The sequence below is a fragment of the Muntiacus reevesi genome, chromosome 1 (genome assembly GCF_963930625.1).
Source record: "Muntiacus reevesi chromosome 1, mMunRee1.1, whole genome shotgun sequence".
Taxonomy (NCBI): Eukaryota; Metazoa; Chordata; class Mammalia; order Artiodactyla; family Cervidae; genus Muntiacus; species Muntiacus reevesi.
In genome coordinates, this window is record NC_089249.1 from 6,245,200 (window position 1) to 6,317,288 (window position 72,089).

Sequence of the window (72,089 nt, forward strand, 5' to 3'; positions counted from 1 at the left end):
AAGGCAACTCCAGATGAAAGGAGATAAAAGAGACATGGGATCTATGTGCTGTGTGATTCTGTACTTCATGGAGGAAAAAATGCAATTTGAATAACATCTATCTTAGATGATAATGTGTCATTGTCAGATTTCCTAATTTTGATCATTGTACTAGACGTGTGAAAATTAGTAGCTTTGTTTTAAGGTGAAGGATAAAGGGACATGACATCTGCAAATTATTCTTAAATATGAGAAAAAAGAGACTGTGTGATATAGCAAAATATTAACCATTGTCAGTCAGTGTGACAGGTATCCTGGAGTTCTCTTTACTCTGCTTATAATTCCTCCATAAATTTGAAATTATTTCAAAAGAAAAATTTACAAAATAAAGTTCAAACCCTGAATCGTGACATCCAAGGAATTCCTTCAGATTTCTAGGCTCAAACTATCAACAATTTTATGTTCCTCTCATTCTTTATCATACAAATTACCTGGCATTACTTGAGTTTTCCCAAACATGCCGTGTATTTTACACCTTGGTACTTCTGCTCACTCACATATGCCAGTATAGCCTTTTATTCCTTCAGTTCAGTTCAGTCACTGAGTCATGTCCGACTCTTTGCAATCCCATGGACTGCAGCACGCCAGGCCTCCCTGTCCATCACCAATACCTGGAGTTTACTCAAACTCATGTCCATTGAGATGGTGACACCATCCAACCGTCTCATCCTCTGTCGTCCCCTTCTCTTGCCTTCAATCTTTCCCAGCATCAGAATCTTTTCAAATGAGTCAGCTTTTTGCATCAGGTGGCCAAAGTATGGGAGTTTCAGCTTCAACATCAGTCCTTCCAATGAATATTAAGGACTGATTTCCTTTAGGATAGATTGGTTGGATTTCCTTAAAGTCCAAGGGACTCTCAAGAGTCTTCTCCAACACCACAGTTCAAAAGCATCAATTCTTCAGCACTCAGCTTTCTTTACAGTCCAACTCTCACATCCATACATGACTCCTGGAAAAACCATAGCTTTGACTAGATGGACCTTAGCTGGCAAAGCAATGTCTCTGCTTTTTAATATGCTGTCTAGGTTGGTCATAGCTTCTCTGTCAAGGAGCAAGCGTCTTTTAATTTCATGGCTGCAGTCACTATCTGCAGTGATTTTGGAGCCCAAAAAAATAAAGTCAGCCACTGTTCCCATTGTTTCCCCATCTATTTGCCATGATGTGATGGGACCAGATGCCATGATCTTAGTTTTCTGAATGTTGAGTTTTAAGCCAGCTTTTTCACTCTCCTCTTTCACTTTCACCAAGAGGCTCTTTAGTTCTTCTTCACTTTCTGCCATAAGGGTGGTGCCATCTGCATATCTGAGGTTATTGATATTTCTCCTGACCATCTTGATTCCAGCTTGTGCTTCATCCAGCCTGGCATTTCTTATGATGTACTCTACATATAAATTAAATAAGCAGGGTGACAATATACAGCCTTGATGTGTTCCTTTCCCGATTTGGAGCCAGTCTGTTTTTCCATGTCCAGTTCTAACTGTTGCTTCCCAACCTGCATACAGATTTCTTGGGAGGCCAGTCAGGTGATCTGGTATTTCCCTCTCTTTCAGAATTTTCCACAGTTTGTTGTGATCTACACAGTCAAAGACTTTGGCATGGTCAATAAAGCAGAAATAGATATTTTTCTGGAGCTCTCTTGCTTTTTTGATGATCCAGTAGATGTTGGCAATTTGATCTCTGGTTCCTCTGCCTTTTGTAAATCCAGCTTGAACATCTGGAAGTTCACAGTTCACGTACTGTTGAAGTCTGGCTTGGAGAATTTTGAGCATTACTTTACTAACATGTGAGATGAGTACAATTGTGCGGTAGTTTGAGCATTCTTTGACATTGCCTTTCTTTGGGATTAGAATGAAAACTGACCTTTTCTAGTCCTGTGGCCACTGCTGAATTTTCCAGATTTGCTGGCATATTGAGTGCAGCACTTTCACAGCGCCATCTTTCAGGATTTGAAGTAGCTCAACTGGAATTCCATCACCTCCACTAGCTTTGTTCATAATGATGCTTCCTAAGGCCATCTTGACTTTGCATTCCAGGATGTCTGGCTCTAAGTGAGTGATCACACCATTGTGATTATCTGGGTTGTAAAGATCTTTTTTGTACAATTCTTCTGTGTATTCTTGCCACCTCTTAATATCTTCTGCTTTTGTTAGGTCCATACTATTTCTGCCCTTATTGAGCCCATCTTTGCACATGAACATGAAATGTTCCCTTGGTAGCTCTAGTTTTCCTGAAGAGATCTCTAGTCTTTCCCTTTCTATTGTTTTCCTCTATTTCTTTGCATTGATCGCTGAGGAAGGCTTTCTTATCTCTCCTTGCTATTCTTTGGAACTCCGCATTCAAATGGAGTATATCTTTCCTTTTCCCTTTTGCCTTTAGCTTCTCTTCTTTTCACAGCTATTTGTAAGGCCTCCTCAGACAACCAGTTTGCCTTTTTGCATTTCTTTTTCTTGGGGATGGTCTTGATCACTGCCTCCTTACAATGTCACGAACCTCTGTCCATAGTTCTTCAGGCACTCTGTCTATCAGATCTAGTCCCTTAAATCTATTTCTCACCTCCACTGTATAAACAGAAGGGATTTGATTAGGGTCATACCTGAACTATTTTCCCTAATTTCCCTGCTTTCTTCAATTTAAGTCTGAATTTGGCAATAAGGAGTTCATGATTTGAGCCACAGTCAGCTCCCAGTCTTATTTTTGCTGACTGTATAGAGCTTCTCCATCTTTGGCTGCAAAGAATAGAATCAATCTGATTTCAGTGTTGACCATCTGGTGATGTCCATGTGTAGAGTCTTCTCTTGTGTTGTTGGAAGAGGGTGTTTGCTATGACCAGTGCGTTCTCTTGGCGAAACTCTATTAGCCTTTGCCCTGCTTCATTCTGTACTCCAAGGCCAAATTTGCCTGTTACTCCAGGTGTTTCTTGACTTCCTACTTTTGCATTCCAGTCCCCTATAAAGAAAAGGACAGGTTTTTTGGGTGTTCTAGATGGTTTTGTAGGTCCTCATAGAACCTTTCGAAATCCTATTCAACTTTGACTCAAATAAATATTTACACAACCTTAGGAATAAACCCTCTTTTTTTAATTAATTAATTTATTTTTAAACCCTCTTTTAACCCTTAAATCCATCTAATCTCTTGAGATAATTCATCAGTTTGGGTTATGTCAACCTTTTCAACTGTGGCCTGGTAGCTGATGCCACCTACTACCTTAGGCAAAGCAGAACTCAGAATAAGTATAGGCTGCCACCTGGTGGCCTTTAAAGAAAATTACTTGAAAAATTCATCTGCACACAGAAGTTGGCAAAATAGGAAACACCAGGACACAGAGATTCTGCTTAAAGTCTCATTTAATTTGTCTGTGGGTTATAAAGTCCACTCTATGGAAGTGAATTTTGAAGTCTAGAGTCAAGATATATTCACTGTTTTCCCCAGAGTATTTACTCAATAAATGGTAACTAGAATTACTAGAAACATAAAATATTATACTGGAAAGAAACTTGAAGTCCATTTATTTTTATCTAATTTTATAATTAAGAAACCTTGGGACTTCCCTGGTGATCCAGTGGTTAAGAATCTGCCTTGAAATGCAGGGGATTCGGGTTTGATACCTAGTCAAGGAACTAAAATCCCACATACTCTGCCAAAAAACAGTAAAAAAAAAAAAAAAAAAAGGAAGAAAAAAAGCCCTAAAATCCAGAAAAGATGCAGATCAAAGTCTAAAGGACAGGCTTTTGACTCCTCGGTTTTACCAAACATATTTCAGAAGAAACCAGTTCATCCTGAGTGGAGCAAAAATGATGGTACGTGACTACAGAACACTTGAGTTTAAATCTCATCCACACCCACCCTCTCATTCACTCCTACCTTCTAAGGTAGGCCTGGCCGCTGCCAGCTCCAAATAGGTAAGAGTAGGAGGGGGCTCCAGAAGAGGGAACTGTCCCCTCGGTGAAGGAGGAGGACAGTCGTGGCCGAGCAGGTGCCTGCAAGAGATGAGATGTTTATATGAGGTCAGTCGGCCAAAGCAAATTGCCTTTCGAAGCTGGGGTGGTTTTCCACTCCAGTTTTACTTTCTCTTGTGTATGGATCACTTCCTTTCAGATTCTCTCTCTGCTCTTGTCTCGGGTTCCGTCTCTCTTCTTCTCCTCCCTTCTTCCTCTTTCTTTCTCTCTAACCCTAAACAAAGAGAACTGTCCTTGGAGCTGAGACTCCTGCACAGACCAGTAGCTGGGGTGGACCCTACACCATCTCTCGCTCTGCAGCTCTCCCTCTGATCAGAAGGTGACGGCTATCCCACTTCCTCTGATTAACTGACACTTCACTGATGAAACTTTTTAACGTCTTTCCAGAAACCCTGGTCTGTTGTTCTCCACCCATCAGTGGGTTCTGCCCCACATCCTCTCCTGCCTCCATATCTGCTCTGCCTCCCAGGTCTCTGGTCCACTGTGGCTGGGAAGAACAGGCTAACTTCAGTGGAATGGCCCCAGTTTCAGGGCTTCTCTTCTGCAGAGATGAGAGGAGAATGTGGGCTTAGAAAAGAGCCCTCCCCCTCTTCCTGCAATCTGCTCCTCCCACCCCATCCTCATCAGAACCCAAGCTCTCATGTTCTGCCTCTAAATCCTAAACCCCACACTCAAACACTACATTTCCCCTTATATCAGATCTAAAGACAACTATCAAATTCTGCCTGCTATTGTGGCTTTTAATCCCATCCTTTTAAAGACTTTAGAGTGCTGGACCTAAAGACCACAGCTTTAAATGCTTCCCAAGTCCATGGGGTCACCACGTGCCTCCTGGCACCTGATGCATAGTTTCTCAAAGGTTCACCTCACCTTAGATGTGGTTTGGCCCAAACATTTTGACAGCTTTTCTGTCATCCCCTCATTGTTTTCTTACCACCAGTTATACCGTTGCTATGAGTGTTGCCTTTGTACCAGCTTCCTGTTAGAGAGAGGAACCATCCTAGAAGCCCTCCTTTCTTCTAGCTAGGGAGACCAAGCTGAAAGTTTTTCCACATTTCTTGTTCCTCAAGTCCACAGGGTTGTCCCAGCTCCCAAAGTCTGACTCCCATCCTGTGAATCCCCAGATCCCTCCGCTTTCACTGCACTTACGTTCACAACCTGTGGGCCCCAGACTGTCCTCCTCAAAGGGTTGAGACACCGAGCTTACTGCCTGAGTCACACCTGAGGCCCCACGAGGCCTCTAGGTCAAGTGACATACTTCTAAATCAAACAGGCTAATCAGAAGCAAGGTAGGACATACGCTTACCAGACAACCTCTGTTTAAACCATCTGAGCGTGATGAAAGGCATGAGCAGTGTTTTTTAATCGAGAGGGCAGAACAGAAGTGACTGTAGTGGAGGACAACTTTCCTATGAGTGATATTTTTGGGATGTTCCTCAAAAAAAAAAAAAGAGAGAGAGAGAGATAGACTAAGACATTTGGGAAATAGAAACCCCTAAGAGAGTCACAACTGATGTCAGCTTGTTAAAATCTTCAAGAAGATGTGCCTTAAAGAATCAAATTTTTTCTCGAGTTAGCCATGTATTTCCTCCAAATTATTTAATCACACAAGAGCGTAAGACTTCTAAGGGATAGCACTTTATATTGTCTATCTTTGTACCCCCCTGGATCTAGTTTTTCTCTGGAACTTAGATGGCAGACAACTAAATACATTTCAAATAGAATTATCACATCAGATCCCCACAGGAATGACCTCTGCAGAGGCTTGTGACATACTGCTCTTTAGCTCTGCTGAATTTATAACAGGGAAGAGATAGCAAAACAGAATGAAGAACTTCACTGCAGCTAAGTTGAGTGATTCAGGGCACTGGGTGTATTGGGAAATAACAGCAAATCCCATTTCTTTGAATCCTGTACTGCCAAGCACAGAAGCAAAGAAAAGGACAAGATGACCCTCTGGAGGTCTGAATTTCTCATGAAGTTCAGAAAACTCTTCATGAGTCGAACCCCTGCTTTCTCCCCTAGGGCACTACCCATGCTGTCTCCCCACTTTTTAAAAAAATTTTTGGCTATGTGGGCTCTTAGTTCCCTGACTAGGGATTGAACCATCACCCCCTGCACAGAAGCAGAGTCTTAACCACTGGACCACCAGGGAAGTCCCTCTCTGCCCCACTTTTGGGCCTTTGGTACAGGAAGGGGACAAATCCATTTAAACTCCCACATCAGTGATTTGCAGAAACAGACCCAGTGGAAAATGGGTGCTCGCAAACCCCGCAGTCTGAAAACAGAGGAAGCTGAGAACTGAAATGGAAGCAACTAGCTTGCATCTGGGCTGGGGCAGAGGGGTCCAGCTGCTTGGCCCAGAGCAGCGGCTGTGAGCAGCAGCTTGTCCATCTTGGGACAGTCTTGCTGGGCAGCTGTCCTGGCTCTGCCCCAGGTCTGGCTGGGCTGTCTGCCAACTAGCTCTCAATCTGGCAGCTTCAGAACTTTTCCCCAACCCTGCTCAGCTGTTTGATGGACACCTCAGTGCTAGGAAACTGTTCTTACTTCTCAGTCTTACCAGGTTGCATGTCTGGAGGACAGTATCATTCAAAGGCAATTTTTACTTAGCTTAGTAATGGATAACAGTTTGTTCCCTAAGACATTATCTCTTGCCGTCCTAATGATTTCTTACCAAAGATCTGTCACTTAATATTTTCATTTTCCGTAAGAAACCACACATAGGTACATGCTGCTGGCTGCTGCTAAGTCACTTCAGTCGTGTCTGACTCTGTGAGACCCCATAGACGGCAGCCCACCAGGCTCCCCCGTCCCTGGGATTCTCCAGGCAAGAACACTGGACTGGGTTGCTATCCTTCTCCAATGCATGAAAGTGAAAAGTGAAAGTGAAGTTGCTCAGTCGTGCCTGACTTCTAGTGACCCCATGAACTGCAGCCTACCAGGCTCCTCCGTCCATGGGATTTCCCAGGCAAGAGTACTGGAGTGGGGTGCCGTTGCCTTCTCCATATAGGTACATGAGAGAAGAGTAAAAGTATCTGTAGATTTCTAGAGCCAAGAGAATCTCACAAAATCTTTCTCGATTTGTCGAAAAGGAAGTTGATAGCCAGAGAAACTGAGTAACCATCATATAGCTAGTGTTAAAGCCAGATGGCTTTTTTACTCCCAGTTCAGAGTTTTTACTAAATTTCATAAAGCATAAGGGAGATGACCCTAGAATGACAAGTTGGCCATGTGATAAGCCGTTAAACTACTGAATCGCATGGGCAGTGGAGAGATAACTCCACATGTCAGATAGTTTAAGGGTTTTTATTTTTAACCAGGAGGGGGAAAAAAAAAAAAAACGAGCAAAATCTCCTAAAAACCTCCTGAAATCTTGAACTACATCTAAGCAGAAGAAGGACAATTGGTCAAGGTTTCAGGAAGCCCCGTGGAATATATGATGAGAGAACTTTACAGAGTCAAAGATATAAAGGCTCCATCCCTGGATGGGGAAGCTCCCCTGGAGAAGAAAATGACTACCAACTCCAGTATTCTTCCCTGGAGAATTCCATGGAGAGAGGAACCTGGCGGGCTACAGTCCAAGGGGTCGCAAAGAGTCAGACAAAACTGAAAGACTGAACACACACACACACACACACACACAGTTTTATCAGAGGACATAGGAAGGGTAGATAAGAGGGAGAGAAAGAAAAACTCTACAATTGAGGAAGAAGACAAACATAGAATACTCTGGATTTCTTTGTCTTCCTAGGGATCAAACAGCAGCATCTTTGTCTTTCAGCAATTGCTTTTAAAGAAGAAAACATTTATTTACAAAATCACAGACCTTTATTAAAAACTCTCAAAATTTGCTTGTGAAATGAATTTTTGTGAAATGAAAATTTGCTTCTTTAATACTCATTAATACTCATAATTTAATATGCATAATTTAATACTCATAATACTCATAATTTAATGCTCATAATGCTCAAGGTCACTTTGGTGGCTGCAGGGACTAGAGTTTTCCTAGAGTTTTGCAACTAGTCTTTTAGGAAGAATATCTTCATTTTGCAGATAAGAAGTTGAGGCCTGTCGCTATTAGTTAATGTGTTCAGGGCTTCCCTGGTGGCTGAGTAGTAGAGAATCTGCCTGCAGTGCAAGAGACTCGGGTTCGATCCCTGGGTCGGGAAGAATGGAGGAGGGCGTGGCACCCCACTCCAGGGTTCCTGCCTGGAGAATCCCAGGGACAGAGGAGCCTGGTAGGCTGCAGTCCATGAGGTCACTAAGAGTCGGATACAACTGAACGACTTCACTTTCACTTTTCAATTTCATGCACTGGAGAAGGAAATGGCAACCCACTCCAGTGTTCTTGCCTGGAGAATCCCAGGGACGGGGGAGCCTGGTGGGCTGCCATCTATGGGGTCACACAGAGTCAGACACGACTGAAGTGACTTAGCAGCAGCAGCGTATACTGGGGAAAGAGGTTAGACATTTTTATCCCTACATGTAAATGAATGTATTGTGTATGTCTGTGTGTATTAAACAGAGAGAGAATTATTATTTTAATCCTACTTATCTTTGAAGAAAATAATATTTAGAGAAGTTAATTTGCTGAGCAGAAACTTAGGCTTCTTTCATGACGTTGTAACTATATTGTGAATATCCAATGAAGTTGTCCCACTGGCAATTGGAAATGAAGTTTGGCAACATGGGAAAAAGAAATTCAGCTGTATTTATATCCATAAAATTGGGAAGAAAAGAATGAACACACGAAAGTCAGTCCTAGCAGTACCTCAAAGGTGTGTCTCGTATGATAAACATTATGGTAAATATCTATAAGTAAATGACACAGGAAAGGAAAAGAATCAGGACCAGAAGGAGAGATAGGAGATAACTTGGTACAACATCAAAGAAGAAAGAGTGTCAGGAGATATTGCAGAGATGGGGTGAGGGATCATCAAGGATACTGAATGCTGGTCACAGGTGAAAGCGGCAGAGGGATGGAAGAAAATCTAGAGTCTAATAAGTGTTCTTGAAACTGAAAGCCAGTAAATAGAAGACATTTCCAGGGTGTGACGGATTTGGGGGTGAGAAATCAATCAGTTATTTAACAAGAAATACTTTGAATTGGTTTGAGTAAAAAATGAAACATTAAAAAGTCAACACAGAGAAACAGTTTCTTAACAATGGTGCAGTATTTGAAAATAAGCTTCTGGGGACTTCATGAGCATGTGAGTTATGAAAACAGATGCACTCTGGCTTAGAGCCCTCTTCAGTTTGTGATGGGGCTGTAAGCATCTTCTCAGAAATAAGAGTGAGATCATTTTGGGGAGAGAGCATTACCATTTTTAGACACTTCTGCTGAGGACAGAAGCTTTATGTGAGGAAATGGAATTATTTGAGGCAGTTACATGATTAGAAGACTTTTCCCATACACATCCTTCAGTGAGCTGTACCTTCCCCTTAATAGGAAAAGATCTCCTGTTGTCTCGGAAAGACCAACGCAGCTCTTGACGGGAAGGGCTCCTTAGTGGTGAGCTCCGGGGATCTCAGATATTTTGTTCTACTGTCAGTCTGCCGAGCTAAACAGAGGATGTGGCGGGGTAGGAGGCGGGGACTGTGCATATGTGTGTGTGTGTATGTGTGTATGCGTGTTTTCTCATTTCCGCTTCCCCTTTCAAGCTGGCAAAAGCAGTTTCATGAAGACAGAGAGAAAGGTGCGATATGCAATATGATACCTTCTCCCTGTCCTCACCTCCGTCCCACAACGGGGGAAGGGCATTGCCCAGCGCTGACAACTGCGTTGCCTCAAACTCAGCCCCCAGCCAGTGGACAGGTGAGTACAACTTCCACCTCAGTTTTAAGATTGTGCTGGCTTAGAATGGTGCCAGGAGATAGGGAACTTCCCTGGTGGCTCAGCTGTAAGGAATCCATCTGCAATAAAGGAAACCTGGGCTCGATCCCTGGGTCAGATAGATCCCCTGGAGTAGGAAATGACAACCCACTCCAGTATTTTTACCTGGAAAATTCCATGAACAGAGAAGCCTGGGGGCTACTGTTCATGGGGTCGCAAAAGAGTCAGATGTAGCTTAGCGACTAAACAATAACAGGAGAGAGGGGGAAACAAGTCAGAGAAAAATCAGGCAGCAGAGAAAAGGGAAACATCAGGAGAAGAACTCCCACATCCCTGACTTCAACCTTAAGAAATGCATCACTGTGCCTCTTGGAACATGGTCTCTCTGCTTTTTTTTTTCCTTCCTATTGTCAGAGAGGAACTCTTGGCAGGGTCATAAAACATGGGTTCCTTTGATGACTTGGATTAGTATTCAGGAATTCGTTCTCACCTGAGAAATTCTCTCTGTGTCCTGCTGTCCTTGCTTTTGCTTCATTTCAGTCTGATTCTAGCTTTAAAAAGTTCTCAAGGAGAAAATTTCTTCACTTCATCCACTCTAGTGTTCATAACTCTGACTCTCGAGAGTACCTAGCCTAAGTCAATTTTGCTTTTTGTGGATATGACCTCTTTCTTCAAAAGCTGCAGAAGGAGATTGGTGAGGAGATAAACTATAGCAATATATGCTTGAGTGAGAGAAGAATTTATACAGCTGGACAACACTGGACCAAATTTACTGGAAGGCCCAAGATCGATAACCACCTCTCAGGTTGGTGTTCAAGCCGTACACCTCAGAGACAGATCGATGAATATATTGACCCCTTAATGATCTATGTAATCCTGAGTGAGGAGGGGGTCTGCTCTTCCGATACATCTGGTCTCAGCAGTAACAGGCTGAGCATGTCACCACCTGCATGAGTTTGGGGGAAGGTAGAGGAGTGTGCTGGGGTTTTCCCATGCCCTGCTTGCTACTGAATCCACCAGTGGGTGGAGGAGCAGAGGTGGGTCCCCAGTGCAGAACAAGGACAAGATGAAAGAGCCCCCCAGAAGGGATTTGATGAGACCACGAGGGTTTGGATGAGAGCCTCAGTGACTCCGTCTACCACAAATGGCCCTGAATAGAGAGAAAAGAGAACTTTCTCGACTTCTAGACAATACACGGCGGTACCCAGGATAGGAGATTGGCAGTTGCAGGATTTCAACTTTTTTGTCTAAGCTTGTTAATAGGCTTGAGTGATTAGACCTAAAGATCTGGTATAATTTTCCTATAACTTGAAGCATTATTATGAGGAGGGTAAGTCAGGTTTATTATCTGTCTCTACTGAGAATATCATCAGAGATAACCAGCTGAAGCTATCACAAGAGGGATAGAAAGAGGTTTTACAAATGGTTTCTTATTCACAGACACTCCAAGGAGTTTAGTAATTCTTTCCAACTGTACTAATAACTTTTTCTCATAACTGCTTTGCTCCACTGAAACTTAGGTGGAGTCCAGTGATTAAACATAATGTAGTGGCCATGGAGACCCACCAGAGTCATTTTGATTCATGATTCATATTCTATTAGAAAAAGGAGAGGAAACTTATTCTCAGCCCGGATCATGATTCACACAATAAGAGAAAAAGATCCGACATCTATCTCCACTTGATAACTGCCAAATGTTTACTGCCTAAAGGACAAGACCAAGGCTGGTATTCCAGTACCCATGGTACTACTGTGGTCTGGCCCATACCTGGGCCTACTGCAAAAAGCTTGAACACAGATTTTGAGAAGATGAAGAGAGGGTGTAGATATTGTGAAAGAAAAAGAAAAGTAAATGTGAGTACCTGAAGGACAGAGTTTCATTACCAAGGAAAAATATTGAAGCATTAAAGATTGTAATTCACAGAACTAACTTGATGATCAAGACATCTGTTCATTCTCACTCCTGTTTCTAGACTGAACTACCTGTAAACCAGTCCAAATGAACTGACGCCTCTTATTCTTGATGCCTGATGATAACCCATCCAGAGGAAAGAAATTAGTGTCTCTCAACATGAACAGCTCAAGATTCCTTTTTTCCAAATGTACAACTTTAGCAAAGAAGAGAGAAAAAGAGTCTGTAGATGGTCTTCTTTCAGGATGTATTCAACTAAGCTTATTTGTGGGTGGGGGGGGAGGAGGAAATGAAAAGAGAAGGGGAAAAGAGTTATAAAAGTGAATAGGCATTTTTCTTGGTTTTATTTTTCAAATAGCATCCCTCTTTTCTCCTTGAATAGATTGAACGTCTGCCTTAGACCACAAGAAGTCTCAAATGCAAAAATCCTGCATTCAGGGTAATCTTTGTTCTGATGGTCTTCCAAACAGCAGTGACATGGGGAAGGGCTACAGATTGGGAAGGAACATGAGAGCCTGTGGCAGGGGTTGGGGTATGGAGAATGGCGGGCTGTCAGCCTGGCTTGAGGTGGAGTTTGTCCTATTCAAAAACTAAGAAATTGGCTGTCCTGGGATTTCCCACAATCCCTTACAGCAGTGGTGATGTCTGTCTTGGCTGTGACCGAAGATAAGATGTACCCATTGTGGAAGGTCTTACAGGCCCCATCATGGAAACTCCGTTTCCTTTTTCTCTCCTCCCACGCTTGTTTTCATTCTCAGTCCAATTCACCCGCACTGCTCGGGGTGTAGGCACAATTCAGACAGAAGAGAGGAGAGGCCTGTCTGATACGTGTCCCAGGAGGAGGCCCAGAGTGCTGAAGAGAAAACCAGGGCTGGGTCTTAGAAACCAAGAGTGGAGGTGGAGGGCTGTGCAATACGAGGGAGAAGCTCACACCTGGGGACCAGGGCTTGTGTGTGTTCCGCTGGTAACAGTCGGTGCTCTGTGTGACTCCAGATAAGCCTCTCTCTCTCTGTCAGTTTCCTTGACTACAAAATGAGGGATCAGGATTATATGATCTCTCTGATCCCTCTGAGTAGTAAGTAAGAACAAAGAACCTGTTTACTGCTTATTTTTCATCTCTTCTTAACAGCATCATCTTCCTTTCATCCTCTGGATTTGACACGCTCTTCTGTACCCTGCCCCCTGGAGGAGGAAATTGCAGCCCACTACAGTATTCTTGCCTGAGAACCCCGTGGACAGAGGAGCCTAGCAGGCTATAGACTGTGGGGTGGCAAAGAGTCAGGAATGATTGAGCACAAACACATCTCTACCCTACTGCCTGCTTCTTGTTCCTTCTTTCCTTATTCCTGAAAATGTCCCAACTTTAGTGAATGATTTAGACCAAGGGAAAATTAATAATAATAATAACTATATTTAACTATAACTATATATCCTTTAGACATCGGGGACTTAATATGCATTATCTGATTTTTAAATCCCAATAACCCAACAAGTCTGGTACTCTGTCTGTTTTATATATGAAAAAATTTAGGCTTAGAGAGAACAAGGAATTTCACCAAGGACACATACGCAGTAAGTAGACAGAACCGTGATTTCATACAAGGTTTATTCTGACTCCACATCACACATTCTTTCTACAGTTTTCCTTCTCAAGAGTTGACCATTCTTCCTAAACCCCTTCAAAACATTCCCATAGTAAGATATCTGTAACTGGAGCTGATATTTGGCAGGTTCAGATTGGTAGGCTATAATGGTTGTTAAAATATTAAAATATGTTCATATCAAATTTTGATAAATATTCATTGTTTCAAGCCCTCAGTGCCCATCACTAACTCAGCTATCCCAGTGCTTCCTACAAGACTCCCCAGATGGCACCAAAAATTCAGTGCCATGCTAGCCACAGCACTTGTGGGACCCTGTCCAAGGACTCTGGCTGGTCACCTCTGATTTTCCTGTGCTGCTAAATGTTCTGAATGCTACAACCATCTAAAAGTCATGTGAGATTTCAGGCAAACTCTCCTCTAAAGTAGAACCTAGGGTCTTGAATGCTATTAACTAAACAAAGTCACTCTTCTTTTTCTAAGATGATAACAAAGTTGAGCCGAAATTACTTTTGGTTTATCTGCCTCCTCTGTACTAGATTATCAGATGGAGAGTTTATGTAGCATGATGTGGAATAGAATATTTACTAACATAGCTTCTCTTTTCTTTTCTCCTAAATTGCATTTACTGCTGACATCTACATGGTGATCTTAGGTTATTCTCATATTCTATTACCAGTGCAAAGATGATACAACTAGAGTTGGATCAATGTGAGTTTAAATCTCAGTACCACAAGATCTTAAATATATGACCTTGGATCACTCACATATCACTCTGAGCTTCAGATAATAATAATTAGCTCCAAGGAGATTGTTAGTAGTTTGTGGGGAAGTTTTAGGGGTAAATATAAGGAATTCTGTACATCTCAGTTATTATGAATACTTTGACTTTGCCCATGTTAATATTAGGTGAATCTCAGACTATATTCCTTAGAAAAGAGATATTGGAAGTAAGTGATGATCTCAGTGTAGTAAAAATTACATACCCATAAAAGATTTTCTCTACTACAAAAGTTACAGCTTCTGCTGATGATTTTGGTTGGGAGATATTCCTTTCAAAGCTTTTAAACAACTCCCTAGTCTTAAACCACGAATGGTGATTCTTCTTGTGTAACTTTAGTCCTATTTGCTGAAATTTTTTCTTTTAACTAAAACATCCTCAGAACAAAGAGAATTTACTTCTTCTCTGTTTGGTTGTAGTCAGTTTCTGGAACACTCAGCAGATGATGGCGAAATATTTGAGGAGCAAACCTCTAGAGAAATGTAGGGAAGGCAAAGACAAAGGACTGAAAATGGTAGCAGAAAGGGAAAGAAGACTTTGGAGTGATTTAGGCAAGTAGCAATAAAACCAGTGTGGCATTTTTGTTGTTTTGGGGGGGGTGGGGGGAGATGATTAATGGAAATGTCAGAGAAAATTTATCAGACATCCATCCTTACAGAAGATAGATTAAATATAACATTATAATATAAACCAGCATTAAGAAAGATGGTACTCTGATCCCAAAGAAACTTTTGACCAAGGAGTAAAAATTTACAATGAAAAATTCTGGAAGACAGTTTTTTTGTGTGTGTTTTTGTTTTTGCTTTTTAGGATAGGAGGATTTGACAGTTTCAGCTTATAAATTCAGTAAGACTTGTGTGGCCCTACGTTCTAGCAACAAAGCCTTGGTGTGACTATGCCCCAAGCCTTCTTTCTCTTCATTACAAGGTAGATAAAACATATACTGATACACTAGAATTTGAGACCATGTGGAGTCCCTGGCCTAGGACACACACTAGATGAGGATCATTTTTCAGCCCCCGTGCGATTCTTGCTTTTTTGCAGGTACAGTGTCTGCTGAGCCCCTTCTGTTGTGAGGTACTGTGCAATGTCCTAAGTAAGAGTTAGGGGAGAGGTTCAAGCATTGGTGGATAATGACAGGAAATGTAGGCACATACATCTTGCTGAATGTGGTATAGGCACATGTGCTGGGTGCTAGAGGTGGGCAAGAGAACAGAGAGGATTTGAGGAGGCCTTCAAAGGATAGACAGCATATGGTTGGGTAGAGAGGAAGGTGGATGAAACTGTATAAACTAAGGCAAAGGATCAGAGAAGCTCAAGAAGCGCCAGGGGCCCGTGAACTCTCCTGACTGAGTCACACTCCTCTGGTCTCCTTCATTCTGCCTCCCTCATCCAGGCTTACCACTTTCCTAGGTCACTAGGAAGTTTTAAGTCTGGAACCTCAGGAAAGTGAAGTGTTAGACACTCAATCATGTCTGTCTCTTTGCAACCTCATGGACCGTAGCCCACCAGGCTCCTCTGTCCATGGAATTCTCCAGGCAAGGATACTGGAGTGGGCAGTCATTCGCTTCTCCAGGGGACCTTCCTGACCCAGGGATCAAACCCGAGTCCCCTGCACGGGCGGCGGATTCTTTACTGAGTCACCAGGGAAGCCCTCATAAATCAGTGTTAATTGAAAGGAACTTTGTTAAGTAGGAAGTAGCTCCTGAGGCCACTGGACCATTCTCTTACAGGAAAAACTACACAAATGCTTCTTTTGTACAGTATTGTTCCTACAAATATTTCAAATTCAACTAGAATAAATTCATAAATGTTATTATTAGAGGCAAACTCTACAACATTCATTGCCACCAATTCAGCTTCCAGAGAACAAAGTCAGTGCCCAAGTAGAAAATCTGATTGACTCGCCGGAAGTCAGTTAACGGGAAGGCAAGTTTGGAAGAATGCCCAAGTCTCCCAAATCCCAGTCACTGCTTGCTGCACTGCACCAAACTCCACTGCACACACAGGTGTGTGTTTCTGCACGACTGGTTTGGAGGAAATACCTCCATACCTTCTCTCTGTTACAAGCCACCCCCATACCTCCCAAGGCACCGCCCTGACAGCTGTGTGCATGCGTCCCTCGGTGCTAATCCCTCGGTGCTAACACTCTCACTGCAGATGTGCCTTTCTGATAATCATCTGCCACTTCCTCCAGATTTCCACAAAGAACACCCAGTTTCTTATCTTCCAGCAGCACAGCTTCCTTCTGCTACCACTAGCCAGACAATTCTATTTCTTTGTGCCTCGGAATATTGCTCTACGTTTAGTGTTCCCACACAATGCCCCGTGAACTCGTCTTTATAATCCAAGTGTGGCAGAGATTGGAGAAAACCAGTTAGATTCTGTTTAGGCATCAGGGGCAGAGCAGTGAACAACCCAGAGAAAAATCTCTGTCTTGGTGGAGCTTCTATTTTAATCAGAAGAGTAAATAATGAATTAGATTAACAAGTAAAATGTCATGTTAGTGATAAGAACAATGAAGAAGGGAAGGAACGACGTGGAAGTGACTATTGCCTGGAAGCTGTGGAGGCCGGGACTGGGTTCCCAGAGAAATTGCTTGAGAGCTGGGCTTTGCGGGTTGAGTGTGTCAAAGGCTGAGGTGGGAGGAAGACAGGGGAAAACAATGTGTGAAAAGCCTGGGGTTAAAAGAGAGATAAACATTTTCAGGGGGCAGAGGGGAAATGAGTCTGTATGAGTGTGATGTATTTTCCAAGAAGTAGGAGGAGTGCAGGATAGATTCACATCATGGAGGATGTTGAAACCCAAGTAGAGGCCTCCATCGCTCATCTCAGTTAGTGAGGTTCTGACACAGTGCTTGGCTATAGCATCCTCACTGGGAAAACGAGCCCAGAGAAAGGAGGCGAATTTGCCGAGGGGACGACAGAGGATGAGATGGTTGGATGGCATCACCGACTCAATGGACATGAGTTTGGGTAGGTTCCGAGAGTTGGTGTTGGACAGGGAGGCCTGGCATACTGCGGCTCATGGGATCACAAAGAGGTGGACACAGCTGAGCAACTCAACTGAACTGATCCTATTAGCCAGTGGCTGAATGTGGGAATCCATGTTCCTTCCTTCTTTCCCTCCTTTCTTCACGTCTTCTTCCCTCCCTTCCCAACTTCCTTCTCTCACTTCTTTCCCTCTTCCTTTCCTTCCGCTCCACCTGCCGTTCTGACTTCCTTTTAAATTCCCCTCATCCCCAAATAAGTTTTGGTGAGCTGAAGATTTCCTATGATTTACATGAGGTTCATTTGCTCTGGAAATTAAAGACAGCAGGCAAGTCAACCTTTGATATTTTCTTCCCCAGTCTGACTGATGCCAACCTAGTAAATGCTTTGGATGGTGGTGCAGGACCAGGTAGATGCAGGCTAAGACGGCTTTTTTGACTCTCTCCCTAAATTCTTTACAGTGGCAGTTTCATCCTTGTTTTATCACCTCACAGCAGCTTTAGCTAAAGGACAACAAATTCTCTCTGCTACCGCTCTTTGTGGCTTCACTCTGCATCACAGAGTGATGCATCTAATTTCCCCTCAAAGGCGCTGGCTGTGGACAAAGAGCCCAGTGCCCAGGGTTAATAATGTTGTATAGTGCCAACTACTGTCTCTCCCTGGGGGGAAAATATGCCTTAGGCTGGACCTGAAGTAAAAGAATTTAGATCAGACAGCAGTAATTATATATCCTTTTCCTCTGAATATACTTTGTCTGTAACAAACAGAAGCATCCAAAACAATTTTATTGCCCTAGGAAGGCTTTCATATTTAGGATCTTCTTTTCAAAAATAGCTATTTTAGTGCCTAAATTAATGCTTCACTGATGGTTTTGTTTTTAAGAGTTTGAAAAGCAGGAGTCTCTGGAAACTGGCTCTCTTCTTGTTTTTCCCCCCTTTTATTTTTCCTAACTCTAACAGATAAAGGTGTAGCTATGAGGATGGAGTGTTTATGGCAGCTCCAGGGATGAGGGCTGGTCCCACCTCCACCTGTTCACTGTGGAAGTTGTGAGTGCAGCTGGTGAAGAGGCAGGAGGACAGAGGATAAGCAAATTACAGTATATTTGCCTCAAATCTTTTAAGATCTATTTGTACAATTGAATGATTCATCCCCTCTGTTTTCCTCTTCAAATAAATGACTCGTGCCATCGGAATGCATCACTTGGAAGAATACATAAGTGTTGATTAGGCAGTGTTAAATGAAATATTAGCACACTGATGAACTGGGGAATTAACTCAGAGTCAGGAAGAAACCCAAGGTGACAAATTAGAAGGTAATGATTCTGAAGGTGGTAACTGCTAATTGATCCAGAAATTCCAGAAAAGAAACATCTACATCTACTTCATCAACTGTGCTAAAGCCTTTGACTGTGGATCACAGCAAACTGGAAAATTCTTAGAGATGGGAGTACCAGAACACCTTACCTGCCTCCTGAGAAACCTGTATACAGGTCAAGAAGCAAGCAATAGAACCAGACATGGAACAACTGATTGGTTCAAAATTGGGAAAGGAATATGACAAAACTGTATATTGTCACCCTGTTTATTTAACTTATATGCAGAGTACATCATGCACAATGCTGGACTGGATGAATCACAAGTGGGAATCAAGACTGCCAGCAGAAATATCAATAACCTCAGATATGCAGAAGTTACCACTGTAATGGCAGAAAGTGAAGAAAAACTAAACAGCCTCTTGATGATGGTGAAAGAGGAGAGTGAAAAAGTGAAAAGTGAAAAAGGAGAGTGAAATTTAACCTTAAAAAAACTAAGATCATGGCATCTGGTTCCATCACTTCTTGGCAAATAGAAGGGGGAAAAGTGGAAGCATTGGCGGATTTTATGTTTGGGAGCTCCGAAATCACTGCAGATGGTGACTGCAGCCATGAAATTAAAAGACGCTTGCTCCTTGGAAGGAAAGCTATGACAAACCTAGATAGTATATTAAAAAGCAGAGACATCACTTTTATGCTAACAAAGGTCCATATAGTCAAAGCTATGGTTTTTCCAGTAGTCATGTATGGGTGTGAGTTGGACCATGAAGAAGGCTGTGCACCAAAGAATTGATGTTTTTGAACCATGGTGCTGGAGAAGAGCTTTGAGAGTCTCTTGGACTGCAAGGAGATCAAACCGGTCAACACTAAAGGAAATCAACCTTGAATATTCATTGAAAGAACTGATGCTGAAGCTGAAGCTCCAATGCTTTGGCAACTTGATGTGAAGAGCCAACTCAATAGAAAAGACCCTGATGCTGGGAAAGGTTGAAGGCAAAAGGAGAAGAGGGTGACAGTGGATGAGATAACTGGGCTGTATCACTAACTCAGTGGACATGAATTTGAGCAAACTACAGAAGACATGAAGGACAGGGAAGCCTGGTGTGCTACAACCCATGGGCTCACAGAGAGCTGGACACTTAGTGACTGAACAACAACAACAACAGTGTCTCCATGTTGCTTTTATTATGGGATTCTCCCACCCCATTTCCCCCAGAGAAATCCTATGTTAAACAGGAAACAAAACAAGCCCAGAATGGCTGTAGTTAGAATGACATCCTAGCTGTGAGACCTTTAGAAAATTGGTTTAACCTTTGAGATCTAATTTTTCCCCTTTCATATATCTTTATGAAGATCAAATAAAATGAAATTTACACATTGCAAATTTAAAGATATTTTCATTTAATGGAACATTCTGGGAGACAAAATTCTTAAGAATTAAAATGTTTTCTAATATGATATCTCACCTATCATGAGAGGCAGCCCTTTCTCATTGTCCCTTAAATCATACAATGTTTCAATTTTCCAGATTTGAAAGCCTTGCCCTGGTGTTTAGGTTGTTCAGAGCATCCCTTTTTTTTTTTTTTTTTTAAGAACCAGACATCTCCTCCCAGCTCTTGAATAGGCCGAGGGTTATGCTCCTTTGTGCAGAGCTGGGAGAATGTGCGGGCAACCCCGGGGGTGGTGGATTCTGAACACAGGATGATGGTGTATCACTATGTTCCAACTCTCAGGATAGCATCCCTGTAGCCAGAGGCCCTGAAGTCTGAAGCGGCGCCATGGAGGGCTCTGTGCTGAGCCCCACGTCCTGGGAGAGACGCAGGGCCTGGCTCCGTCAGAGCCGGCACTGGCAGACCCAGGTCCTGGAGGAAGAGGCTGCAGCGGCCCTGCAGAATGTCCCAGATGCTGAGCCCTCTGGCCTGGACGACGTTTTCCAGGAAGGTAAGGAGGCCAAACAGAGAGGCACATTGTCTTGTGATAGGGAATATGTGGTAGATGCCCAGGTCTGCCGTGCGGGCAGAGGGTCCCCGGTTTCTTCCCTGATAGCTCAGTTGGTAAAGAATCCGCCCACAATTCAGGAGACCCCGGTTCGATTCCTGGGTTGGGAAGATCGCCTGGAGATGGGAGAGTCTACCACTCCGGTATTTATGGGCTTCCCTTGTGGCTCAGCTGGTAAAGAATCTGCCTGCGTGCGGGAGACATGGGTTTGATCCCTGGGTTAGGCAGATCCCTGGAGAAGGAAAAGGCTTCCCACTCCAGTGTTCCGGGCTGGAGAATTCCACGGACTGTATAGTCCATGGGGTCAGACACGACTGAGCAGCTTTCTCTCTCACTCCGCGTGGCTCATTTTGACTGGGATAAACGAGCTCAAGGGAAGACCGTAAAGACAGTAACATAAGCTGTGAATTGTGTAGGAAAGAAAGGGCCTAAGACTGAGGAAGAGGAAGGGGCACACTTCTGCATCGCCCTGCTAGCTGTGAGGACCCCAGGCCGGGAGCTCTGTGAATGCTGGGGTGTTCCTTTGTTGTCCGTGTGACAAAGCCACACTCAGCCTTGCTGCCTGGACTCTGGCTGCTGCTCACTTGCTGACGTGACCTTTGGCAGGTCATTCACGCCTCTAGGACATACTTGTCTGATTGAAGTATTAGTACAGTAATAGTACCTTTTCCACATGCCTCTCAGAACTTCTTGGAGGTTCAAATGATGCTACAGACACGATTGAAAAATAAAAAATAAATCTTATGTAAATAAGCCTACCCTTGCTTATTTGACAGGAAACAAAAAGGACAAAAGCAAAATTGTGCTGGTTTTTCTTGTTTTTTCTTTCATTTTTCTTTAAACAGAAGAATCTACCCCTGTTCCCAAACCTTGGGGTATTTTCCAAGTTTCTGGGAGAAGGGGGGCACAGAGGCCAAGAGAAAAGAGACATCCACTGTTTTTTTACATGGGTATATCACTCTTGTACCGTAAGGGAAAGTTTTATGGAATAAAAAGTGTTCATGAGGTGGCTTGAATAAGGATAAATTTGTGGAATAGGCTGAGTTCCAGGGAGGAAGTCTGATCTCCTTTGGTCCCCACAGTGACCCGATATCTGACTTTTCTAGGAAATCCAATCAACAAGATTGAAGACTGGCTGCAAGATTGTGGGTAAGTGCCAGCAAAGTGGTGTTGAGCATTGCTGGTGGTTGGGCGTGCTGACACTGGAGGGCTCAGAGACAGGGGCATGAGTTTTAACTGGGCCTCGTAGTTAGAAGTGAGGTTGAAATGAGTGAGAGGGTCTGTAAAGAACTGGGTGAGTGTGGGGGTTAGGGCTGTGAGTCAAGTGCCTCTCTGGGCAGACCAAGTTAGGGCGACGGTCTGGAAACAGACTGGATCTGGTCTAAAACCAAGAAGGACAGACACTGGCAGCCACAGTGAATGACTGGGCTAAACTCCAGTCCCTGTTCCATTGCTTTTCCCTTTGGATTGGAGTCTTACACTGCGGACAGAAGAGGAATTAAAAATCTAACTGTTCTTATGGCCAGAGTAATTCATCATTATGAATCATTATATTGCTTATTTCTACAAGGGCTAAGCGTTTACCCTAGTTATTCAAAGCACTGACTAAGTGGAACAGGTACTTCAAGGCAGATTGTAGTATTTCTTTTTTCCTGAGAAACTCTTAAACTTTGAGGCCCCACACCCCAACAGGCTGTCCCATTTTAGGCTCAGTCTGCTCAGACACGGAGGGAAAGCTTTGTGACCTGTTTAAGTGTGATCACTTGTGTGATAATGAATTCTCAGAACTTAGAAACTTCTGCCTGCTCTTTATTTCCTCTCCAGAAATGTCCCCAGCTTGATATAGCCTTTCATCTAAACTCACTTATTAACATAAAAATAAACCCATCCTGGTTTATTTAGTAGGAAATAAATAGCACTGCATAATCCAAGGTTGTTTATTTTAACTCTGCCCTGGGAGGTAAGGCCAGGAAGGATTTATTTTGGTTTTTTGTTGTTGTTGTTGTTTATAAAAACATATTGTCTTTATTGATTGTCATAATCTGGTTCAAAATTTTTTTACTTCAAAAGTCAATTAAGGGTAATCAAAATACAGGGAATTAAAGGGATGATGTTAATGGGAATGCTTGCAGGTTTGGGTGTGTAAGAACTGCCCCAGGATTTAAAATGCTTCCCACAGTTCAATACTCCTTTGTACTCTTTGTTTATGAGTTGGGTATATAGGAAGAGCAGTAACTTGGCCCTTCTATGTCAGAATGAAATGATGCTAAGGGACCTTTCAATGCAAATATGGAGAGGAGCAAGCTCTGGATCTAGTCTCTAGTCATTGACTTTATGTCCTAAGCAATAACTCATGACAGGCCTGGGACTTGGATGAGGGCTGTGAAATGTCAGACCATCATTCTCAGTGAGAAGACATCAACACATCCAGGCTTTTGTCCATACTTCTGTTGTGTATCCCACATACACATAGAAAAGCAAGGGTCAGCCTGAGCTGGTCCTCATATGTAGACTATAGAAATGCCTGCTAGAGCACAACTAGAAAATAGAAGCAAAGGATGCACACCCAGCAAATCTTGTATTACCAAATTTTGTTTTGGACAAATAAGGAATTTTATCCGTGGTATTTTAATGTAAACTTTATTGAAGTATACACATCAGTAGAATTTTTCTTTTTAATATAAATTGTTCAACTCAGTGGGTGTAAATCCCAGCTGTCAGATGAGTACATTCCCGCGACGAGTGCTGACCACGTGGTGCCTATAGTTAACAGTGCGGTATTGGGCACTTCAAAATTTGTTTAGAGGGTAGATCTCATGTTAGGTGTTCTTATTTCAAAAAAAAAAAAAAAAGTCAAAGGGAAATGAAGATACCCTGGGATTTGTTGGCTATGTCTGTTTCCTCGATTGCTGATGGACGGTATCACCAGTGTTTACATATGTCCATGCTTATCAAGTTGCACATGTTAAATGTGTGCTGTTCCTTGTATATCAATTGTACCTCAAAAAAAACCTGTTAATATAAGAGCAATATAAATCACATTGAAGTATAAAATATTTACTGAAAAATAAGTGAGGATTAAGTATATGGTTCAGTGAATTTTCTCAAAGGGAATAGAGTGATGAAATCTGACAAATCTAATGTGAAGCATTGCCCGCTCTCCAGAAGCCCCTTATGCCCCCTCCCGTTCACTGCCCTACTTCCAAGGGTAACCAGTACCCTGACTTGTAGCATCATAGATAAGGTTTGTACTTTTTAAGCTTTATATACATGGAATCATACCATATGCACTTTTTTATACATGCCTCTTTTGTTCATCCTTAAGTTTGTGATGTTCTTCCACGCATTTTCATCCAGCAATAGATCCTTCTTTTTAATTGTGTAGCTCTGGTTGTCTATCCATCGTGCAATTTATCCACTTTACAATAACTAGAGATCTGGGAGTCTCCTGATTCTGGGTTTTTATATATATTATTTCTTTTGGTGACTATATACAGGCATTTCCATTGATGGCATACCTAGAAATGCAACAGTAGTGTGTTTTATTGTAGTCATATTAGTAGTGGGCTTCAGTAGTTGCATTACTGTGTACTGACACCACAAGCATTAAATGCAACAGTAGATCTTGTCATTCTAGTAGTTGACTGCATTAGCTATCATAATGTCTTTTAATAGTAGTAGGAAATATTAATTTATACTAATATTTGTGATGTTCTATGTACTAACACGTTTGTTGTATTATAACATATGTTTTTATGCAATTATATATTAGGAAGAAAAGTATATATTTGTAGTTCTAATTGTATTTATTAGAATTACCCATTCTTAATTACCTTGAGTATAATTCTACATTTTATAGCACACATTGATGTTTTTCTTATGAGGACAGGTAAAAATCCAGATTTTAGAAACTATTGTTGATTTTTTCACTATTTAAAGGAAAGTACCAGTAATATATAGTGATGTATTTTGAAAAATTAAGCACAGTTTGTTCTACAGTGTCTGTAAGCCCATTTTCATTATGAAACATTTCATGAACTGATACTCTGATAGCCTGAGAGTTGCCTGGATCACTGAATAAAGGAGAAGACTTGCTTCAGAACAGCTCCAGTGGCTGCTTTCCAGTCAGTTTCCCTGTTAACTCGCTTTAGCAACTCTTCTCTATTCCAGCCTCCATTTGAGATTATATGCAAAGCATCATGTGCAACTTCCGTTTTTAAAACTTTCAGGAAAGCCAACTATAAAACTCACAACACATCAGTGCTCAAAGTGAACTTAGACAATGATAATATCTAGGCGTCTAAATCCCCTTACTTAATATATTTGAGAACATAGCAGCAGCAAGGTGCCAGGACTAGAATCCAGGTACTCTGTTCCCCATTCAAAGCTTTTTCATAGACAACTTCATTCACTTGTTTCCGACAGTGAATTTCTTCCTTGCTTAAGTTGTTTCTCACTACCGTGTATGCTGACTTCCATCTGTTCTTGTGGAGATAGTGAGTGTCTGATAAAGCACATATCTCAAAATGTAGAAATATAATCTTCAACCGAAATGCCGTTCCTACTGCTTCCTGAAAGACATGATATTCACCAAGAATGGAGCTAAGAGGAAAGGAAGGGAGGGTGGGTAGGTAAGATGACCTCCTAAAAGATTTTTTTCTTAGTCTCAATATTTGCATTTGTAATGGCAAGTTTATGGTACCCAAACCCCTGCTTCTGTAAATAGATTTCTCCAGTTTTGTTTCCACATTCTTTTCTTCCTATTTCCTAACTTCTGAAGAATTATTGCTAAGCTGACTTGGGGCACTGTGGTCAGCATGATGGCAGCCCAATTTAAAATATGGGGCCCTCTGACTGCCTCTATGGATTTGTCAGCAAATCATCACTCTCCATTTTCTTCACCATAAAAGCGATATAAATACTACTGACTCTCGTTAGAAAATTACACAAACTTGTGGGAGATATTTGAAGAAAAGCCCCTTTGAAAATGTAGTGATTTAAACCTGCGAGTTTCTTTTTGGTTTTTAGATACTCTGAAGAAGGGTTTTTTGAGGAAGCAGGACAGTCGAACTACAATGGTAAGTAGAGGCTCTATTCTTTCTTCTCCTGTTCATCCACCTGAAACGGTGTGTGTGTACATGCACATGCATATGAGTGCATAAGAATGCTATCTTTTCACTGCCTGCAGAACACCTGTTAATGGTCATAAGGCAATCCAGGAGCCCCAGAAGATAGTGTTGGCTGAGAGCCCACAGGCTGACTAGTCCTCAAAGGTTATCTTCTGTTAGTGGTTGCTCAGCTAATAATCACTGCTATGGACAAAGAGCTTTATAAAATGTGTGTGTCTGTGTTATGTATGTTTATGTGTATGAGTGCATACCCCCATGTGCTATTTCTTTGACAAAGGACTGTGTACATGACTATGTGATTTGGGGACAGATTAATTGTAGGTAATTTTATAAAACAACAAACACTTTTACTTGATTATTTTTATCAGAATTATGAATGTTATTTTAGTATACGTATGGCTGGGGTTGTTTTGCAGATGTGTGGATGTGTGATGTGACTGTGTGGTTGTAGATGTGTATATAAGCATGTGAGCATGTGTGTGAGTCCAAGCCTGATTTTCTGCAGCCCTTGCCTCATTATCTGACAGGGTGCCCCAGCCATGGAACCAGCTTTGAAGATGACTTGAGCCTTGGAGCAGAGGGTAAGTGGCACAGCTCTCTGAGGTTGGGATTGAGGAAGCTGCTATCCACCGGATGAATGAAGATAGACTGGAAGGGGAGAACTGCAGAAAGAAGCAGCGCTTCCCTGGCATCTTCTCTGCAGGGAAAGAGCAATCCCGTATGATCTAATGGAAAACTCAGAAAGCATCACATGCCCAGAAATGTCTGCTCACCAGCCTATCAAGACATTTACTGGTTCATCATTGGAGCTTTCCTTTGGCCCCTAGGAAGATAATACATAAAATCACCATAAAGTTGGCTGCCCAGACATCTTTGAAATGGTTTTCTATATAGAAGCCCCAAGCAACCTGAGTACTGGGTGTAAGAGAGAGATTACACTGGAGGAAGATAAAGGCTGAAATGAAGGATGTAGGTACAGCAACCCACCTGTGTCTTCTGGGACCCTTAGAGACCCATGTGGTGAAACAGGAACACTAGCCTGGGGGCCTGAATGACTCTGTCCTCCTCAGGACAGAGAAACTCTTGTCTGGACACCAGGCATGGTTCAGAAGCTCAGAGGCTCGGGGCCAGTTTTTCTCTGCCGTGTTTGTCCCCCTTCCAGGTCTATGTTTGATAATCTTCATATACTTTCCTAAAGAACAGTGTTCATAGGGTTTATGGGCCTGTAGTAGTAGCAGAGAGGAGCAGAAGGGGCTGAGGTTTCAGTTCAGAGGGGCAGCTCAGATGATTTTCATTTTCCCTTCTAACTGTGTCTTTCTATTACTTGTCCAGCCACACTGTTGGCCGCCAGCAGCAAACTCTACTCCAGGTAAGTGTTAATTTCAGCCAGGCTGAGTGGTGTCTCTTTCAGGAGCTACTGAATTGGGATGGGCATCAGAGTCCAAGAGATTAAAAACAAAGAGCTGCAGTTTCATAATAGAGAGTGAAATTTCCAACCAGAAATGAGACCATAGATTCAGTTTTTATAGTAGATGGTTCAAACATGCCCAGCAGGTAGTGACTGTGCCCGCAGGACATGTCTAGAAGCCAGAGTGCAGACTGATTGCTCACAAGATTAGTGTGACTTCAGCATTGATCCCTGCAGGAGCTTCCTGGAGACATCCCGGCCCGGACAGCTGCTAGATCTTGGCTGCAGTTTGGCTTCCAGCAGCATGACTGGTGGGACCAACAAGACTAGTTCAAGGTAGGTACCAAGTTTGGCAGGGTATAAGGTCAGGGAAGATGAGAGGCAGAAGAGACTGGAACTGAGAGCCACTGCCAGTTTTCTTCTGGGATACATTACTAGCGCTTCTATGCAGTCATACACTTGACAAGGGTGACAATGTGCTTCAAGAATAGCAGAGATGCACAGATATCTACTACTCAGAGCTGCTTGCTGTGTGTAAAGTACAGGTGTCTCCTCCCCTGGACTTTGTACACCAGGAAGTGTAATATTGGTCCCATCACATTTCCAGGACTTATAATAAGTTCTCAGCAAACAATCAGTTGGATATCAGTTTCAGCAAACTGCCAGAGATAGTGAAGGACAGGGAAACCTGGCATGCTGCAGTCCATGGGTCACAAAGAGTTGGACATGACTTAGTGACTGAAAAACAACAAAACAATCAATCAATGTATCTATTAATTGGTTGATTGATTGAGGTGATAAAATATTGATTCATTCAAGCAATTTTGTATCTCCACATGCAGACCAGGCAATGACTGTATGGAATTTGAAAATTAAGCAGATACAAAGTTTGCCTGCAGGAGTTCAACACTTCTATAGGGTGAAAAAAAAATACACACCAATAGCTCTAAAACAAGGTGGAAAATGATGAGAACTAGTGTGCTATTATAACAATTGTTTGGAATTTGGAGTCGAAGTTTGAATATCAAACCTGGTTCTCAGACTTATTAGCTTATTTACTATTTTTAGTGATTTGTACTCACTGAGCCTTACACCCCAATTCAGTTAACACATAGACTCTCTGGGGGCGAGACTCAAATGTCTGCACTTAAAAGAAAACTTTTGTTGAAGTACATTTGATTTACAACGCTTCAAATGTACGGCAAAGTGATTCAAATATATATATATATATATATATATATATTCTTATTCAGATTCTTTTCTATTATAGGTTATTACAAAATATTGAGTATAGTTTCCTGTGTTGTATAGTAGGTCCTTATTGTTTACCCATTTTATATATGGTAGTGTATATGTGTTAATCCCAAACTCCTAATTTGTCTCTCATCCCCTGCCATCCCCTTTGGTAACCATAAGCTTGCTTTCTGAGTCTGTGAGTCTATTTCTATTTTGTAAATAAGTTCATTTGTATCTTTTTTTTTATTACATGTGTAAGTAGTTTCATATGATATTTATCTTTCTCTGACTTACTTCACTCAGTATAATAATTTCTAGATGTGTGTTGCTGCAAATGGTATTATTTCATTCTTTTTTATGTCTGATATATACCACATCTTTTTTCCCTTGATTTTCTTGTTTTTAATTTATTCATTCTTAGTTAGAGAATAATTGCTTTACAATGTTGTGTTGGTTTCTGCCACACATCAGTGTGAATCGGCCATTGGTATATATCCCTCCCTCTTGAAACTGCCTCCCACCTCCCATCCCGTCCCACCCCTCTAAGTTGTCACAGAGCACCAGGCTTGAGCTCCTTTTGGCTTATAGAGCAAATCACCGGCTGTTTACATGTGGTGATGCATGTATTTCCACGCCACTCTCTCAGCTCGTCCAGCCCTCTCCTTGTGGCTGCGTCCCCAGTCTGTTCCATGTCTACGTCTCCACTGCTGCTCTGCCAGTAGGTTCCATGTGTGTGTGTGTGTGTTAATATAAGATATTTGTTTTTCTCTTTCTGATTTACTTTATTCTGTATAATAGGCTTCAGGTTCATCCACTTCATTAGAACTGACTCAAATGTATTCCTTTTTTATGACTGAGTAATATTCCACTATTGATGACCATCTTTTCATGTCTATTGGCCATCTATATGTCTTCTTTGGGAAAATATCTTTTCAGATCTTCTGCCCATTTTCTAATTAGTTTCTTTATTTTTTTATATGAGTTATATGAGCTATGTACTCATTTTATATTAACTCATTATCAGTCATATCATTTGAAAATATTTTCTCCCATCCAGTTGGTTGTCTTTTCATTTTGTAAATGGTTTCCTTTGCTGTGCAAAATGTTTTAAGTTTAATCAGGTCCCATTTGTTCACTTCTGCTTTTGTTTCCTTTGCCTTACGAGACAGATCGAAAAAAGCTTTGCTATGATTTATGTTCAAGAGTGATGTGGCTGTGTTTTCTTCTAGGAGTTTTATGGTTTCTGTTCTTATAGAACTGTCTTTATCCATTTTGAGTTTATTTTTTTATGGGGTAGGAAAATGTTCTAATTTCATTCTTCTACATGCAGCTATACAGTTTTCCCAGCACCATTTATTGAAGAAACTGTCTTTTATTCCATTGTATATTCTTTCCCCCTATATCATAGATTACAAGACTATACATGCATGAGTGTATTTCTGGGCTCTGTTCTCTTCCATTGATCCATGTGTCTGTTTTCGTGCCAGTAGCATACTGCTTTGATGACTGTAGCTTTATAAAAGAGCTGTATCTGAAATGAGCACAAGTCACATTTGAGCTCCTTTTTTAGAGCAAATTCTCATTGGCTATTTTACATATACTATCACCTTAGTGGAAAGCGCAGCTAGAGACGGGGGTGAGGGTGTTGGCTAGAGCCAGAGTTAGGTGTGAGCCAGGGCTCTGTGCTCGGTGACTGACAGCTCCCTATCCAGGGCAAGACTGTGTCCTGCGTTTCTGGAGCAGGATTCCAGAGGGTCAGGTCTGAGCTGGTTCCCTTCCCTTTTAGTGTGTGTACTCCCCATCCCAGCATTGCTACCTTCGCCCCGGAGGGGAACAGCGCTAGAGCAAGAAGGGCAGAGCAGGTACCCAGTGCAGGCTAGGGCACACTCTGGAGAAGTTCTGGCACATTCAGTTAGAGTTTCAGTCTGTTCTTGATCTGCCTCCTCTGGGAGCAACAGTAACGGCTGCCATCGCCCGTTTCAGATCTGTGCTGGGTCCAAGACAGCTGCATACCCCACAGCTCCACAGTCTTCACCGATGGGCCTCCACCCTAGTGGAGCCACCGCACTAGCGAGTGAGAAGAGCTGGAGTGATGCTCAGTGTAGGTTGCAGGAAGCTGGCCAGAGTCCCAGACACACTGAATCTGCTTCCTCATCCCTGTTTCAGGAGTGTGTGTGCATAATCTCTGCGAGCACGGTTCTTACCGCCCTCCTATTAGTCCTACTGGTTTTCAAGCTAGTGAATGGGACTCCTCTGCCCAGCATCAGACTCGAGGGCTATGGTGCCCAATTTGTAGTTTGAACCATCCATTCCCCAGGGAGGATCTCTGAGCCTCTGGGATCCCCCTCCTCCTCTGTGTCCCCTCCTAGGGATGCAGATCCTGATCTGATTGTTTCTCTTCTCTTCCTACCCACTTCCGTGTAGATCATTCTTTATAGCCTTAGTTGTCGAAGAGTCTTTCTGCCAGTCTCCATCCAGTCTGATTTCAGCAAGAAGTGCTCCTCGTGTGGATGTATTTTTTGGTGTGTTCACAGAAGGCAGTGAGCTCAGCATCTTCCTTTTCTGCCGCCTTGATATCCTGCCTCCTCAGGGATCTAGTCTTATAACCATAATTCAGATAAGGAAACTCGGGATCATGGAGATGAAATTAGCAGTGAGGAGGAACGCACAAGAATAGGGCCAGGGATTCCAATTATCCAGCTTTTACTTAAACAAGAGTGTTTACTTAAACTGTTTGGAACACCTGGTGTCCTTTCCGAAGAGATTAACAGTGATTAGTCGAAGCCTCAAATAATTCACAGCTCCCCTGCTCTCACTGATGCCCTGTTAGTGAGCTCCTGTGTCAGCAGTCTGGTGCTGCAACGATTTGCACATAGACGTATGTTGGAGACAGAAAGTGTTTGATCTACAGATGCAGGGCTTCTATCCTGAAATTGTGCTACAAACAGGCCTACCTAACACAGCTGTATTGACACAATTTTATCCTGAGGGTGAGAATAAAATGAGTTCTGTGTTGCTTACACACTCGTTGCCTGATTGGTCCACCAACCACTGGTGCAGGCTGGTACAAGTTACAAAGCACTTGGCAAAAGCCAGCTCTATCATGTAGCAAATGGGCGCTGACTGGTTAATAACACAACCACAGAGCATTTTGCAACTACGCTGATTTTGATTTTTCGGATCCCTCTCATAGCAAATTTTCATTCATCTGTAATCATTTAAATCAGTTGTTTGAAGTACTCTAATAGAATCATGTTCAATTTTTAAACCAAGGTCAGATGATAATTCCCAGGTTTCAGACAGAGAATTTAGATTCAGAGAAGTGAAAGCTTTTCTGGGTTGCAGTGGTAGACAGAGAAATGGCCAGAAAGGTATCTTAGTGTCCTCACACTTTTATTAGATAGTCTGGATTACCCTGTTTCTCAAAGCTTCCTATGTTTACCCAAACCCCCACTTTTCAGCATCTCAGAGATTCTGGACAAGGTGCAAGAAGATGCGGAAGATGTCCTTTTCAGCCTGGGCTTTGGTCAGGAGGACCACAAAGACACTTCTCGAATCCCTGCTCGATTTTTCACCACCCCCTCTCAAGCCAAAGGCATTGATTTCCAGCTCTTCCTGAAGTCCCAGGTGCGGAGGATTGAGATGGAGGACCCTTGCCTCATGCTGGCCAGTGAGTGTTAGCACAGACCCGTGCTCTACTCCTCTCTCAGCCTCCAGACAGTCATAACAGGGATCAATGGCTCTAAATCCTACTTTCTCTTGGTTAGCTTCTCTTGACCCTTTGTCTGTTGTGTCTGTTTCTTCCTATGTTGTCTTCAGTGAATGGAGAACTTTGAGTTCTGCTTCTCTCTCTTGAAGAGTTTTCAAGAGACCTGGTATCCCAGTGACTTTCTTTTAAATCTTCTCTCTTTTCACTGAATCAAATTGGATGTCTTTAAATCTTGTCACCATTTTCTATTTCTCAGTTGGAATTAGTGAATGTTCCCCATTTATAGCCACTACATTAATACAAGTTCCATTTAGGACAGCAGTTCTGTTAATTATGTTAAATTGTGCAGGAGTTTATAAAGCATTCATATTCATTGGCTTTTCTTCCAGAGAAGGAAGGGCTCAGGAATATTTAAGTAAGCACACCAATGATCCTTATGTGTAATCTTACCACATCTAGGGAAACAATGATTTAAGTTGTCCCAATTCCATACTGAAGAAAGATGTGAGAGGGCCTCTCTACTTTGATGAGGGATGAAAGACTATTTTATTCTATATGCTAGAATATATTTCAAATAATATTCTTTTACAGCCCACGCTACCCCCCATCATAGTGGTGTTCCTGATGGTGTTGTTTCAGATCCTTTGTATAGATTCAGCTTTAAAATGTGGTAAAATAATACTCCTGAGCTCCACTTGCTGACATAAGGATTTTCAGTGGAAGTATTTCACAAGCACTTTATATGATTCCCATGCACCCTAAAGATTGAGGATGTTTTTGTTGAATGTATTTTATGTGCCAGGTAGGGATGTTAAATTCTGGAAGAATAGCAGCTAGGCAAGAGGAACATGATCTTGCCTTTAGGACTCTTACAGTTTAATGGGTAAATGGTTTATCACATGCTTTTCAAACATGGATGCGCATATGAATTATGAAAGGATATTGTTAAGATGCATGGGATATAGTCTGAGATTCTGTATTAACATAAGTTCCCAAGCAACGCCAATGCTACTGAACTACTGACCACATGTTGAGAAGCAAAGTCTATTAGAAATAATATAGACCATCTAGATTTCTCTACCCTTGTCCATTGCCTAGTAATTGCTATCTCTCAAATTTGCTTCTATGAAAGAAGATTTCCATAACCCTAAAGTTTTCTTACTAAGAACACAATGTTAGTTTTGCCCTTTTTAGTCACATTTGTCATCTAAAGCAGGGGTCCCCAACCTCTGGGATCTAATGCCTGATTATCTAAGGTGGAGTTAACATAATAATAATAAAAACAAAGTGCACTTTGTAATGCACTTGAATCATGCTGAAACCATCCCTCTAACCCAAGTCCATGGAAAAAATTGTCTTCCATGGAACTGGCCTCTGATCCCAAAAAGGTTGGGAACTACTGAAGCAAGCATAGTGATAGAGGCCATTGTATATTGACAGCAGAAAGGATATGCTAAATCAAGATATGGAAAAGCTTTTCATCCTGTATAGAATTAATTTCTAGACTACTGGGGATAAAGAGCCAAAAAGTCAAGAAGATCAAGAAAGGGAATCCTAGGTCTAAGAAATGTAAATGGGAGAAATGTTGGTGGAGAAATTGGCATCTTCTTCCTGAATTTTGAGTTTTAGGAAAGCTATTGAAGGGAAAAATTCAAGAAGTAATTTTCTGACGGCTCCTAGACTCACCATCTTCACCCCTTGCACTCAGGCAGGTTTAAGCAAGTGCAGACACTGGCCGTCACCGCAGATGCCTTCTTCTGTCTCTACTCCTATGTGTCTAAGACACCTGTCCAAAAGTTCACACCATCCCACATGTTCTGGAATTGCAACCCAACTGACATGCCATCCATCAAGATTCTGTCTCCAGAGCCTGAACCTCACTCACCCAGAGAGCGCCTCCGGAAAGCCATCTCCAAAATGTGCCTGTACACGTGCCCACGAGATAGACTCTCCCCACCCGACCATACTCCCAAAAGAAACAGTTTGGACCAGGTGGTGTGGGAAGTGATGGACAGAGTGAGAGGAGAGAAGCTGGTCCTCCAGCAAGACTCTGGGTTTGGACCAGGCCCACGGGGAGACCCCATGCCCCCTATCAAGGGCACAAAACTGCCTACTTCTTCCTGCCCATGTGTCCTCTGCCTTAAAGAAGAAACACAGCAGGGCATGTCCACATGGCAAGAACCTTCAGAAACTCTGGGTTCTGACCTCAGGATACCATGTTGCTCACATTCTCTGCCCAGAGCAGATCTGCAGTGGAGCACAGACCCTGTGCAGGAGCAGAGAGAGCTGTGGGGGCTGCAGGCCAGCAGTAAGGAGGCCCACTCAGTCCAGGATGGTGCCTTCTGGGCAAGAAAGAGCAGAGCACGAAGGAGTCTGTTTCAGAAGAATCCCATGGGCAAGAAGGTTAACTCACTGGACCTGTCCATCATCCAGCAGAAATGGAAACAGAGTCAAGAGGGGACAGAAATGCACCGATCCCTAACTGAGCAGTGGCAGGACACTTTGGACTTGGAGGTGAGTGGGCTGAAAATGAGGGAGAGGTTGGCATTCCTGCCCTTGAATTCTGGATTCTTGCCCTTGGGTTAAAATATATCCTCCTTGTCAGATATACCAAGTCTTGAATTACATTCAGAAACCTTTGAAAGTGGGTTCCCTGGTGGCTCAGATGGTTAACAGTCTGCCTGCAATGCTGGAGTCCCAGGTTTGATCCCTGGTTCGGGAAGATCCCCTGGAAAAGGGAATGGCTACCCACTCCAGTATTCTTGCATGGAGAATTCCATGGACAGAGGAGCCTGGAGGGCTACAGTCCATGAGGTTACAAAGAGTCGGATACAACTGATCAACCAAAATTAATATAGAAGAAAGGGGAAAGAGAAATAGACCCAGTTTGTTAAGAGCACCCAGTTTTTGTCACTATTTTTCTAATTCCTCTTCCAGGCTGATCTTCACTAAAATTTCCCATCAAACACACCTACCCCTATCATTTGTGGGATACACACAAGAGTACAGATAGAGGTCAGTTACACACTAGACTAACATGATTATATAAAATCTCTTCTACCTTGGCAAGTATATAACCACGAAGACCTAGAAATTCAGATTCAAATCTAGAATTCCCACTCTTAGAACTTCAGTGCTAGAATATGGCAGCGTGGGCAGAGCCATCCTAGTCCTTCCCTCCCCTATCTCCTTCTCTTCCCATACCCACGTCTGTCCTGCAACATAAGGGATTTTGTATACCATGTGTGAACACCCCAGCTGGCATATTCAAATGCCACAAACCCCTGCATGTGTGCATGCATGCTAAGTCACTTCAGTCATGTCCCACTCTGTGACCCTATGGACTGTAGCCTACCCAGGCTCTTCTGTCCATGGGATTCTCTAGGCAAGAATACTGGAGTGGATTGCCATGCCCTCTTCCAGGGGATTTTCCTGACCTGGGGCTTGAACCTGCATCTCTCACATCTCCTGCATTGGCAGCTGGGTTCTTTACCACTAGCACCACCTGGGAAGCCCCCACAACTCCCCCACCAACCCATATAACCATCTACCAGTCATCGTTCAGGTCTAGCAGTGCATATCCTAGGAAAAAGGCCGGCCTTGAGAGAACAGACACCAGGCAAAACCAGTGCATTTCCCTGAAATAGGCTTGGGGCCATTTGAGTTGCATTTGGGGAGGGGATTGTGGGCATCCAGAGCATGGTCTAGAAGGGCTAGTGCAAGATCAAAGTAGACACATTCTCTCAGTCCACTGACTCCTCATCCCATGAGCTCTGTAAAACTCAGGATTGCTCTTGCCTGGGTCTATAGACAGTGCTACGACCAAGTGCCAGAGTCTTGAGGAAAATCTGTCAAACCCTTGACACAAAGAGAGGCCATGATGATCCGCAGTCCTGTCTGCATGTGTGCCAGCCCTCACTGAATGCAGAGCTGGCCCTGCCTTCCTCACTGCCGGGCTCCTACCGCAAGAGACGAGGCCAGGTTGCTCAAGTACACTCAGCCTCTTTCCCCCATGTCGCCTGCCATCCCGCACTGTTCCCCACCCTGGTGCTGACTGAGTTCTGCGGGGACCTTGGTTACAGGTGCAAAGCCACAGTGAGGAGGAGGACAGCCACTGGCCCGGCAGACCTGGACATCACCACCGCTCCCTGACTTCTGCTGGTGAAGACTCCAGAAGTGAGTGAGTGGCTCTCTCGTCTCTCTTTGTCTCTGTCTCTGTCTCTGTCTCTCTTGGTTCTCAAACTGGGCCGCACATTGCAAGCACATGTTGAGATTTTTACAAATACTCACAATGAAGTGTCCCCACATCCTGCCTGCTAATAGAGCCCAGGGACTGGTTTTTTGTTTTTGTTTTTATTTTTTTAAGCTCTTAGGTAGGGTGATTCTATTATGGCTGGATAAATATTTCTCTAAATCAGTGACTCTCAGACTTTAGCATCAAAATCCCCTGAAGGCTTGAGGCACTACGGATGCCTGGGTCCTCACTGCCAGAGTTTCTGATTGACTAGGTCTGGACAGGGCCTGGAAATCTGCATCTCTAACATGTTCTCAAGTGATGTTGATGTCATTGTTTTGGTGATCACAGTCTGAAAACTGTTATTTGGGGAGAAAATTCTGTATTACCTTAATATTCAAAATATAGTCTGCAGAATAGCAGTATTAGCATCACTTGGGATATCATTAAAATGTGAGATCCCAGCCCTTCCCCATCCTATATCTGATGAATCGAATTTTACTAAGATCCTTAGGTGATTTGCTTGTACATTGAAGTTTAAGAAGCATTATAGTTTTGCAACAGGTGAAAACCAACCATGGAGATTTATACCCTCACACCTGCTTTTAGCTGCTTTCTAATCAGCCTAAATCATAGGACTTAGACAAAATTCCTTAATGCGTCTTACAGTTGTGTTCATTTAAGCTCTGAGGTCTATCCTGCACCTCGGGTTTGATATACAAAAGCTTTCCTTCCCTCCTCAAAGAAGGACCATGAATATTATGTAGGTAATTACTGCAGCTAAAATGTCTTTCCTCTAGATGTGAATTTCAAGCATTAATTCTTTCAGAGGTATTTTTTATTCTTTTTAATTCTTGCTAAAGATTTATGTTTAAACTAAGCAGAAATTAGTCTCCTGGTGCTACCACTGCCTGTTCCCTAGGACCACAGAGAATAAGAATTCTCTGTGAGAAGAGAGAGAGTTCTTACAACAGAGTAAGAATTGAAATCTTTCTTGAATTAAGTAAATGAATCATCTTGCTTAGGGTTCCCTCCATTTTGGATGTCTTATTACTATTTACTGCACTTCCTAGTCCGATATTAATGAAATTGTTGATTGTTAACCAGTTGTTAACCAAAATTTTGATTAACATGAAATTTCATTGTTACTGGTCCTGAATCACAAAGGTCTTTATGAGTCTAAATTCTTTAATTCTAATATCTGTGGTTTTAGTCACTTTATTTTCTCTCATGTCCATTACCTTCATCTCCAGGTACATAACTAGTAGGTATCAGTCACTCACAGAAGAGGTAGATATCAGAAGCAGCAATCTACTATGTGTAGTTGAAAAAATTTAGGATATGAAGTCAAATAACCTACCTCCTACTAGCCCAGTAATCTTGCAGAAATCAAGTTTTGTTTGTTCCTACGAAACCTTACAAGGAGTATGTGAAAGAAATGTGAATTATTGGAGTAGCTGTTATGATGCTGCTGCTTTAGATGATAAGATTTTAGAAAAAGTAATTATGGGCATAAAATATTTAGATCAGTGATTCCCAATCTTGCAAGCTTTTTTTTAAAAAAAATATATTTTATTTCTTGGATTCCACCTAATAGAACTAAATATAAATCTCTTAGATTTGAACTTGGGCATTATTATTGTTTATTCTTCTTAAAAAATTTTCCTAATGATATCAATCATCTATTGCTGTATAATAAACCACCCAAAACATAGTGACTTAAAGAAAAACTTACTTATTATTTCTATTTCGTGGGTTTGCTGGTGGGATTCTTCTGCTTGTCTTATCTGGTTTCACTTATGCAACTGCTTTTGGCTAGTTGGCTGGGCTGGACCTGGTCAAAAGTGGGCTCACCCTAATGGTGCTGACCTTGGTACTGAATCTTGGTGCTCACTGTCAGCCAGGTACTTTCTCCATGGGGGTTGAGTCATTCTTCAGTAGTCTTAACTGAAGAATGTTCAGCAAAAACTGAAGTTGCAATGTCTCTTTTTAAGGATATGTTGTAAGTTGTACAATACCCCTTCAACCACATGTTATTGCTCAAATTAAATTGCAAAGCCAATCTAGATTCAAAAGGAAGGAAAACATGCTTTACTATTTTAATAGGAGTGGCAAAGTCACACTGTGAAAAGGCATGTGGAATGGGAGGGTTGTTGTGGCTATGTTTATAAATCGTCTATCACACATAGTGATTCTGGCACCTGGTGAGGGTTAAGAACAACTAGTTTAATGAAAGGGCTTTATCCTCACATATTAAAGATACCCCAAAGGCTAGCTCTCATTCTAAAGCTCACTGAGACTCAACCACAGCATACAAAATTTGAAAAGAAAATTAACTGCCAAACTTGCCAAATTCAAATAGAAAACGTGGAGTATATGCACCACAGCTAAGCTTCACTGCCAAAAATTTTAATTTACTCTAAAATACAAAGCTCTGATCAAGTGTTACTTGTCCAGCAGATGTCAGCCTCACACAAGAAAAAAATAATGCCAAGATGTCCAGCAAAGCAGGCTGTGCAGAGTCTATATGACTATACTTTTCTACACAATTCATGAAATACCCAGCACATCAGTTCCTCTCTCAAACATGTCCCATCTTTTCCTAGAAGTCAGGTATACAGAAAGATTAGAATTGCTCTGCCAGAGAGGAAGTTTCCATGAGTTACACATTTCAAATGAGTAATAGATTCTATTTCCTGCTAGGGTGATAGAATTTCATTACAGGAGGAATTATTGTGGTTAGAGATTCTGTATTTCACTTATTCTAACATGTGCATTTTTCTGTATTTGAATATGTCTGAAATAGAATGCATCTAACAATTGACATTGTCAGCCAATGTAATTGTAAGATATACGGTTTTGTCATACACACACACACACACACACACACACATACTTGCCTCCTTGAAAATAATCATAAGCCTTACAAACAATAGCTTATCAGACTCAATGAAACACAGTAACTAGAAAGGAAATCAACCCTGAATATTCATTGGAAGAACTGATGCTGAAGCTGAAACTCCAATACTTTGACCACCTGATGCAAAGAGCTGACTCATTAGAAAATATCCTGATGCTGGGAAAGATTGAGGGCAGGAGAAGGGTACGACAGAGGATGAGATGGTTGGATGGCATCACCGACTCACTGGACATGAGTTTGAACAAGCTCCAGGAGATGGTGAAGGACAGGGAAGCCTGGCATGCTGCAGTCCATAGGGCCACAAAACATTGGACATGACTGAGTGACTGAACAATGAAATAATGTTTCAAGGAGGGGGATGTCGTGTTCAGTAACATATGTCATAAAATATCCAATAGGAAAGACAGTGCAATTAGACCACTAGATTTTCCACTAGAAAATGATTAGGAAACTTGATAAGAGTATTTTTATTTGTGTGACAGGGCTTTATACTATTAATGTGAAAAATGAATAGGAAATTATGCAAGCAAAGTAGGTAAAAGGGTCGAGTCTCTAATGAGTGTTTTGTGTTTTTTGCCCTAGGATGATGAAGTTTTAAGCATGTATTTTTGCTGGAGGAAAAGAATCAATAGAGTGCAGGGGACCGTGGTTCAGGAGGGTAGGGAAATGACGATGAGAGGTCAGTGGAGAGTGGGAATGAGCTGAGATCCAAAGCACTTTTGGAGAGTTTAGCCAGGGACTAAGGTACAGATCTCTGAGATGAGAGGAAATGAAAAAGGACAGGCGTGACTAGTTACATTGGTCATCTGGAGAGGAGGTCAAGAAGTGTGTGCTTACTCTTTTCTCCCTTTTTCCTGTCAGGTCATCATTAAAAGTGTGAGGCAGGAAATCTGAGGGGGATCATAAAGGTTTGAGATCACCACTATGGAGAAAGGACAAAAATAATAGACATATATCAGTAGTCAAATTGGTGAATAATGTTAGGGCTCAACTCAAGTTGCAGAACATTGATTGGCAATGGTTTTGTCGTTTTCTCCAGCAGTGCTCAGTAATCTATTCAAAAGAATAAGAATAGAAGTACAGGTGAACTGTTAATAACTCTAAACATTGAGTTGAATAGAAAGTCTAAGTCACATGACTCTTTGATGTCACTGCTACTGCTGAAAATAACTTTAAAGATCACTTGTAGTAGCATGAAACATTTCCCCAGGTAGGGTATGGAAGTTTCTACCAACCCAGTACGTACAGTTCTCTCAAAGATGCATGATGTGACAAACAACCCATTCAAAAATGAGCAGAAGACCTAAATAGACATTTCTCCAAAGACATAAAAAGCTGCTCAACATTGCTAATTTTTAGGGAAATGCAAATCAAAACCACAGTGAGATATCACCTCACATGGGTCAGAATGGCCACCATCAAAAAGTACAAATAAATGCTGGAGAGGGTGTGGATAAGAGGGAACCCTCCTAAACTGTTGATGGGAATGCAAATTGGTGCAGCTGCTATAGAAAGCAATAAGGAGGTTCCTTTAAAAACTAAAAATAGTATTACCATATGATCAAGTAATCCTACTTCTGGGCATATACCCAGAGAAAACTGTAATTCAAGACAATACATGCACCCCAATAGCACTATTTACAATAGCCAAAACATGCATACCTGCTAAGTCACTTCAGTTGTGTCTGACTCTCTGCGATGCTATGCACCGTAGCCAGGCTCCTCTGTCCATGGGATTCTCCAGTCAAGAATACTGGAGTGTGTTGCCATTTCCTTCTCCAGGGTATCTTCCTGACCTGGGGATTGAACCTGCATCTTTTATGTCTCCTGCATTGGCAGGCAGGTTCTTTACCACTAGCACCACATGGGAAGCCAAAATATGAAAGGAGTCTAAATATCCATGGACAGATGAATAAATTTAAAAGATATGGTGAAATATTACTCAGCCACTGAAAAGAATGAAATAATGACATTTGTAGCAACATGAATGGATCTAGAAATTATCATACTAATAGAAATAAGTCAGAAAGAGAAAGACAAATATCATATGATATCACTTATTTGTGGAATCTTAAATATGATACAAATAAACTTAATTACAAAACAGAAACAAACTTGCAGACACAGAAAGCGATATTATGGTTCCCGCAGGGAGCCGTGGAGGAGCAGGAGAGGTCTTTAGGAGTCTAGGGTTAACAGACACACACTGTGTGTGTGTGCTCAGGTGCTCAGTTTTGACTTTGCAGCCTCATGGACTGCAGCCCACCAAGTTCCTCTGTCTATGGAATTTTCCAGGCAAGAATACTAGAATAGGTTATCATTTCCTACTTCAAGGGATCTTCCCGACCCAGGAACTGAACCAGTTCTTGCGTCTCCTGCATTGGCAGGCAAATTCTTTACCACTAGCACCACCTGGGAAGCCCAATACACACTATACTATATATAAAACAGATAAACAACAAGGTCTTGTTGTATAGTGCAGAGAAATGTAAACAATATCTTGTAATAACTATAATGTAAAAGAATAAAAAGAATTCATCTGTGTGGGCTTCCCTGGTGATTCAGTGGTAAAGAATCCTCCTGCAGTGCAGGAGACCTGGGTTCAATCCCTGGGTTGGGAAGATCCTCTTGCAGAGGGCATGGCAACCCACTCCAGTATTCTTGCCTGGAGAATCCCCATGAATAGATAGAAGAGCCTGGAGGGCTACAGTCCATGGGGTTGCAAAGAGTCGTACATGACTAAGCGACTAAGCGACCTTATATAATTGCATTACTCTGGTGTACACCTGAGGCTAACACAACATTTGTAAATTAGCTATACTTCAGTTTTTTTAAAAAAGCTTGATGTGTTTCTTTTAAATTTCCATTGCAGGCTTTCACCACCGCCACAACCACAGCACAGGTTCTGACAGCAGTGACTTCACAGAAGAGCCTAATTCCCACCTCTTTTCACAGGAGGCTCTACGGCCTCCAACATCCAGCTCCTGCTCCCTGGCCATGCAAACTCCTGACCTCAATAAGAGAAAAGCAAGATGGTACACCAGACAGAAGACCAGAGTGAGAGACCTGGAATCTCCATCCTGATGCTGTCACGAAGAGTATGCACAGAGATAGACCTTAAACAGTCACTTCATTTCTCTGCACTTTGGTTTTTCTATGTGGGTATTAGAATACATGATATATATGATATGGACAGTGGTAACCTAGACAAAGAATTTTCTCTCAAGCTTTGACACTGCCTAGGGCAGTTAGTAGATTGAAGGATAATCAAATTTGAGAAACAAGGGTGCTACTGGAATACTCTCAAAAGGCTCAAGCTAAATGAGGAAAGACAATTCCCACTTTCAACCTCTGAAACCTTGGTGCAATCTACAGTGGGATTCCCTCGGAGCCTCTACTCATCCCTCTGTGCTCCCAATTAAATTCCAGGAAGTCTTCCACCGTACCAGTTTCCTGTTTTTCTTCTTTTTTATTTTTAGTTTTTTTAATTGGAGGATAATTGCTTCACAGTGTTGTGGTGTTCCCTGCCATATATCAATGAAAATTAGTCATAATTTTATATATATATCCTCTCCCTGTTTATCCTCCCCAACTCCATTCCACTCCTCTAGGTCACCACAGAGCAACAGGCTGGGCTCCCTATATTATACAGCAGCTTCCTGCTAGTTATCTATTTTACACATGATAGTGTGTGTATGTATATACATATATATGTATATATGCTACTTTCTCAATTTGTCCTACCCTGCCCTTCCCCCGCTGTGTCCACCAGTCCATTCTCTACTCTGCATCTCCATTTGTTCTCTGTAAATATGTTCATCAGTACTAGTTTTCTAGATCCCATATATACATGTTAATATACTATATTTGTTTTTATCTTTCTGATTTACTTCACTCTTTATAAGAGGCTCTAGGTTCATCCACCTCACTATAACTCACTCATGGCTGAGTAATACTCCATTGTATATATGTACCACATATATCTTCTTTATCCATTCACCTGTCAATGGGATTTCTAGGTTGCTTTCATGTCCTTGCTATTGTAAATAGTCTGCAGTGAACATTGGGTTACATGTATCTTTTTTAGTTGTGGTTTTCTCAGGTATATGCACAGTAGTTGGATTCCTGGGTCATATGGTTGTTTTATTCCTATTTTGTTTTTCTTCTTGAGGCCCCATCTGAGGAGATCCACTTGGAGCCTCTCTCCCACCCCCACTAAACCAGCTTCCACCTGTATCCCAAATTTTGGATCTTCATAGGAAAAGAGATGAGTGGGATTCGGAATCCCACCTCTTGGCCATTGCAAAAAATGTGCAGTATTTTTTGCTGGCAGAAAACAATACAAATAAAAATGTTTATTTTTTTAATTGGAGCATACTTGCTTTACAATGTTGTGTAGGTCCCTACTGTAGAGTGTATTGGCCACATGTAGACACACATGCCCTCCCTCTGAGCCTCCGTCTCCCCCGCCCCCAGCACTGGGTCCCTACAGCGCTCCCTGTGCTGCACGGCCGGCTCCCACTAGCTGTCTCCTTTACGCAGGCCGGTGCACATAGCAATCCCAGCCTCCCGAAGCATGGCGCTGCCCCAAAATGGACATTGTGTCTACATGTCCATTCTCTATGACTGCGGCTCTATTCCTACACTATAAATAGGTTCATCTGTACCACTGTTCTCGATTCCACATACATACATTAACATAGGATATTTGCTTTTCTCTTTTGTTAAAAGATATTTATTTGTTGCATTGGTCTTTGTTGCTGCACTTGGGCTTTCTCTAGTTGTGGCAAGTGGGGCTACTCTCTAGTTTTGGTGTGTGGGCTTCTCATTGTGGTGGCTTCTCTTGTTGCAGAGCATAAGGTCTAGGATACATGGGCTTCAGTGGTTGTGATTCACAGGCTTAATTGCCTCTCAGCATGTGGGATCTTCCTGGACCAGGGATCTAACCCTGTCTCCAGCATTGGCAGGCGGATTCTTAACCGCTGGACCACCAGGGAAGTCCCCTGTTTTTCTCTTTCTGACTTACTTCACATACAGAGTGAAGTAAGTAAAAATATGTTTTTTAAACCTTGACATTTTTAAAAGATAATTAACAGTTGTGGTTTGTATAAGACATAAAGTGTTTGTCAATAAACAGAGCCTGAGCACTGACAGGGCTCTCCCAGGCAATCTATGGTAGAGAGTATTCTTCCCAAAGAAAATTTCAGTCCAGGGAGAGAGGTCTCACACACACACACACACACACACACACACACACACACACACACACAGAGGTTTACAGTAATGTATCACTTGGTTGCCTAATACAACACAAGATAACAAAAGGAATGAGGGATTCAAAAGAAAACATAACCATGAGTGTTAAAGAAAAACAATCAATCGTACCAGATATGACAAAGCAAACAGAGCTCTATTTTATTTAGCTACTATTGCTGGTAATAGACCAGTCTTGTTGCCCAGCTAGGTGGAAACAAAGGGCTGAAGAGTTTTTAAGAGCTGGAGTGACAGGCATCTTAGACCATCAGTGTTTGCTAATTGGCCTTACCCAAAGGAAAAGTCCCCTGGAGAAGGGAATGGCAACCTACTCCAGTATTCTTGCCTGGAGAATCCCATGGACAGAGGAGCCTGGCGGCTACAGTCCGTGGGGTTGCAAAGAGTCAGACACGACTGAGCGACTAACACACTACACTACACACTAAAGGAAAAGTAAACTTTCTGGTATCTTCTTGAAGGAGGTAGTTTGGCAACTTGGAACTAGCCTTCCTCCCCCTCACCCCTAAGTCAGGCTCTTACCCTCCGAGAAACTGGGTGATATTTTCCTCAATATTTACATTTCAGAGAAATGACTCTTAGGTCATAGAGAAAGACTTTCCAGGATTGTAAAAGTGGAATGAAGCTGAGAGAAGATTTACATCTCAAATGGACAGAGATAAGATTTACAGTAGCAAGCTTTCTAAAGTAAATGCTCAAAGAAAAGAGGAGTCAGAACCTAGAATCTGGAAGATACCCATCCAAAGTTGAGTCAAGCTGCTCAAAGGCCCAGTGGCTTAGTCATGTCCAACTCTTTGTGACCCCACGGATGTAACTTACCAGGCTCCTCTGTCCATGGGATTTGCCAGGCAGGAATACTAGAGCAGGTTGCCATTTTCTCCTCCAGGGGATCTTCCTGACCTAGGGATCCAGCTGGCATCTCTTGCGTCTCCTACATTGGCAGGCAGATTCTTTACCACTGCACCAAAGCTGAGGGGAACTTTAAAGCCATCATGATCAAGGAGACCGGAAGTATCTGAGATTATTTCATTCAAAGAGTTTGAGAGGCTAACAGCCTATATGACCCCATCCTTGAAGGAATAACTTGGGACTGCAGAACCAGACAATCCACTATTAGATGCAGGAATTAAAGTGAAAGTTGCTCAGTCATGTCCGGCTCTTTGTGACCCCATGGACTTAGTCCATGGAATTCTCTAGGCCAGAATACTGGAGTGGGTAGCCTTTCTCTTCTCCAGGGTATCTGTCCAACTCAGGAATCAAACCGGGGCCTCCTGTGTTGCAGGCAGATTCTTTATCAACTGAACTATGAGGGAAGCCCCAGTGAATAACAGGACTTTTTAGAGACCTCATCTGGAGGGAGGTGGAGGCAGGATTCTGGAGGAAGGGGTATGCAAGGATAAGCTTCTCTGTTTCTAGTTGCTTCCTGGGGTGTTGTTCCCTCAGGCCAGAGAGCTTGGAATAACCGATGGATCTGCACCAGAGGCAATATCAGAGAGGGAGGAAAAAGTAGTCTGTCTCCCCTTTCCCTCCCTGGCAAGATTCTGAAGAACTCGGAAGGTGAATCAGTCATTTGCAGAAGATTCTGCTATTGGCCCTGGGAACAAAAGCTTCCTCTGGTCTCTATCCTCCCCTTATGTCCGCCAGCATCTGACTGGGCTCCACCTGCTCAACCTCCTGAGTGGTTAGAGGGGCAGGGTGTGGAAGGCAGAGCCAGTGCAGTGTTTCGGAAAAAGGGATTAAAGGTGCGGTAATTCTGTGGCTTGTTAACTGGAGTTCAACCACGGGAGTCCCACAGCTCTCCCAGATCCGAGTTGCGCTCATCTATACAAGCTGTTCCACCCATCAGAAATCCCAGCTGCTACATCCTTGTGGGCCCAGGGGAAAAGGGGTTAATATCTCCCTCCACTCCCGCTGAGAAAACTGAGTCATAGAATGTCAGAGTTTGAAGGAACTAGCCTAGTCAGTTATCTGACTGTAAAAAAAAAAAAAAAAAAAAAAAGGAAAGGATCGTGTTATACTGCCAGCCAGTGCTAGAATTTGGATCCTCTGATAGTTAGTAGGGGGTACTTTTTTCTATTAAATCCATTTTCTGTATTGTTCACACATTTTCACACAATCCTCTTAACCAACGCCCTTTTTAAATGTATTTTTACAAGACTTTTACTGGAGTATAGTTGATTTACAATGTTGTGTTAGTTTCAGGTATACCGCAAAGTGAATCAGTTACGAATACATCCACTTTTTTAGGTTCTTTTCCCTTATAGGTCATTATAGAGTATTGAGTAGAGTTCCCTGTGTTATATAGTAGGTCTTTATTAGTCTTTCTGAAAGTGTGAAAGTCGGTCAGTTGTGTCCAACTCTGTGACCCCATGGACTGTAGCCCACCAGGCTCCTCTGTCCATGGAATTCGCCAGGCAAGAATACTGGAGTGGGTAGCCATTCCCTTCTCCAGTGGATCTTCCCCACTCAGGGATTGATCCCAGGTCTCCTCCATTGCAGGCTCGAGCCACTTCAGATCACATTCTCCTGTTCTTTATGTTGGAGAACAGTGGACAATTAACCCACAATTTATATAAAACCATGACAGAGAATTCATGTTCTCTAATAACGTGTGAGAAATAAGCAGATTTTCAATATTCACCATGGACAATACAATCAGGAATATGGCTTTCTCAGGCTTGTGCTCAGGATTCCTTATAACCTCTCCCCCAGTGGAAGTTTTGACATGAGGTTGGGATAGAAAACAGTCATTGCACGAAAGAGATGTGCAAGTTCAGACTCATCAGGAGAGTGTCAGGTGGAGTAGGTGTTGTATCATGTGAAAAAGAAAAATGAAATAGAGGATATAAGCTGAACACCAGTTTGGGGTGTGAGAGAAGAATATATACAATGATGCAGGTTTCCACAGATAAATAACTTTAGTCTTTGGTGCACACGTTGAGGGGGAAAAGAATCACAGATAACATAAAACCTGACAAAACATAATATGTGGCCATTTTGCTTTCCTAAATAAACCTCTGATTTACATTCTTAAACAGATTCTAAAGCTGGTTTCAGAACTGACTAAAGATCTAATCATAAGGCATTCAAGTTCACGGATTTGGCCTGAAAGTCCTAAAGTCCTATTTCCATGCTAATTTTACAACCCCAACCCCACCCCGCGTTACTCGCAGGATTTGACAATTAAGGCTTAAAAATGGCGAAAGATACTTGAGGATAAAGGGACTCTTTAAGAACTTATTTTTTTAACTTCAAAATTAAGACTGCAAAAAATTATCCAGTTACTCGAAGAATTATTAACTCAAACTTGCAGTTTAAACAATTACCATGTTTCATTTTCTTTTTTTATTGCGGGGGTAGGGGGAGACAGCGAGTTCTATCTCTTAAACTTGAGCAGTCGTTTTTTCCTCCCTATGTTGACAGGTTTCTTTACGCGTCCCAAGTTCAGTTCAATTGCTCAGTTGTGTCCGACTCTGTGCGACCCCATGAATCGCAGCACGCCAGGCCTCCCTGTCCATCACCAACTCCCGGAGTTTACTCAAACTCATGTCCATTGGGTCGGTGATGCCATCCAGCCATCTCATCCTGTCGTCCCCTTCTCCTCCTGGCTCCAATTCCTCCCAGCATCAGGGTCTTTTCCAATGAGACAACTCTTCGCATGAGGTGGCCAAAGTATTGGAAGGACTTCAGCCTCAGTCCTTCCAACAAACACCCAGGACTGATCTCCTTTAGGATGGACTGGCTGGATCTTCTTGCAGTCCAAGGGACTCTCAAGAGTCTTCTCCAACACCACAGTTCAAAAGCATCAATTCCTCGGTGCTCAGCTTTCTTCACAGTCCAACTCTCACATCCATACATGACCACTGGAAAAGCCATAGCCTTGACTAGACGGACCTCTGTTGGCAAAGTAATGTCTCTGCTTTTCAATATGCTATCTAAGTTGGGCATAACTTTCCTTCCAAGAAGTTAAGTGTCTTTTACTTTCATGGCTGCAATCACCATCTGCAGTGATTTGGGAGCCCCAAAAAACAAAGTCTGACCCTGTTTCCCCATCTATTTGCCACTAAGTGGTGGGACCAGATGCCATGATCTTAAGTTTTCTGAATGTTGACCTTTAAGCCAAGTTGAGCCTATTAGCATTCCTTCCCGGAAGGCCACCCGGAAAGGTTTAGGAAGCTGGTATTCAAAAGTCGTTTAGTGTCTCTAAGTACCAGTAGCTGCTGGCAAGTGCCGGGACGGATCAAAGCAGGGAAGGCAAGACATTCCTTATAAAAGGAAGACTAGAACGGCCCTTCCAAAGCATGCCAGAGGCGCTTTGAGCATCATTTGGCGGCAATCAAAGCCAGGAGCAGGATGCGGCTTTATCTCGAGAGCGCTAGCTCCTCAGAGGGAGCCGTCGGCATCAGAGACGATTACATCTTCACGCTGCATCCCCCTCAACTCCCCGTTTCTCTGCTTCTCCCAACTCGCCCACAGCCCAGTGCTCGCCAGAGGGGCCATCTTGGCGCTCATCTCCCGGCCCCTCCGTGCCTGCTCCCCCGCCTCCTGCTCCCCCGCCCTCCCGTCCCCCCCCGTCCTGCTCCCCCGCGCCCCCGCTCCCCCCCGCCCCCCCCCGCCCCCCCCCCCCGCTCCCCATCCCGCTCCCCCCCGCCCCCCCCCGCTCCCCCTCCCGCTCCCCCGCCACCCCCCACCCCCCACCCCCCACCCCCGCCTCCTGCTCCCCCGTCCCCTCGTACGGCGGCGGCGGCCGGCTGCGGCGTTACGTCAGTGGTGACGCCGCGGCCGCCCCCGCCCCCACCCTGCCCAGCCTTTCGAGCGCCTGAGGGGGTCCGGCCGCTCGGCGCGGCGACCTTGGACCTGTGGCTTGGCGGCCTGAGGAAGGAACCCAGCGCCCGGGCTCCACCTGGGCGTCTAGGGAAGGGCGCTCCGCCTGCGGCTCAGCGGGGGCGGCAGAAGCTCCTCCTGGACGGGTTTCCACCTGTCGTAGCTGTCGGGGCCTGGGAAGGGGCATCCAGTGTTAACTCCAAGCTGCTGAGATGCAAAATAATCCCCAGGCGTCCTTACCCGTTCATAAATTTTCTGCCACTCAGCGTCTAATGGGGTGACAGAAACGTGCGCCTATCTTGTTAGCTTCAGAATCTACCCATATTGACTGGCGTAGAAAGTTTTCCAGAAAACATTTCCTTTCTGAGGAGGCAGCCAGGTGTGAGTGAGCTCAGGTGGCAGTGAGTGCTTTGAATTTGCCTTCCTCAGACAGCAAATAAGTTTCCAGAATGGGAAACAAGATGTAAGGGAAACGAAAGTCGCTTCTGTTCAAAATTACTTTGCCTGAAACTGCCAATTTAAGGTAATGAAGTAGTTTGCGGAAAGAAACTAAAGGAAGAGACTCGGGGAGAAAAATCTGGAGGAAAGTCAAGCCTACAGGTACGGAAAGATTAATCCACTAGTATTTATTGAGCTTTTATTTATACTTTGCGTTCGACTCTGAGCCATTTGTGCTCCATTTCCCCGTGGGGAAGATGGAAAATGGAAAGAACCAGCGAGACAGACGTGCAAAGTTAATAACATGTCAGTGGAGTACAGTATCTTGCAATATATGACAATAATACAATTGTTCGTATCTCTTAAAACAACAATTCCACTTTGGGAAATATCTTTCAGTGGCGTGACTTTTAAAAAATGAGTGCACCAAGGTATTCATGTGGTATTATCCAAAATTATCCCAACGACAAAAATTTGAAGGGAGAAAAAAATTCTAACTAAAGGAGAAAGGCTAATTAACTTCTGGCATACTGACCTTGGGAATTCTTGCGCAGATCACAAAATGGCAATAGCCTTATCGATTAATAGTTGAAAAATACAAACATGTACCTGCAGGCTCAACTGCGTAAAATGTAGTTATGCATATAAAGGTTAAAGATAAGGAATGAATTTGCATAGCTTAATGTGCCTTTCATTCCTTTTTCAATATACTTGAGTGCATAATAACTTTCCAATTCAAGTCCGTCTCCAGTGCATTCCTCCTCCTCAAAACACAAATTGCTGTTTTGTAATCTTCCCTACCACCTTCATTCCTAAAATGTACTAAATTCATTACATGAGAACATCTCTTAAGAGCAAATATTTCTTCTCATTAAGTATTTCTAGCTTACGGCATAGATTTCCCTGTGGTTCCTAAAAAGCAAAATATAGCAAATTAAAATCCTTGCTCCTATTTTAATGTCATAAAACCCTTGGAAGTTCGTTTGGCAAACACTATCAAGAGTGCCACCTCTGATGTAGTAATTCAACTCTTAGAAATCAAGAGTTTTTACTTGAGACTCAAGCAATTTAGCAGGCTACTCATCTCACTATTATTTATAATAGTGGAAATCAGAAACATGCTAACTGTTCATCACTGTTGGAACAGTTAGGTATATCTGGAATGTTCACAGGATGGAAAATTATATAGTCATCAAAAATCTTATTTTCAAAAAGTAAGAAATGAAGGAATATAGATCAAGACAACTGTGTCTGCCATTCCCTTTCCTCTAAGAGGAACTTCATAAGTTCTGTTATGGTAGACATGACTCCTTCTCCCTCTTTGCAACATTTTGTGGACTGTCATGGACACTAGACCCAAGGGTAAAAGGTCTGTTGGAAACTTGTTAAAGCTCTACCCAAACACTGTAAGGAGAAAGAGAGGCTGAGTTGGTTTGAAAAATGGTTTAAAGGTGTATTGAGTAGGCAATTGGTGGATGCCAGACAGCAAAAACCACAGGGAGCAGAAGTCACGAATAATCAGAGGTTACAGAGAGTACAGGCTGAGTTACAGGGAGGCAGCAGTAGCAGGGATCTTAGCAAGATTCTGAGTAGAACCGCTTGAATTCCAGGAGCCTCCAAAATAACTATGGAAATGAAAACTAAAAGCAAGATGCAAAGATGTATATACTCAGAGGGAGGGGACATATGTAAACCTATGTCTGATTCATGTCGATGTATGATAGAAACCAAGACAACATTGTAAAGCAACTATCCTCCCATTAAAAATAAGTTAAAAGGCCTAGGCCTAAAATATGGCATGTCTAGCTTGTTTACTGAGCTCCAGGATCTCTCTATTGCAGTCTGATATTTTAACTGTATTTTGAAATATGTGAAAATTGTTCACATTTTACAACATTTGGAAGGAATGCATTAGTATTTTAATAATGGTGGCAAGACTACAAGTAATTTTTATTTTCTACAACAGTCATGATTTTTAAAAACATGAGCATTAACTAGCATGAATACCATCAGTAGTCAAAAATTCTAATAATTTTGAAAATAAGTTCTATGTTGTCATTGTGTGGTTAAAGTGACTAGCAGAGAGAATTTCAGAGAATTTTCTGAGATGATTAATGCCTTAAGGTCTTATAAGGACTAAAATCATTTGACTAAATGACAGGAGGAGGTGAAATGGAAAGAAGATGAGGTAAAGGCAGGCTGAGTTAAGGCATAGGTGGAGAGTACTAAAAAGGATGTCTTGGATAAAATGTCTTTGATACAAAGATGTAAACTAGGGAGAGGTGCTCCATGGGAAGGGGGGATTGGAAATAAATTATCTGGAGATAATTGTTAATTAGGTTAATAATTAAAGAATAGGAATGGGATGGGCTTCCCTGATAGCTCAGGTGGTAAAGAATCCGCCTGCAATGTGGGAGAACTGGATTTGATCCCGGGGTTGGGAAGATTCCCCTGGAGGAGGACATGGCAACCCACTCCACTATTCTTGTCTGGAGAATCCCCAGGGACAGAGGACCCTGGTGGGCTATAGTCCATGGGTAGCAAAAAGTTGGACACAACTGAGCAACTAAGTATAATAGGAGTGGGATGGTGTGTAGCATAGCCTTTTCTTTATTGTTTTTAATCTTAATTCAACTTTGAAACTTTGTCAGCTACCATTTTATTTCAGGTCTTAACAACCTAGGCCTAAAATATGGCATGTCTAGCTTGTCTACAGAGAAGGAAATGGCAACCCACTCCAGTGTTCTTGCCTGGAGAATCCCAGGGACGGTGGAGCCTGGTGGGCTGCCGTCTATGTGGTCGCACAGAGTCGGACACAACTGAAGTGACTTAGCAGCAGCAGCAGCTAGTCTACTGAGCTCTATTGCAGTCTGACTTTTACAGAACTATCATAAAAATCATTCTTCTCAAGTAATTTCCCTATTTGTTTTTTACCCACCATATCAAATCTAAGCTTTTAAATAACAACCACAACAAAAATCTCCATCCCTTCCCCCTTTATCACCTGACTTCCCCAAACTTACCAATTGCATTCTCAAAATCAGTCAGTTCAGTCACTCAGTCGTGTCCGACTTTGCAACCCCATGGACTGGAGCACGCCAGGCCTCCCTGTCCATCACCAACTCCCAGAGCTTACTCAAACTCATGTCCATTGAGTCGGTGATCCCATCCAACCATCTCATCCTCTGTCATCCCCTTCTGTTCCCGCCTTTAATCTTTTCCAGCATCAGAGTCTTTTCAAATGAGTCAGTTCTTCAGATCAGGTGGCCAAAGTATTGAAGTTTCAGCTTCAGCATCAGTCCTTCCAATGAATATTAAGGACTGATTTCTTTTAGGATGAGATAACCTCACTTTCTTAGTTATGGAAAGTCCAGTTGGATCTCCTTGCAGTCCAAGGGACTCTCAAGAGTCTTATCCAACACCACAGTTCAAAAGCATCAATTCTTCAGTGCTCAGCTTTCTTTATAGTCCAACTCTCCCATACATGACTACTGGAAAGACCATAGCCTTGACTAGACGGACCTTAGTTGGCAAAATAATGTCTCTGCTTTATAATATGCTGTCTAGGTTGGTCATACCTTTTCTTCCAATGTGCAAGCATCTTTTAATTTCATGACTGCAGTCACCATCTGCAGTGATTTTGGAGCCCCCCAAAATAAAGTCTGCCATTGTTCCCACTGTTTCCCCATCTATGTGCCATGAAGTGATGGGACCAGATGACATGATCTTAGTTTTCTGAATGTTGAGTTTTAAGCCAACTTTTTCACTCTTCTCTTTCATTTTCATCAAGAGGCTCTTTAGTTCTTCTTTGCTTTCTGCCAGAAGGGTGGTGTTATCTGCATATCTGAGGTTATTGGGGTTATCTCAAAATCAGTCCTTCCCCAAATCTGACTTTTGACTGCTAGGAAGTCAATCTTCTCAGCATCTGCTACACTTCAGACTCTTACCACCTTTAAATCAGGGCTCTTTATCTTCTAAATAGAAGACTGTTTAACTTTCACTCCTGCAAACCATTACAAGCAGGCCTAAAAACTCACCTCCTGGAAACCACTCTCCTAGTAACCACTGGGCTTCCCGATGCCCCACCCTCCCACCAGTACATTATTATGTGGTCACAGCTTTTGTTCCGAATTCTGCCTGGTTCTCTCTCTAGGCATTATAACTTCTTTAGGGGCAAGGACTGTGCACTTGCTACATTTGCATATCTCAGTACAGTGCTAGCCAAAAATAGTCTTAAAATGTTTGATGAATTAACAATCAGAAATTCCCTAGCATAATATGAGATTGTGGAAAAGATGTACAGATGTTTCCCTGTTTCCACCATTTCCATATGGGGAGAAATGGCAACTTGCCCTTTACCCAAAGTAAGCTGACAGTTTCCTAAACAAGATTAAAATTTAATGACTCTAATACTCAATTCTGAGGCCATATCCAGCTTCTTCTGAAGTGTTTGCAACACAAGCGTTTTGTTTCTGTATCCTGAAAAGAAGATATGAATGAATTAAAGGAAGACAAAATACACTGCAGATTTGAAAACATTAGAGTTGCTTTTTATGATTTGACTTTTAGAATTTTCTAGTCCAGTTTTTCATGAATGAATTTTTGAGCTGTTAACTTTGAGGAAACTGCTTCCAAGGATTTACATACTGAATGTTCCTGACTTTAAAGTTACATAAAGTTATTACAAATATTTTTGAGTACATATATGCCTGGTACCATGCCTGGTATCTGGTACCATGAAATGTCCCTAGCCTTCATTTAAATGTTACAGGAAGATGGAGGATTGAATGAAGGAAGTCAGTAAGAAGAATACTAAAGGACTCAGACCTGAAGTTTTATTTAGTTGCAGCAACACAGTGCAGTGCAGAAATTTTGTTTTTCATGAGTGACCCAAGGAATGTTAGATTTGTGGCAAATAAGTAAGAAAGAAGTTGAGAAAGCAGTGTTGAAAATGGAACAGCAGATGGCAAGCTTTGGCCTGAATAAGTGAATAGAGAGGCAAAAACGGGGGGAAAAAAAAAAAGAAAAAGGCTTTTTTTTGGTTTTGTTTTTTCAGTTCTAGGAAAGAACAAGGCTGGTGGCAGATAGGGAAAATAAATGCAAATTGAAAAGTAGATGGTACCAAGTTAATTAAATTTAAATATTAGTCACTCAGTCGTGTCCAACTCTTTGCAACTCCATGGACTATAGCCTGCCAAGCTCCTCTGTCCATGGAATTCTCCAGGCAAGAATACTGGTGTGGGTTGCCATTACCTTCTCCAGGGGATCTTCCTGACCCAAGGATCAAACCAAGGTCTCCTACATTTCATCTGGATTCTTTACTGACTGAGTCACCAGGGAAGCTCAGGTGGTAGCAAAGCTGATTTAATTTTAAAGGACCATTAAGTGTTTATTTAGAGGTCTGTGAGGTAAACTTAAATTGAAGAAAGTAAGGGAAATCACTAGACCATTCAGGTATGACCTAAATCAAATCCCTTACAATTATACAGTGGAAGTGAGAAATAGATTTAAGGGACTAGATCTGATAGACAGAGTGCCTGATGAACTGTGGATGGAGGTTCCTAACAACAGGAGACAGGGAGCAAGACCATTCCCAAGAAAAAGAGATGCAAAAAAGCAAAAATGGCTGTCTGAGGAGGCCTTACAAATAGCTGTGAAAAGAAAAGAAGCCAAAAGCAAAGGAGAAAAGGAAAGATATACCAATTTGAATGCAGGGTTCCAAAGAATAGCAAGGAGAGATAAGAAAGCCTTCCTTAGTGATCACTGCAAAGAAATAGAGGAAAACAGTAGAATGGGAAAGACTAGAGATCTCTTCAAGAAAATCAGAGATAACAAGGGAACATTTCATGCAAAGATGGATTCAATAAAGGACAGAAGTGGAATGGACCTAACAGAAGCAGAAGCTATTAAGAAGAGGTGGCAAGAATACACAAAAGAACTATACAAAAAAGATCTTCACGACCCAGATAATCAAGATGGTGTGATCACTCACCTAGAGCAAGGCATCCTGGAATGTGAAGTCAGGTGGGCCTTAGGAAGCATCACTGCGAACAAAGCTAGTGGAGGTGATGGAATTCCAATTGAGCTATTTCAAATCCTAAAAGATGATGCTGTGAAAGTGCTGCATGCAAGATGCCAGCAAATCTGGAAAACCCAGCAGTGGTCACAGGACTGAATCCCAAAGAAAGACAATGCCAAAGAATGTTCAAACTACTGCACAATTGCACTCATCTCACATGCTAGCAAAATAATGCTCAAAATTCTCCAAGCCAGGCTTCAGCAATATGTGACCTGTGAACTTCCAGATGTTCAAGCTGGTTTTAGAAAAGGCAGAGAAACCAGAGATCAAATTGCCAACATCCACTGGATCATCAAAAAAGCAAGCGAGTTCCAGAAAAATATCTATTTTTTATAAATATTTAAATATTTAAAATATTAAACAAATATTTCTGCTTTATTGGCTATGCCAAAGCGTTTGACCATGTGGATCACAATAAACTGTGGAAAATTCTGGAAGAGATGGGAATACCAGACTACCTAACCTGTTCTTGAGAAATATGTGTGCAGGTCAGGAAGCAACAGTTAGAACTGGACATGGAACAGCAGACTGGTTCCAAATAGGAAAAGGAGTATGTCAAAGCTGTATATTGTCACCCTGCTTATTTATCTTATATGCAGAGGACATCATGAGAAACGCTGGGCTGGATGAAGTACAGGCTGGAATCAAGATTGCCAGGAGAAATAATAATAACCTCAGATATGCAGATGACACCACCCTTATGGCAGAAAGTGGAGAACAATTATAGAGCCTCTTGATGAAAGTGAAAGAAGAGAGTGAAAAAGTTGGCTTAAAGCTCAACATTCAGAAAACAAAGATCATGGCATCCGGTCCTATCACTTCATGGCAAATAGATGAGAAAACAGTGGAAACGGTGGCATACTTTATTTTGGGGGGCTCCAAAATCACTGCAGATGGTAACTGCCGCCATGAAATTAAAAAATGCTTACTCCTTGGAAGAAAAGTTATGACCACTTAGCATAATAAAAAGCAGAAACTTTACTTTGCCAACTAAGGTCCGTCTAGTCAAGGCTGTGGTTTTTCTGGTAGTCATGTATGGATGTGAGAGTTGGACTATAAAGAAAGCTGAGTGCCAAAGAATTGATGCTTTTGAATTGTGGTGTTGGAGAAGACTCTTGAGAGTCCCTTGGACTTCAAGGAGATCCAACCAGTCCATCCTAAAAGAAATCAGTCCTTAATATTCACTGGAAGGACTGATGTTGAAGTTGAAACTCCAATACTTTGCCCACCTGCTGTGAAGACCTGGCTCATTTGAAAAGACCCCGATGCTGGGAAAGATTGAAGGCAGGAGGAGAAGGGGACAACAGAGGATGAGAGGATGAGATGGTTGGATGCCATCCCTGACTCAATGGACGTGAGCTTGAGTAAACTCCGGGAGTTGGTGATGGACAGGGAGGCCATGGCCTCCTGTTGCAAAGAGTTGGACATGACTGAGCGACTGAACTGAGCTGACTGAACTGAACTGAGGTAAACTTGTATCTTGGAGGTGAATTACCAATGTAGGCCTACTGGAAACTGCAACTGATACCAGGGTTTGTGTTTAGTGGAAACAAAATTGTGAAACTAGTGAATCTGTCTCTGCTTTAACATGTCTCTCCTCTCTCACTGCCTCTAGTTTGCTCAGTTTTGCACAGATTCTCAGGTTGCTTGTACCCAGAGCTTTACCTCAATCTATCAAGACCTTTCTGTCTTTCCTTCCATTCAACTTTTCCCATTTGTTCTAGGATTATAATCCCAACCTTCCATTTTTCTAAGGAACCCAATTATCATGACTGAACTGATCCAGTTGTAAATTATTAGCATTCAATAATTTTTTTTTAATTTTAAGCCTATATTCTAATGGAACTTCTTGTAGATACCCAAGTATGGACTTTCTAAAATGAATTTTAAGCATTGTAGCAGATTAGTGGAATAAATATTTTCAGAAGCTAAGACACCCTTCCAAGGATAAGCTATGGGTGTATGTGTTATATATAGAGTTGACCCTTGAAAAAAACTTGGGGTGCAGTTGATCCCTCCTCCAAGTCAGAAATCCAAGTATATCTTTACAGTCAGTGCTCCATATCCTGCATTTCCTCTGCATCTGCAGATTCAACCAAGCACAGTTCTTATAGTACAGCAGTATTTATTTATTGAAAAAAAAATCCATGTGTAAGTGGACTTATGTAGTTCGAACTCATGTTGTTCAAAAGTCAACACATATGTACACATAGATAACTATATAACATGTTTAGTTATAATCACAATGTATGAGTTTATCTAGTTATTTTTACCTTTTTAAATATGTTGACTATTTTATCTCTATCTCCTCTGTTATGTTGGGAAAATAGTATCTGTCCTGTCTTTCCTATGAGAATGCTTTAAAGATCAAATTAAGTTTTGCATGTGTAAACCCTTCCTTAAGTATAAAGAGGGAAGTAAATATGTTTATTGTTATTATTTCTGTTAGGATAATTACCACCCTGTAAAGTTCCCTGAGGTCGAGAACTGAATTTTATTCATATTTATAGTCCTTTAAATTGAGTTTTACTTCTGTACTAAAGGAATAGTTGTAGGGTTTCCATTTCTTACAACAGGAGGGAAGAGGGTCTGGAAAAGCAGAGAGAGAAAGGAAAGGAAAAGCATGAGAGGTGGAAATTTTAACTTTTAAAGCTTTAGTAAACTGTGCCAAAAAGATACTAGTACTCTTTCTTGAGGGAAGGTCATTGAGGTACCTAAGTTTTATTTTATATCCTGTACATGTCTTTAAGTTCACATATTTTTAAAAAAAGTAGAATAAGGAAACATAGGTGGTTAACCATAGCTGTTTGTATAATTATTTACATCTTCCCAAACCATTTGAAAATTGAAATTCTGCAGTGTTGCTCCTGGGTTGTTAAAAACAAGAAAGCTGAATAGAAAACAGCAGTCAGTGCAGTAGATACTTACTTCATCATTGGAAACCATGTACTGTAGATTCAGGATGTATGTATGCAATTAAAAAGCTAACAATTCTTCATGTGCAAGAACTAGGATGATCACCCTGCTTTTCACTGCCATCTTAAGATCACTTACTTTCAAGTCAAAGACCCTCTTGGTAATAACAGTTGGTTCAACCATCTGTAAGCAGTGTCTGTAAGCCCTTTCCTCAGCTAACCAGAGATTAATGAAGTCCTAGAAAATCACATTTCCACAGAACATTCTTAAGGGACAAGGAGATTGTAAAGTGGATAGTCCCATCTATTTCATTTTATCTTTGATCCTGGAACTAGTACTTACAGAACTAAGCAAAACAGATACTTCACACAGATTTCTTAGTTTGAAAAACTATATGGCTCCTGATCTTTTGAAAAAGATAATGAAGGATAAGTCAGTCAGAAAAAAAAATGTGACATGAAGTTTTGTTTTTTTTTTAACATGTATCAGGTTTTCTTTGTTTCATCTGTTTGTCTAAAATACCTCAGGAATGATCATAGGAACTTTGTATAAATTCACCATTCAACACTTATGAAATTATCCCTTCTTTTCTTAAAAATCAATGATAGTGTTAAAGGATGACCCAAACATTTTAACTTACTTACTTATGGCTGTCACATTTTATTGAGTTAAGATGAAATCTGGTCTTAACACTATCATTGTGGGGCTTCCCTGGTGGTTCAGATGGTAAAGAATCTGCCTATAATACGGGAGACCCAGATTCGATCCCTGGGTTGGTCATTAGCCAATCACAGAATTAAACTGTACAAAATGATTATAATTTTAACTGGTCTTATTGTGAACATTTCCCCCTTATTATTTTGTTTAATATGATCTGTTACTAGTCCTGCCCACTGTCAACGAGCAACCCCTAGTTGTCCTGCTCAGCTATTGGTCAGTGCCACAGTGGGCCCTGCCCACTGGCATGTCAATGAGGAACCGTTGGGGAAATGATTCAATCAGGGGTCAGTGGTGTGGTGGTCATCAGGTGGAGTGAAGTAAGAGGAGAAGGCAGATTCAGGCCTTCTCCTGGAGGCCCTCCAGCTTACCCAGCCTTGGGCCAGTGAGATTGAAATAAAGATATAAAACAAGTTCATATTGGTGTTTTCATTACCTTTACCTTATAGTGTATGCTTTGGGGCTTGTGATCTATTGTTTATTCCCAGATCCAGTTGGAACAACTTTCTACCAGTGAGAAAGGACTTGTTTGTGATTCATCCACTTTTCCCAAAGAATAGATGTTGTCATTGATTCTGGAGAGGGCAGACTTAGAAGCAAATTGGGAGACATTGCCTAGAGGTAGAGTATAAGGAAATACTTTCATCACTAGAACTGTCTAATAGTATACTAATTTCTTTTGTCATCTCTTGGTTATTTGTTCAAGCTTCACCAGATTATTAGTTTCCTTAGGGAAAGTGTGTCATTCACTTTTATATTTTCTTTCCTCTGTCCCCACCAGCCTAGTGCCTAACAACACGTTAAACACTTAATATGTTGAAATGAATTGCCGAAGAAGTCATATGTGCTCTGAAATAATGTTATTCGGCAGAGGTTGATGACCACTTGCCAAGCATGTTACAGTGGGTGACACAGGCCTTCTCCATCATGGTCTGTTAGAGAATGTGGACTATGCGGTTAGAGTTCAAATCTAGGCTTTTGTAATTTATTAGTTGTGTGATCATAAAAAAATCACTTTTCTGTGCCTCGGTTTGTGAATGGGATTGCATACCCCCTCTATTCAAGTACACTGTAATCCTCCTCCCTCTCTTCTACGTGATTAATTTTCTTTTTTGCTGGATTATTACTAGTACCATAGAAACATGCTGTTACTTCTCCTATCTTAAAGATACCATCTTTTAACCACTAACTATTGCTCCATTCCCCTGTTCTCTTAATAGCAAAGGTCCTTTCTTCCCATTATCTTTTAAACTCGTTCCAATCAAGTTTTCATCTCCATCATTCCATAGAAGCAGCTCTTGTTAAGTTTCTGGTAACAGCAATTTCTAAATTGTTAAGTATAGTGATCAGTTTTTAGTTTTCATCATTATGGCCATCAACACAATTGATCTCTTCCTGGAAATACTGTCTTCCCTTTGCCTCCCAAGAATTCCACACACTCTTGGATTTTTTCCTCCTTCACTGGTTGTTCCTTTTTAGTCTCCTTTGCTGAATCCTCTTTTCCCCACCTTTTTCACTGGAGAGCACCATTTCTTGGTCCTTATCTCTTTCTCACTCTCTTGGTGATTGCTTCTGTGATTGTGGTTTTAAATGCCATCTAAATGAATACAATTCCCAGATTTTCCAACCCAGACTTCTGTTAATTTCTGACCCCCCATCTGCCTATTCAGTGTCTCTGCATGGATGTTGAATAGATAGCTGAACTTGACATTTGCAAAACTGAATTCAGAGTCTTTAATTCTGTTCTGTTGTTGTTCAGTCACTAGGTCATGTCTGACTCTTTGTTACACCTAGACTGCAGCACACCGGGCTTCCCAGTCCTTCACTATCTCCCAGAGTTTGCTCAAATTCATGTCCATTGAATTGGTGATGTTATTCAACCATCTAGTTCTCTGCCACCCCCTTTTTGCCTTCAGTCTTTCCCAGCATCAGGGTCTTTTTCAATGAGTCGGCTCTTTACATCAGGTGGCCAAAGTATTGGAGCTTCAGCTTCAGCATCAGTCCTTCCAATGAATATTCAAAATTGATTTCCTTTAGGACTGATTGGTTTGATCTTCTTGGTGTCCAAGGGACTCTCAAAAGTCTTCACCACAATTCAAAAGCATCAATTTCTCAGTATTTAGTCTTTTTTATGGCCTAACTCTCAAATCTGTACATGACTACTAGAAAAATTGTGGCCTTAACTATATGGACCTTTGATGGCTTTTTCTGATGTTTAACGTAAGATCATAGAGATTTATTCTTAACATACAGAACATTTAAAAAGTCTAAATAATGGGTAAAAAAATAACAGGAGACAAAAGTTACATGTGAGTATCCTGTCGTGCTAAATTATTATAAACATTTGCTTGTTTCTATTACTAACTCATGAATTATTAATTAATATTAATAATTATTAATTCAGAATTATTCATGTCCTGTCTTTCCAACTGCAACAAGAACCCTCCAGAGAACCATATTTATAGCTATAGTCATTCACCATCTTAACAATAAGGATCAATGATCCTGTTCAGTAAATAACAAGTCAGAGGGTGTTCATAACATGACTGGGCTCTGAAGCTGGCATCCAAGAGGAGTTCAGAGATTAGTGTGTATGAATGGTTTAATGAAAGATGACATGTCACAGAATACTTCAAGTCCAGCTGGTGGTATAAGAATTCATCTGGGAATTAAGCTTATCAGGAGTATAAAAACTGGGTCTGTTTAGGTTTACCATGATTGAATGAAGCTAAAGTTTAGGGTTCTATGTTCTTCTAGCATGAAAAATTAATTTTTGAAGTAGTAAATGAACCTACTTATAAAGTGAACTGAGACTATTCTTTTGAGTGCCAGGGGGATTTCTAATTTCCCATCAAAAAAAGAGAAAAGATCTTATGAGTGGAAAAGTAGTATCTACCTGTTTATGTTGAAGAGTTAAAGCACTTGACTTTTCCTGTGGAAGCCCTTTCCTTAGTGAATTTAGCCATAAGGGGGTGCTCTGGGATAATACTGTTTGGCAAAGTCTCTGTCTTTTCTACCTGGTTACCTGAAAAAGAGCAAACTTGTAGATGTGGTAATTCTACTTCTCATCCAGACTCACTAACCTTTGAAAGGTGTCAGTTTAAATTAAAACAATCAAAACTAGTGAAAACTATTTAAAATAACAAGTGTCATTTTGTTAGACCTTTGTTTCCTTTTCAAAGAAATAATACACTTGAATTCTGTTGACTTTGGGGCTAAATTCGAATCTTGAGGAACTAGTATTTACTCTTTTCCTTCAGTTCCTTTTTGTGGCTTTACTTTCACTGTGTCATTGTATTTGGCCAGTGCTTTGGAGATGCATTGTAGTTGAAACTGCTTTTCGCCAGTGTTTCTGTAACCGCTACTGTTAACCTCTGCCACATTTATTGACAAATTCTTGCCTCCCTAAGTGTGGCAAGTGACATAGTGAGGAGGAAACTCAGTTCTCTTTTTATAGCCTGGAAGGGAGAATAAGAGGCATTCGTAGTATTCCAGGCACAGAATGCCATGAAGGACAACTAACTAGTCAAGATCACTAACAGGACATTGAGTGAAATGGCTACAACATCTGATGGCTAGAACAGAGGGTCCTCATTGCTTTGGGCACAAGAACTCTCTGGGTTCTACCTCAGGATGTGTGACGGTGTTGGCTCCTTAACTGCCTGTAAATAGCCCTGGTATTTAGTAGAGGGACAGAGGGAAATGTTATACCTTTGCTTATGAAAGAGTAAGTCTCTCTGTATATTTCCTAAACTCATCTCCTCAGGCATAACTCGGTGAGGCTTCTTTAGTCAGCTTATATACCAGAGGGACATTTGGCTGAGGGTGTACATGGCGTGACTTGGGAGGGCGCGTTGTGACTGGAACATCGCAGCTTCACGGTGCTGTGCTGGTTCCTGCTGCACAGCAAAGCGAGTCAGCCACACACACACACACATCCCCTCCTGCTTGGGGTCACCACAGAGCACTGCGCTCCTCGCGCTCCACGGTCACTTCTCATTAGTCATCTGTTTTATATATAGTAATGTGTATATGCCAGTCCAACCTGGGGGGGCTTGTAGAATAATGTATATTCACCCATCTTTAGTGTCCTTTTTTCCATGGCATTAACTTAAAAAACAAAGATATATCCATATCAATATATATACTTTAAAAATACATTTTTCTTAAATATATGTTGGGTTCCACTCCTTAGAATTGGTTACCTTTAAGCTTTTTTTTTTTTTATTTTAAGAGATGATGCAGAGAAATGAGGGTGAGAAAGAGTTATGGGTAAAGGAAAATGTATATAAGTTTTTTCCTCCTTATTTTTAAGGTTTAAACTAGTATTTTCCTTGTTCTTTCCACTTGTGGGGAAAAAATCCAAACTTTTATTAGATTCCTAAGGAAAAGACTTTTTTAAGAATCTAGTATTAGAAACCCTAAAAGGTTATCAGATGTCAAAGAACTAAAACAAAGAAAGAAAATGTTCTCTGTTTTTTCTTGCTGCTTTCCCATCTATTTAAGATGGAAACTTTAGAAAAAAAATTTAAATAAGCCACAAACTGCACGTGTCTGATAGTTGCCTCAAGAGTATTGTGGGCTGACCAAGCACCAGAAGGGAGATGTACAGTTACTAAACTGGCTCCTGACCTGCACACACATTTTTTTCTCATTAATCCTTTGCACAGAACAGATGCTCTGTGTGTAGCTTTAGGCCAGAAGAATGTCCAAGATATGTGGGTGTGAATTTGGCCAAAGGGTTAGCTGAATGTGGAGCTCAGATACCAACCTGGTAACAGGCCACATTTTAATGAAAAACGCACAATCAGCATGGCATTGTGTTTTTCAAAGAGGTAATTCCCAGCCATGGAGAATACAAGGGAGAAACAGGCAATCATGTGGAACTGCTTTAAAACAAAGTTCTTGTGTATCCTGGCTGGTGGGGCAGGGCTCTCTTGTAGCCCTTGGGAAATGAGATGATGGAATTTTGCTAGTCATAATTGAGTTTTTTGGATCATCAGTCATAATTCTTCAAAAAGAAAAACCCTCTACAATTGAATAAAGAAAAGACTTCAAAATTATAATTGGCTATGCTAGAAAAAAACTTTCTAAGAGGGGCAAAGATGTTGTCTCATTCACATGCTGATAACTGTGAATAAGCATATAAACAGAATTTTCCTTGTTCCACTTAAGAAAAGAAAAAAAAAATAGTGAAGAAAACAAAGTGATCAAAAACTCTTTATCTTTACATAAAGAGTGAAATTCTTGTGCTTCCCTGTGTCTCAGTTGGTAAAGAATCCGCTTGCCATGCAGGAGACCTGGGTTCAATCACTGGGTTGGGAAGATCCCCTTGAAGAAGGGAAAGGCTACCTCACTCCAGTATTCTGGCCTAGAGAATTCCATGAATTATATAGTCCATGGGGTCACAGTCAGGCATGACTGAGCAGCTTTCACTTCACTTCACTTCAAAGAGTGAAATATAAGTCTCTTAGATACATGTTGTACTAGAAATGGTTCTGTTTCCTCTCAGAAAGCATGTATGTGTTTTAAACCATTTAGGATCATCTATAAGTACATAAGCAGCTTCCCAGATGGCGCTGGTGATAAAGAGCCCACCTGCCACTGAAGGAGATGTAAGAGACATGGGTTTGATCCCTGGGTCAGGAAGATTCCCTGGAAGAGGGCATGGCAACCAAATCCAGTATTCTTGCCTGGAGAATCCCATGGACAGAGGAGCCTGGAGGGCTACAGTCCGTAGTGTCGCAGAGTCAGACATGACTGAGTCAAATTAGTGCACACACACATAAGTACATAAGAAACATAACTGAGGTTATCTTTTAAGAATGAGAGAAATGTAGGAACAGTAGACTCATTCACTTTAAAAAATTTTATTATTTATTTTGGCCCCACCATATGGCTTATAGGATCTTAATTCCCTGTCCAGGGATTGAGCCTGTGCCCTCTGCAGCAGAAGCATGAAGTCTTAACCCACTGGACCTCCAGGGATGTTCCAGTCATGTTTTAAATAGGAACTTAATGCTATTTGATAGTGTTAACAAATAAACATCTCATTTTTTGTCACTATTATGGCTAGTTGTATGCAGCATACTAAAACAGCAGTAGAAAGTGGCTTCAGAAAAGGAAACACATTAATAAAGGTATTATGTGTAAGGTGAAGAAGGTGAGAGTTTATTCTACATTCTGCTAGTCAATTTTATGTTCAGAACCTTCCTTCAGAAGAATTAGGGTACTGAGAGGAGATGACATTAGGACAACAAGGAAGAGTGAAAGGATCTTAGTGTTGTTTAGTCTGAAGAAGGCAAGACTAGAAGTCAGGAGGAAGAAGGATCAGACTTCTTCTGGAAGGACCTTGTCATGTTGAATCTTGTTCAGTGAATGGAAAAAGTAGGTATTTCTCAAATTTTGGTTTAGTAGTGAGCTCTTCAGGGGCCTCCCAGGTGGTGCTGGTGGTAAAGAACCCACCTGCCAATGCAGCAAATAAGAGAGGATGGCCTGATTCCTGGGCTGGCAAAATCCCCTGGAGGAGAGCATGACAGCCCACCCCAGTATTCTTGCCTGGAGAATCCCATGGACAGAGGAGCCTGGCAGGCTACAGTCCTTAGGATCACAAAGAGTTGGACAAGACCGAAGCAACTTAGCATGCACGCACACATGCAAATGATTACAACTAACAATATAAAGAAAACTCTTTTGAGTTTTAACAACTATTGAAATAAGTTGAACCCCTTCTTGTTACCTTCTCTGTGAGATGAAAGCAGTTGTCAAGGGCTAGAGATTTCCTACACTTGGATTAAAAGAAAAGAAAAACAACTCAGAAGACTCTCTTGTTCTGGAGGATCAAGACTCTCTTGTTCTGGAACAGCTGAGTGTCTTTATGGGAAAAAAAGAAATTGACTTCTACCTCACACCATAGACATGCAAGCTCAGGGCATGAAGCAGGGCACCCAAAGCCAAGTGCTCTGGGACAACCCAGAGGGGTAGGGTGGGGAGGGAGGTGGGAGAGGGGTTCAGGATCGGGGGGACACATGTACACCCATGGCTGATTCATGTTGATGTATGGAAAAAACCCCACAATATTGTAAAGTAATTATCCTCCAAGTAAAATTAATTAATTAAAAAATCAATACCAGGTAGATTTTTTACTTAAATATGAAAGTCAAAACTATAAAGCTATTAGAAATATAGGAAAATACCTCAAGGTTTAAGTGATATTAAACAAGTTACAAAAATCACTAAACATAAAGGGGAAAATTGACTACATTAAAGTTATGTCAAAAGACAACTTAAAAAGACAGAAAAGAAATGACAGAATGGATGATTTTTGCCACCTGTAGGATCAATCAAGTATTTATCAGTACTCAGAATAAAAAATTCCTTTTCTAAAAACAAAAACAAAAAGACAATCTATAGAAACAGAGCAAAACATGTGAGCGACTTTTCACCACTTCACAATAAAGGATATCCAGATGGCTGGTAAAATTTATGAAAAAGGTACTCAAACTCATTTCTAATGAAAGCTATGTAGATTAGTGGGATACCTTTACAAACCCAGCAGATTTGCAAAAATTAGTGCATCTGACAATATCAAAGGTTGGTCAGGATAAGAAGCAGCTGGAGTTCTTATAGATTTCTAGTTGCAGTGTAACTGGACACAATTGCTTTGGAAATTAGTTCATATTGTTAGGTAAAATTGAAGATATTCATATCCTGTGATATAAGAATTCCAGTCTTAGGAATATACTGTGTGCTTATGTTTATCACAGTTCATGTTTAACAACATTCATAGCAACATTATTGTTAGTAGTTCTCAAATTGAAAGATCATAAATGTTTATTAGCTGTACAATGGAGAAATAAAAGGATATTTAGAAATGGAAAATTAGAAGTAAAAATGAACAAGTATAGCCATAAGCAACAATATGGAGCAAAAGAGAATATATATAGTATGATTCAGCTTTTATGAAGTTCAAAAATAGGCAAAACTAAATTATATTATTTAAGGATACATATATGGGTGGTGAAACTAAAGGAAACAAGGATATGACTATGATCAAAGTAAAAATAATGACGAACTTTAAGGGGATCGGAGAATCACAGAAGATCCATTCTCCAGAGTTTAAGTATAGATGGTTTCTAGAAGGAACAAGGTATAGAAAGTTCATGAGTTAAAAAGAAAGTGTGCAAGATCCTCTCTGACCCACCTCCCAGAATGTTGGAAATAAAAACAAAATAAACAAATGGGACCTAATTAAACTTAAAAGCTTTTGCACAACAAAGGAAACTATAAGCAAGGTGAAAAGACAGCCTTCAGAATGGGAGAAAATAATAGCAAATGAAGCAACAAAGGATTAATCTCAAAAATATACAAGCAACTCCTACAGCTCAATTCCAGAAAAATAAATGACCCAATCAAAAAATGGGCCAAAGAACTAAACAGACATTTCTCCAAAGAAGACATACAGATGGCTAACAAACACATGAAAAGATGCTCAACATCTCTCATTATCAGAGAAATGCAAATCAAAACCATAATGAGGTACCATTACACGCCAGTCAGAATGGCTGCTAGCCAAAAGTCTACAAGCATTAAATGCTGGAGAGGGTGTGGAGAATAGGGAACCCTCTTACACTGTTGGTGGGAATGCAAACTAGTATGGTTTGCACTATGGAGAACAGTGTGGAGATTTCTTAAAAAACTGGAAATAGAACTGCCATATGACCCAGCAATCCCACTTCTGGGCATACACATCAAGGAACCAGAACTGAAGGAGGCACATGTACCCCTATATTCATTACAGCACTGTTTATAATAGCCAGGACATGGAAGCAACCTAGATGCCCATCAGCAGATGAATTGATAAGAAAGCTGTGGTACATATACACAATGGAATATTACTCAGCCATTAAAAAGAATACATTTGAATCAGTTCTAATGAGATGGATGAAACTGGAGCCCATTATACAGTATGAAGTAAGCCAGAAAGATAAACACCAATACAGTATACTAATGCATATATATGGAATTTAGAAAGATGGTAACAATAACCCTATATGCAAGACAGAAAAAGAAACACAAATGTATAAAACAGACTATTGGACTCTGTGGGAGAAGGCGAGGGTGGGATGTTTCGAGAGAACAGCATCGAAACATGTATATTATCAAGTGTGAAACAGATTGCCAGCCCAGGTTGGATGCATGAGACAAATGCTCAGAGCTGGTGCACTGGGATGACCCAAAGGGATGGGATGGGGAGGAATGTGGGAGGGGGGTTCAGGATGGGGAACACATGTAAATCCATGGCTGATTCATGTCAATGTATGGCAAAAACCACTACAATACTGTAAAGTAATTAGCCTCCAAATAATAAAAATAAATGAAAAAAAAAGAAAACAAAGTGTGTCTAAAAAGAGCTATCTATAAATAAGGTATCATCTAATTTTGAAATATCTTAGAAGATAAATTCACATCCAAACCTAACTAAGTTTATATGGGCTTATTTTACCTGAAATCTTATGAGGGTAGATTATTGGTAAAATTGTAGAATAGGCCAAAATTTTTCTTTGGCTGTCTGGTGAGCTCCTTTCATCTCATTTCTAAGTTACTTAATGAAGATGATAGCTGCCCTCTTGGCTTAAGGGATTAACTCTCCCAGGAATTTGTATTTTAAGAGATTTTTTTAAAGAAGACTGAAAGGTTTTTAAAGACTTCTAATAAAATCTCAGATAGTGGAATTTAAGCTATTTTTTTAAAATGTGGAGCAATTTTTCACAAGAGGACTCACTTGTAAGGTTTTGCAAGTAACAATCAGTCTCTGCTTATAGAAGGCCCACCAAGAAGAGAGCCCTGTCTAACTTGGAGGTTGGTTTCTTTTGAAATCAGCAAAGATTTAAAACATTTTACCTGAAGCTTTTGCTCTGTAAGAGGTGAAATCTACTAACTCAACGATTTGTAAGTAGAGATGCACATTTTAGTTGTTCATATATGAGATGGCTTTTTTCAGTTTAGTGAAATGAAATATAAGCAGCCACCAAAGTACAAAACATATATCCTTTATAAAAGAAACTGAAAGCTTATACTCTTGGTTAGAATGGAATGAATTTCTTTGATTTATAAAGTATAAATTGTTAAGATCATTGGTTTGGCAAAGTTAGAAAGGATGTATTACTATGCATGAGTATAAGACTTCTGTTGAATTTGAAATGCATTCTTTAAATAATTATCCCCACGATTGAATCAGCTCTCGGGATAAAAGCAATCATCAAAAAGCACTAAATACCTAACTGATCAAGTAGGTAATTTGTGGAGCTATACTTGCAATGAACAAAAGAATTTAAATAAGTTGAACTATATCCTAACTGTTGAATACCCCCAAATTCATTGAGTGGCAATAATTGCTAATTCAACTCAAAATTGTAGATGAAAATACTCCTGTATTGGTTAAAATGTTAGCTCGATAATATAAAGAGTACAGTACAGTTGACTCTTGAATAGCAATAGGTTTGAACTCCTCAGGTCTACTTATCTGTGGATTTTTTCAATAGTAAAATAATACAGTACTATATGACCCAAGGTTGGTTGAACCCTCAGATGCTGAACCATGGGTACAGAGGAACTTAGGATATTGAGGGATTACTGAAATTTATATGCAACTTTTCTACTGCTCAGAGAGTGCATGTTCAAGGGTCAACACACACTAACACACACACACTCTCTTGAGAATTTCATTAGATTCTTTTCTGAGTAGTCAAGGACACCTGTAATAGATTTCAAAATGGGTAAGTATCCTGATGCATCTTTGTTTCGGAGAAGCCAATCTAGTTGCTACAGTTAATATTTTATTTTCTAGTTCTATTAGCTGATTTTTAGGAAAATCTCACAGATGCACAAGGATATAAGTGTGTGTATGTATATATATATCCCCCAGAACACTTTTTAAGTTTAATTTTTATTTTATATTAGAGTGTAGGTGATTTACAATGTTGTGTTAATTTTAGATGTACAAAAATGTGATTCAGTTATATATATATCCATTCTCTTTCAGATTCTTTTCCCATATAGATTATTACAGAATACTGAATAGAGTTCCCTGTGCTATATAGTAAGTCCTTGTTGATTACTCTGTATATAGTATGGTATATCTTTTAATTCGAAACTCCTGATTTATCATTCCCTCAGCCTTTTCCCTTTGGTAACTATAAATTTGTTTTCTATGTCTGTGAATCTCTTACTGTTTTGTGAATAAGTTCATCTGTATCATTTTTTTAGATTCCATATATAAATGATATCATATGGCATTTGCATTTTTATACACTAATATTGAAAGATCAGAAAGAGATATTCCATTAACCATTGCATAAAAAGCAATAAAACACCAGACTTCCCTAGTGGTCCAGTGGTTAAGAATCTGCCTGCCAATGCAGGAGACATGAGTTCGATCACTGGCCTGGGAGGATTCCACATGCCATGTGGCAACCAAGCCCATGAACCACAACTACTGAAGCCCACACCAGAGACCATACTGTGCAACAGGAGAAGCTGCTGCAATGAGAAGCCCTCACACCATAACTAGTGAGTAGTCCCCACTTGTTGAAACTAGAGAAAGCCTATGTGCAGCAACAAAGAACCAGTGCAGTCAAAAAAAAAAAAAAGAATAAAATACCTACCTAAGAATAAACCTACCTAAGGAGGCAAAAAACCCTGTACTCTGAAAATTATGAGATGCTGATAAAGATAACACAAACAGATGAAAAGATAAAATATCATGTTCTTGGATTGGAAGAATCAATATTGTAAAAATGACTATACTACTTAAGGCAATCTACAGATTCAATGCAGTCCCTACTAAATTCCCTGGAACATTCTTTTTAAAGGGAAAAAAAAATTGAAGACAAGCTATAAGCTCATTACAGTGGAATGGTTGTATTATGATATGATGATAAAATGGGATACAATGATAAAAATGAATGAGCTAGATTTATAGTATAAATGTAAAAGGATTCCTGCTCCTGCGACATTAGCTTCTTTCTCCCAGCCTGTGCCTGTGGTCTCATTGGAAGTTGCCTACAATCAGTTGATAGGGGAAAAGAAATCTTAGGCCTGGTTTATAGATGATTCTGTGCAACATGCAGACACTACTTGAAAATGGACAGCTATGGTACTACAACCCCTTTCTGGGACGTCTCTGAAGGATGCTGATGAAAGGAAATCCTCCCAGTAGACAGAATGTCAAGCAGCACACCTGCTTGCTCATTTTTCCTGGAAGGGAAAATGACAATCTGTGTGATTATATACTGATTCATGGGCTGTGGCCAGTAGTTTGGCTGGAAGGTCAGACACTTGGAAGAAGCATGACTGGGAAACTGGTAACAAAGAAATTTGGGGAAGAAGTATATGAATACACCTCTCTGAATAAGTGAAAATGTGAAGTTATCTGTGTCTCATATGAATGTTCACAAAAGTATGTCCTCATTAGAGGAGGATTTTAATAATCAAGTGGATAGGATGACCCATTCTGGGGATACCAGTCAGCCTCTTTCCTCAGCCACCTCTATCATTGCCCAATGGGCTCATGAGCAAAGTGGCCATAGTGGCAGGGCTGGAGGCTCTGCCTGGGCTCAGTGAAATGGACTCACACTCACCACAGCTGACCTGGTTGTGGCCACTGCTGAGTGCTCAGTCTGCTATCTACACTGAGTCCCCAATATGGCATCCTTCCCCAGAGTGATCAGCCAACTACCAGCTGACAGGTTGATTACACTGGACCACTTCCATAGTGGAGGGGGC

At 41.3% G+C, this 72,089-nt stretch overlaps 1 protein-coding gene across 3 annotated transcripts; it reads left to right on the plus strand.

Moving 5' to 3' along the window:
- Positions 1–9,674: 9,674 nt before the first annotated feature.
- Positions 9,675–42,440, plus strand: TESPA1 (thymocyte expressed, positive selection associated 1). 3 transcript variants are annotated; one of them, XM_065920875.1, is made up of 11 exons: positions 9,675–9,810; positions 20,158–20,365; positions 21,529–21,571; positions 25,451–25,500; positions 26,079–26,132; positions 26,884–26,920; positions 27,197–27,295; positions 31,657–31,865; positions 33,613–34,418; positions 35,987–36,080; positions 41,931–42,440. In XM_065920875.1, exons 2-11 carry the CDS (start codon positions 20,203–20,205, stop codon positions 42,140–42,142), a joined length of 1,767 nt encoding a protein of 588 aa, XP_065776947.1. In that variant the 5' UTR covers positions 9,675–9,810; positions 20,158–20,202; the 3' UTR covers positions 42,143–42,440. The 3 variants fall into 3 exon arrangements, with proteins under 3 accessions (XP_065776947.1, XP_065776953.1, XP_065776964.1); XM_065920881.1 differs by having other exon boundaries at positions 42,014–42,440; XM_065920892.1 differs by having other exon boundaries at positions 35,987–36,084; positions 41,931–42,081.
- Positions 42,441–72,089: the final 29,649 nt, after the last annotated feature.

Bases quoted from the DNA above. Each gene is read 5' to 3' on its own strand.
- TESPA1 (XM_065920875.1), top strand. From the start codon at position 20,203: ATGGAGGGCTCTGTGCTGAGCCCCACGTCCTGGGAGAGACGCAGGGCC. The intron at 26,921-27,196 runs GTAAGTGTTAAT...TGATCCCTGCAG, and splicing joins AGCAGCAAACTCTACTCCAG to GAGCTTCCTGGAGACATCCC. The intron at 27,296-31,656 runs GTAGGTACCAAG...CCCACTTTTCAG, and splicing joins ACCAACAAGACTAGTTCAAG to CATCTCAGAGATTCTGGACA.